We start from the raw sequence: 60,948 nt of genomic DNA on the forward strand, positions 1-60,948 counted from the left end.
CTGCCACAGCCAGCGAGCTCATGGGGGTCCCTGTCCCCGCATGGGTGGGGTCCTCTTGAAAGGCCCTGATTGCCTGGCCTGCGTCCCAGCAAGGGGCGGCCCCCGCCCGCCGGCTTTGTCTGCAGTGATAAAAGCAGCTTTTCTCCTCCATGTCAGCCCCGCGTCCAATTTATCAAGGCTGGCGCTGATAATTGCCTCTCCCATTGGCAGCCGGACGTGGGGGATAAACAGAGATGCGCAGACGTGGAATCACCGCGATCAGATCTCTACGCCGGGAACAAAAGCCACATTAGCTCCGAGAAGGCGTCTCCCTCATTGCAGACACACAAAGGGCAGAAGTGGAGGGGCCACCCAAGATGTGGAGCCCCGTCCTCTCCCTGTAAGGGGCAGAGGAAGGGGCAGCCGGGGGTCCCAGGCCAGGTCCCCAGCACGAGTCCCCTGCTCCGCCCCCCACCCCCACACCTCGGTTTCCGTCGGGGGCCCCTGCCCCACAGGGCTGCTGTGACTGGCCTCGCACGCGGCACTGCCCCCCAGGAGGGCTCGTCCGGCCGCCTTCAGCAGTGTCCACGCAGAGGCCCTGGGTTTGGCACCTGTCACACTGTAGCTGTCACGCTGGTGATGCAGAGCCCTAGGAGCCAGGCTGGCAGCCCCCCTCCTGAGCAGCCCTCCCCCGCCCATGGGCGCTCCCTGCAGACCAGGCGCCAGTCCCCCTGCCAGCTGCCGCGGGACTCCAGGCGGACGGGTGCCCACCCACGTCGCGGGCCCCAGGGGCTGCACAGAGCATCTCACCAAATGCTCCGGGACCAGCGGGCCGCGCGGTGAGCTGGAAGTCAATCAGATACTGTCAATACGGACGGCGCAGGCAAGGCCGCGGTGGCATGACCAGCCGGCAAGTGAGCGACAGCCCCGCAGAGCCGCAGCGGGGGATTCACGCCGCCTGCCCGGTGAAACCCCGTCAGATCCCGCACGGAGGTGCTGGACTGATTGGCAGGCGACTTAGGGGGGAAAGCAGAGAGTGAGCGGGATCCCAGCCCGCAGGGTGGGGCCTCACGGGGACGTGGCCCCCGAGCGACAGGGCCTAATCCCCCGGCAGCACGCATGCGGTCAGTCCCGCTGCCCGGGGGTCCCGCAGCTGCCCCTCAGCGTGACAGAAGGACGGACCTCCCTGCACGTTCCGATCTACATGTAGGCGCATGCTCAGCAGGAGCTCCCGCACCCGATCGGCCCCCTCTCCGGACTCCGCACATGGGCGAGAGAGCGGGAGGTCGGGGCAGAGGGCAGGTCCTCCTCAGAGTTGGGGGAGGGTGGCCGGGCCCTCCTCACACGCAGGGGTCTGTGAGAGGCAGCGGCGTGCAGGCCCCGGGACGGGCACCTGGAAGGGGCGTCTGCTGTGACTCCCTGCACTCGCTGCCTGCCCGGCCCACAGCCCTCACCACTGTCCGCCTGTGGCTGTGGACCTATGGGGGAGCCCCGACATTGTCCCTCCCAGAAGAGACCCCCATGATCATTCCTGGGGCTCCTGCCCCTGCCTTATCTCAGCGTCACCGTGGGCCCCACCCTGATCCCTGCCTCTCTGTGGGTCTCTTGGTGGAAGTTCTGGAACAAGAATCTCCAGGCCTCAGGGGTCAGCCCCAGGGGTCAGAGACCAGGCTCAGCAGCAGAGAGACCTGGTTCAAGTCCCAGCCCTGCCTGCTCGGCAGAGAACTGCACCCCAGCTGCCTCCATGAATTCCTCCGTGAAGGAGCAAATAGCGCCGCCCTTGTGGTGGGCAGGGACTTCACATGAGCTGGAGGCTGGGCACGGTGCCAGCACGCACGCAGTAGGTGCCAATGGTGGTCCCCACTAGCTGGCCAGACCTCCAGGCCCGGCACCCGCCAGTGGCCAGGGGATGGAGCCAGGGCCCTGGGGGCTTTGGGAGACTCTGTGACCAGCAGTTGGGGTAGAGGGGGGAGGGAGCATCTGGGAGACCATGACCCGGAAATGATGGCTGAACCAGAGCCCACGCCGGCTGGCGCCCCTCTAGCCGGCACGCCACCTCGGGCACAGCACCCCGCCTCTCAGAGCCTCACAGAGCCACGAGAGGACCTGATCTCGTCACCCTGTTAAAGCCCTCCAGTGGCTCCCCATTGTCTCTAGGCACAAGTCCAAGGCCACTCAGCGGAGCACGTGCTGCCTTCCAGGCTCCGCCCTTCCCGGCGTACCTGCAGCCCGGGCTCCGCGCCCCAAGCTTGCGGAAGAGTTTACTGCTTGGAGCAGCTCCAGATTTCCACGCCTCTCCCTCCAGCTCTGCCTGGTGAACTCCTACTGAGGCTGCAAGACCCAGATCCGATGTCCCGTTTTCCATGAAACGTTCCATTATCCGCACGGGAAGTTATGTTAGCCTCCTCTGAGCTCCCACGTAGCCTGGACTCAGCCGGGGGGAGGCCAGTATTCCGCTCGGCCCGCCCTCCGCTCTGGGAACTGCCCCCGGGCCCCCACCCCACCCCCACCCCTACCCAGCTGCTGCAGACCACGGGTGTGAGGCTGAAATTCAGGAGCCTGGACATGCTCCTGCCACCGGCCTGGCTGGGGCCCTGGTGTCTCCAGGTCAAATGTGTGCCTGGCAAGGCCGGGCTGGGTCACTCGGCGGCCAGCGTGGCCTCCACGGAGCCAGGCCCTGACCCTCATGGAGCCCCTAGCTCCTGGCCTGAGGAAAAGCGGTGAGGTCCCTACCACACCGGCTGGTGGGAGCATGAGTGAGGCCTGGCTGCTCAGGGCCGCAGACGCTCACCAGACCCCCCTGAGGGCTCAGCCTTTAGGGGGCAGGGCCTTGCGTAGCCTGGGGCTCACATGCCCCGGGGAGCCCAGGCCCCAGGGAGGGACCTCAGCCAGCGCTGCTGGGTCCTGATCACCGTCTGTCCCGCCCCTGCCGGACCCAGACCCCGCCCTGGGAGGGGCTGCCTGGCCAGGGAGCAGCGGGGTTGGGGCAGGGACCCCAGTGTCCTTCCTGGCCCACCAGTCTGCACACACCACGGGCCGCAGCTGCGCTGTCCCTGCTGGGGAAACACGGCTGAAGCAGCAGGGGCAAGACTCTCTGAGGCAGCGGACGGAGCCTGGGGTCCCCGGACCCAAGGCCAACTGTGTGGGTCTGAGACAGGGTGCTTCTCACCCACCAAATGGGGTTAAGGAGCTCATCCTGCCAGTCAGAAGGGTCAGCTGAGGGCAGACCGCCAAGCGCCTGTGTCTGTGGATAGGCTCTGGGTGGCCCGGCTCCTGCCGGTGAGTCTCACGGTTCCCAGGTCACCTCAGGCCACCGGCCCCATTTGCCAGGGAGGTCTCGCCGCCTGCAGGGGACATCGGCCTTGGGGGCAGCCCCTGCCCGGCCCTCCAGCCCCACATTTCCACTCAGAGACCCTGGACGAAACCCACCACGGCCTCGGGCTTCCTGTCCGGGTGGGGGAGGGGCGGGGACGGAGGCTGGACAAACCCAACATTCCCCCCGCTCAGACCCCCGGGCCCAGGCACTGGGGGAAACAGACATGAGGGTTCCCACAGCCGCGGCCCCTCACGGGCCTGCTGGGCCGCGTTCACGGTGCAAACAGTGCGCCTGACGGTGCCCCGTGGGCCCGGGGACGTGTGTGGTGCCAAACATCACACGTCCCAGGGGCCGGGACTCATGGAGGGGGAACGCCAGGTATGTGGCCCCCGCTGGGCCCCTGGGCGCCCCTAGGAGCCCTCGCCTCGCAGCCGCCCCCCAGCTGGTGGAGACCCATCAGGGGCTAATGAAACCCTAACCTCAGTTCCACCTGATTTCCTCTTCAGGGCTCTGAGAACGGGGGCTGCCCAGTGTCCCTCGGAGAAGGAGGGAGATGCAAGGGGGCGCCCTCCCTGTGCGGGGCAGCTGCAAGCTCACCAAGTCTCCATGGCAACGACCCAGGCGCCCAGGCCGGGGTGTCAGCGAAGGGGAGGCAGCCGCGGGTGGGTGGCTGCAGGGGCCGGGGTGGCAGTGGGCACCGTCTTGGGGGGGAGCCTTCCGGAGGGTCCGCGTGGAGGGCAGGAGCCAGAGTAGACCAAGGCCTTCTGTCCTCCACTGGGGGGCCCAGAGCAGGGCCGGGGGGCCTTACACTGCGGAGGTGTTAGCCAGAAAATGGGGTGAGGGCACATGGAGGAGGAGGAGGGAGAAGCCAGGTTCCGTCCACATCAGCGACAGGGGAGAGGGCCCCCCAGATGTGCTCTGTGATGGCTCCAGGGACCCCAAATCCACCAGAACAGGACCAGAACTTGGTCTGGGACTCGGATCACGGCCCAACTGATGTAAGGCTCAGAGAGAGGCCAGCCTTCGTCCTCTGCCTGGGCCCCCAGGGGCTGCCCTCGCACGGGCTGGGCTGGGGGCCTGGCCTTACCCTCCCTGTCCCCAGGCGCCCGGAACAATCAGCCTCAGTCACGCCCCTGCCGTTCCCCGGCCTGGCTCCGGTCAGCCCCGTACACGACCCATGGGTTTTGGGGTCTCGCCAGGCCTGGCTCCTGGGCCACATCCCAGCCCCCGCAAACAGGGGTGGAGCCAACTCTTTGGGCCCCGGAAAGCCCTGCCGCCCACAGCTGCCCTCCCCTGTGTGCCTGTGCTCACACCACGGGAGCCGGCCAAGGGCCTTCTTTGGAGAGACGGTCACCACGCTCCACGGCCTGCCACATGTAGGGTCTCGGGGACTCAGTGAGCTAACCTGTGCCCTCGCTCTGACCACGGAGGGGCTCATGTGGATCCCCCCAGCTCCCACCCCTGGGTCAGCTCGTTGCAGCAAATGGGGGTGGGGTCTCCTGTGTACCAGCCCCAGGGCTGGGGGTCCCGGGCCCCAGGCTCACAGAGGGGTCATCGCAGGGCACAGGGAGGGGTGCGTCACCAAGTGCCCTCGAAGGTGAGCGTGGGCTGCGTGCCACCGCCGGCCCCTGGTCTGTCCACGGGACCCCGGCCCCAAGCTCCCTGCCACCTCGCGTGGGAGCTGCTCCCAGGACAGCTGCGTCTCCACAGGCCAGGCAAGGGCCGTGAGCGCGGGTCTTTAACCCGCGCACCGAGGTGAGCAGGAGGGTTTTTTCCAGTTGCCTCCGGCCAGAGAACAACTGTCAGGGCAGGGGAGGCAGCGCCAGGCAGACCCTCAGAGCCAGGCTCCCCGTTAGATGGGGGCGCCGCAGCGGTGGGCCAGGCGAAGGACTCAAGGGAGGGGCTTCCCCCACCGCCGCTGGGGCAGACACCTACAGGAGCCAGAGCCGGGAGGCAGGGGTCACCCCATTTTTCCGGGACAAGGCGGGTGCGGACACCGACATGCATCCCTGAGCTGGAGCCTCACCCATGGCAGCTCTGGGCCTCCAGCTCCGACCCATCACACACGATGTGACAGGGAGGGCCGCCTCTGTGGTGGGGGTGCTGACAGGCTGGTCCCCACCTGGGGACATCTGCACAGGGATCTCGTATGTAGCCCTGCTGTGTGTTGGAGTGGGGGAGGGGTTGCCAAACCAAACAAAGTGCTTCTTCCCACTGAGCCTCTCCAAGAGACCACGTGCCATCGGGTGAGCCTCTTCCCACCGCAGGACCCCAAGGGGGCCCCTCTCCAGCCTGTGCCCAGGCTCCCAGCTACTCGCAGCCCCCCGGCTGCAGCCCACCCGGCAAAAGCCCCTAATTGCTCGCAGCCAGCTGGGCGCTTCGTTAAAATTCATCCCCACGCTCACCGCTCCCAGACGCCAGGCCCGACGCCTCCCTGGCCAATCGCTGGCCTCCGTGGCGGCAGAGAGGAGGCGACCTGGGAGCTCGGGCACCTGCCAAGACTGTTGCTGTCGCATTAGAAGGGGCCGCAGAAGGATTTGCCACGGATAGCATCCCACAGCCTGTCATTAAATATTGATAAAAGCCGAGAGGGGACAGCACTATGCAAATTACGTATTGACCTTCCCAGGCAGGGCTGAGATAATGAGGGCCAGGGAGAGATGGCGCTGGGAGGCCACCGGGGTGTCCCCGGCAGAGGCGCCTCGGGCCCAGTGGGGGGCCGGGCCGCGTCCAGCCTCTGCTCTCTTTCCTGGTCCCCTCCAGGGACCCGGACCCCACTGCCCTGGACTTGAATTCTGGCTTTACTGCCAGCATCGCTCCTGCTGTTGGTTTGTTTTCTGTACTGGAGGACTTTGACGTTTTGTTACCCTAAAACGGTTGGCCCGGTCAGTGTCTACAGCCCAGCGACGGCGTCACAGAGCGCGGCGGAAGCGGGTTGCGGTTGTCCGCATGGAACACGGTGCACGACTAACAGATAACGATACAGAAGCTGTTTCACAGGCCCCCCCCCCCCCGTCCTATATACCTGAGACTCCCCGTTGTGACATGATCTCAAAGCGCCGCTCAGGGAAAGAACAGTGACGCCCGCACCTTCGAGGACCAGAAGTTCCTCCCCGTGGGTGGGAAGGGCTCCGGCCGCCCTCAGGAGGGCACGAGGGGAATCGTTAGGGGGTCAGGGAAGCCCTTTCTGGAACATTCCAATGGCCAGCGTCTTTCCCGAAGGAGGCACTGGGCACCTTCTGTGCACGGATCACTGCCCCCACGGACCGCAGCCTGTGCCCAGCCCGCCACCCCATTTCTGCTCTCAGCCAGTTCGCAGGCCCTTGCCTGTGGGACCCCAGGCCCCTACAGGGCAACCCCCCCAAGGCTTGGGGCCTCCTGCCGTCCTTCACCCCAGAGAGACTCCGATGCAAAAGGGTTCCCTTCAAAGTGTGGCCCCCGACAGCCAGCTCCCCCCGCAGTTTTCCACACACAGCTGTCCCGGTGGCCGTTTCGGCCCAGTGCGCTCCACATCGGGGCGACCGCGGCCGGCCTGGGAGACCCTGGGGAGCAGCAGCTGTCCTGTCTCCCCCCGACATGGTGACATGGTACAAGCCGTGGAAACTGGGGCCGGGGCTTTCCCAGGAGTCCGGACAGACCAGCTTCCTTCCCATGGACCTGGGCAGACATTCTCTCCTGCAGAAAGGGAGGCCAGGGCAGGGGACACCTCCGTCTGGCCACTGAGGCAGGGCCCGTGGGGCCCCCATGGCAGGAGCCACAGCAGGGTGAGTGCTGGCTCAGGCTGGGACAGGCCCTCAGGGCAGCGCGGGAGAGGCAGGAGGGAGATGGGCAGGCCCCTCTCCCAGAGGCAGCGCACCCCGGGGCTCCCTCTTGTCCCCAGCCTCCCCGGGCATTCAGGTATCAGTTATATCACGGCAATGTGGGGCTCCTGACAGGCAGACATGGGGCAGTGGGGGCGCGACGGGTCGGGGGGCAGGCTGCCCATCTGGGAGGCTGGCTGGCAGCATCTCCCCGCCCCCACCCCACCTCCAGGGCCCAGAGCAAGAAAGACAAGGACCTTCCTGCCCTGGCACCTGACCCGGGTTCTGCTACTGGAAGGGCTGCAGAGCAGCTCAGCCCTCAGCCCCCTTGGGGAGGACAGACCAGCCCCTCGGTCTTGCTGGGGCAGGGGACGCTGCTAGGGCTGAGTGACACCCACTGGTGAGCGTGGTGCCTGGTGGGGGCTGCGAGCACCCCCTGAAGCAAGGGGCCCACCCAGCAGAGAGCCCTTTGCTCTCGCCCAAGCTCAGTGGCCTACGGCTGGGTGACAGGTCACCACGAATTCTGCACCTTGATCACACGACACACGCCTCATGCGCCCCCTGCCCGCCCGGGCCCTGCGCCGAGCCACATGCCCGGGACCCTCCCCGAGGCCCTACCCACCCCAGTTAGTTGGCTGGCTCCCTCACTGGGCCCCCCCGTTACCTGCCCATGACCCACGGATGACTCTCCAATTCACCTGTTCCCTGGGTCTGGGGTACACCTTTGGGGGCATCCAGCTGAACCCTGAGAGTTTAGGTCCAAAGGGATGTGTCTCCCTTCACCAATGTAGAAACTGAGGCAGAGAAGCAAATAAGCTGCCCACAAACACAAAACTGGTCATTTGCAAGAGTGGGAACGACTCTGGGGCATCCCCACCCCAGCTCCTGCCCCAAACCCTGGCCAGTGCGGGTCCCCAGGTCCTGCACCCTCCCCATGAGTCAGGGACCCACCCAAACACCAGTCCCGCAAAGCAGCACCCGCGTGGCCCCGTGGCTGGTTCCTGACAATTCGTCACACAGGTGTGTTGGACTGGACATCTCTGGGGGCGGGGCCGTGGGATTCATGGCCTGAAAAGGCTCTTTCTGAGCCCCCGGTGGTTTCAGAGCCGCCTCCCTGCAGCGAACTCTGCCTGCAGCCGGGGTCTCCTTTCTGCTGATGGGCCCGGAGCTTCTCCGGGGCCACGGCCACGGCAGTGGCCATGATGGCAGAGCGGGGAGCCACCCCCAAGCGTGTGGGTGTGCACCTGCCTGCAAGGCCAGGGCCCTGGGTGTGAGCTGGGGGGGGTCAGTTCTTGAGTGAGGCCCCCAGGTAGGAAGGAAACCACGGAGGACAGACGGCGTGCAGACCGTCCGCGCTCCAGGCCCCCACGCCCGCTCCCAGTGCAGGCCGGCCTCCTGGCCGTGAAAGGCTCCGACAGGGCAGCCCAGACCCGCCCCACAGGGACTCAAGACCACTTCGCCCCGGGGTTTCCTGGAGTCCCACCCCGGCACCCCTCAAATCCTGCTTCCTGGTATCTGGGCTCCGCTCTGCATGCCTTGGGGGCCCATCCCTGCTCCCTGAGCCCCCAGGGCCGCTCGCCCCTCTGGGTGGGATGGGGGCCCTCCCCGTGAGCTTCTGAGGTCCTGCCAGGTCTGGCACAAGATGGCGCCGGGGACACAGGGGCTGCTGGGGGAAGGGCGCCCATTGGGTGCACACAGAGCCGGACCCTCAGCCTGACGTCCTATCAGCACAGCAGTAATTAAAATGCATTTGGGAAGCGCTTACTTGTGTCTAATTGACCTTGTTGGGTTTCTATGGAGATTCCTCCCGTCAGAACAGGAGGTTCACAGTCCCCACCATCTCTGTCAGGCTGCGGATGGAGGGGGCAGGCAGCAGAGACCCCACTGAACCAGGGTGGGCAGACGGCTCTTGGGGCTGGTCAGCTTTCCGGGAAGGGGGGCAGCCTCACCCCCAGGGCCCCACCCCGCCCTCCAGAGGGGGTGCCCTTGGCTGGTCAGGGCTGGACTTCAGAGTCTCTGCTCCCCAAACTGGCGGGACCGGCCGCTGCCCGCAGCCTCCCGCCTGCCCACGCAGAGCGGCTGGGCTGCCGCGCACGGCCCCGCAGACAGATGACAGGGGCTCTCCAGGGGCAGTGGGTCTGAGGTGGCTCAGCACCTCTGTGGGCCCGTCCTGGACACCGAGAGGCCGGCCCCCCGCCACATCACGGTGCCCACACACACCTCACAGGGGCCGGGAAGCCGCATGGAGGCGGGGAGACAGGACCCCTGCCCCGCTGCGCCGTTCTGTCACCAGACGACCTCTGACACCAGCCTCACTGTCCAGTTCCGTGGTCCCAGCAGCTGTCAGGGGACCAAGGAGAGCCCCACTCCCACCGCCACCCCAGGCATTCGGTGACCCGGCCCAGCGCCCTGACCCAGTGCCCTGACCCGCCGTGGGTGGTGTGGATCCAGGGGACCCTGATCAGCAGCCGCAGCCCCCCTCCAATGGCTTCGGACTGACCACGCGTTGGGGCCCTCTGGCTGGCTGACCACCAGGTGGGCAGGGCACAGGGGCCACCGAGGGGAGAGAGACTCCCAGCCTCTGCCGAGAGACCAGCAAGGGAACCAAGAATGGGAAACCTGAGGTTCACGCCCACCTTCTTTGCCAAGTGCCTTCTCTGGTTCTCCGTTTCTAGAACCTTCTCTGACCCTGCCTGCCATAGACAACCCACGCACTCCCTTCTGCTGTGCTCAGTCCCAGGCGCCCTGGCCGAGGGTCCAGTCCTTGGGGCAGAAGCGCATCCCTGTGAGGTCACTTCCCACACTGACGCCCCTGCCCAGCCCAACAGGGGCAGCAAGACGGAGGCCCTCTGTCACCACGCGGGACAGGGTCACTGAGCATCCCAGGGCGCCACAGGGAAGGGCCGAGGTGGGTGCACACCAGGCCTCTAACAGCTGCTGGGGGTCCACCCAGCTCACAGGGAGTGCGGGGCCCACGCAGCTCCCGGAGGCCTGAGCACAGTGGGGGAGAGTGCAGGAGCCCCCCAGCTCCCAGCAGCTCGGTGCCACCAGCTCAGCCTCAGGTTCTGGGAAGGCAGCCCCCACACCCACCCCAAGAAAACTACAGTCCCAGCCAGGGAGAGAGGAGAGGTCTGGACAAGCCCGTTTGAGACTCTTCCTGCGGAGGAAGGTAACACGGGGCCCTCTCATTCCAGGGGAGCCCACAGCTGGGGTGCTGAGAGGAGGCCACCTCACTCCTGCCTGGCTGTGGGGCCCAGATGTCAGCGGGGACCCAGGGCGATCTGCCCAGTGAGGGACCCCAGCCTGCTTCCTTCTCCACTCACCCCTTCCCAACAGTCGCCTCCTGGGAGCTTGGGGCACCCAGCCACTGGGCGGGGGGCTCAGGCCTCCCCATCCTGTGCTTCAGAAGGGCCCAGCCCAGAGGTTCAGGGACACCCAAGTGGACGGAGCAGGCTGAGGCCTCACAGGCAGGGCCTCCCTGCAACACCATGGTGGTGGGGGGCGCGGGTGCAGGGCCTGAGACACGGGGGGCAGGAAGCTCCCCCGACCCCTCTCAGGTGCCATCGGAGGCAGGCAGTACAGGGCCCTGTGGCCAGAAAGAGGTCTCTCCCTCCACACCTGCCCAGCTCCCTCGGCCCCCGGCCCCCACGCCCTTGCTTCCTGGGGTCTGCAGAGAGGAGCGGGGCCAGGGCTCCCAGGCCCACAGCCTCAGCAGCTCTGCACCGGGCCTCTCAGGACCCAGAACCCGATGGGAGAGACCCTGGCCCACCCGCTCGTCTGTGCATCAGAGTTAACTGGCCCTCAAGCACCCAGCTCATGAGGGGCATCGGCTGGGAAGGGACAGCTTCTGCCCAGGCCTCCCAGCAGCTCAGGGACCCCAAGCTGCCAGGATGCACCCCACTGTGCCTCCTCTGCCAGGTGGCTGCCTTGTGGCTGCTTGGGGCGGGGGCTTGGGCTCAGACTCCAGACAAGGGGCAGCCGGAAAGCATGGGGGGCTCCTGGGCGAAGACTCGGGGCTGCACACGCCTACTGCCACCTTCCCATGGGGGGGCTGTCACCAGGGGCTCCAGAGACAGGCAGGCCCTGCTGCCCGGACACAAAGCCCCCTCTGCGGACCCCCAACAAAGAAGAGGCTGGACCTGGGCCCCTGATTCTTATCCCATCCCCAGAGGGTATCCAGGTGCCCAGGCCCTGCCAGACCCCCCAGAGAGGCTCTAATTGGCAGGCCCGGGATGGGGCAGTCCCCAGGGCCCCGGCCTGGGCGCAGGTGGAGTGGGAGCCTGTCCCAGCCCCTCCTGTCCGGAGCAGAGGGTGCACAGTGGGCCTGGGGCCAGAGGTGCTGAAGACCCTAGTGCACCTGCGCCCTGCAGCCCCGGCGGCCTCATCTACTGTCCCAGAAGTGGGGGAGTTGGCACCCCATGGGGCCCCGACAAATGGGGGTCAGGGTGGCTCACGCTCCTCTATTCCTCCCAGGCAGGTGGGGACTTCCGGCAGCTCTGTGACGTGCTGGGGACACTGCAGCCCATCCTGTGGGGAGACTGAGACCCTTTCAGGCCTGCGGCCCGTTTGTGCAGGCACCTGCCGAGGGCACCGCACAGGAGGGTGTGTGGTACCTGGTCCCCGACCCTGGCCCCCCTGCTCCAGGCCCCCAGGGACACCCCACCCGCAGTATCCTAGTCAGATGCCCAGTCTCCCCTGCTTCCGCAGAGCCAAGCCCCTCCCTGAGGGTCCCCGACCTGTCCACGGCCCCTCACTGCGCCTTCAAGCCCTCCCTCCTGAAGGCCAGTGTCAGCCCCCGAGGCCGCCTGAGCCCGATCCACGCCTCCTTCCCACCGTCACCCACTGCTCGCCCTCCTGTCCCACAGGGGAGCCACCTCAGGACCCCTGGCCTCCTCCCCGCAGGGACTGCACCAGGGGCCACACTGCACACCCCAGAAGCACCCCCACCCGGGTCAGCCGAGAGCAGGGCCCTCCCCAGGTGCACACATGTCTACATATGTGCACCCACACGCACGGGAGCACACCTGCCCATGCGTGCAGACACGACAGTACACACATGCACACACATGTGCAAGAATGTGCGCACAGTGCGTGTATAGTGTGAGCGCAGGTGCATGTGTGTGCACACGCATGCACATGCATCTGCGCATGCGCACACACGGCTGGCATTCCCATCAGCCACCCTGCTTGCTGGGTGCACACAGGACAGAGCCCCGGACAGACTCCCAGGGCCCGCCCCCACGCTGGCCCTCCGTGCAGCCTGCAGGAGTCCTCTCCACTGAGGGTCCCCACATGGGCTGGGGGAAGGTTGGGGGCCGAGCACCCCAGAGCCCACTGCCTTGCCCGGAGGCTCTGTGGGCAGCATCGCTGCTGTTCCCCCAAAGCAGGCGCCCCTGGGGTTTCTGCAGGCACCACTGCAGGGGGGGCGGGTGGGCAGGGCCTGAGACATTAACTGTCCCTCGTGCCCTTTGCTACCCCGGACGGCCCCCCGCGGCGAGACAAAGGCCGCCCGCTCTCTTCACATGCATAACCGACCCTCCATTAGCCGGCGACACCTGACAAATTAAATCTCTTCAGCTGCAGTCCGTCTGCGAGTCGGCGGGCGCGGAGCCCGACCGGCTCAGATGTTTAAGCCTCCACGTAGAGACCGTAGCCCGGGAACGCGGGGCACCAGGAGCCTAATGTCACCTTTAGGGGAGGCGGCGGCCCGGCACCATTCACGTCCCCGATGCAAATGTCCTGTTTTTATCTGTGGCTTACAGGCACGTCAAATAGGATTAGAAAACCATTTCGTGAAATGGAAACGAACAGGATTTAATGGAAACACCAAAAGATGGCCCAAGACCCATTTTTCTTTAATGATATTTCCGGCCAGAAGGCCCCCCCGAAGCACCTCCTGGGTCGCACCCCCAGGACCCTCCCCCCAGTGGAACAAAAGACGCACAGAGCAGGGGACCCCGGTGGGGGGCGTGGAGAGAAGAAAGGCCCGGCCACCAGCCAGCCCGGAAGCCATTAGGCAATTGATCCACCAGTAAAATTCACTTAACGGCTTTGCCGGGGCTAGAGTGCCATGAACGACTTAATCTTTTGCCCTGGAAGTCCATCCTGGGGGCCTCCGGGGACCGCCCTGCAAGCCCCAGACCCAGGAGTGGCGCTGGAGCTGCCCGGCGGGACGTGGCGGCTGGCGCGCTGACCCCGGAAGGGGCTCCGTGACGTGGCGGCCAGCCCCTGCCTGCCCTCCGCCCGTCGCCCTGGTACCCTCCAGCTGACACCTGGCCCTCGTCACCCCCGGGGGTGGCTGTAGCCTGGCCCACTGGTTCCTAAGCCCCTTCCTCCTAAGTCGCAAAGGGAGGAGACAGAGAATTCGAGAACCTTGTGGCTTCCTGGGAACCCTAAACCGTGCTCTGCCCGTGACCAGGCCCAGACCCCTGGCCCCAGAGCGCCCCTCGCAGTCCCAGGCCTGTCTCCATAGGCGTCCAGAGCCTCCTGCAGCCCAGCACCCCCTCCCTGAGCCCCAGAACCCACGCTGGGGAGCCCCTGCCTCCCACCCAGGCCAGCTCAGAGCCAGCAAGGCAGCTTAGCTCCCTCTGCCTGATGGTGCCAGGACAGGTCAGGCCAGGGGACCCCTTGGGGCCACCCCAGCCCGGGAATCAGGAGGCAGCCTTTGTACCCCTAAAACAAAGACTTCTCCAGGTGTTCGTCTCCCTAGCCAACATCCAGGAAGGCAGGAGGGTGGGGTGCTCGGAGCACCCCCGATCCCTGGTGGGCCATCCCTGATCAGCCTGCGCCTCGTCCCTGCGCCACCCCTGCACCAGGGATAGAGGACGTCCTCACGCTCTTGCAGAGCCCTCGGGACAAGCTGGGGCCGTGCTCTGCAGCGTGACAGGGCGCACGAAGGAAGGACCGGCTGCTGGAGGCGTGTGTGCACCCCGGCCAGGCGCCAGAGCTTGGTGCCGGCCACGGGCTTCTTGATTGGAAATAAGGACTCTTTCCAGCTGGGCCCTCACTCCACTGACACCCCTTCCCGTGGGCGATGTCCCCACGCTGACCTCAGGTGTCGGGTGGGCGGCTGGGAGGCAGAGGGGCCCTGGGGAGAAGCAGACACGCTGGCCGTTTCAGGGCCTGGCCGCTGTCCCTTCCAGCCCTGCCACACCCTGCTGCCCACCGTGGCCGTGGGCCCTCCTGGGGCCTGAGGGCCACCTTGGCCAGCCCTGGATACATGGCAGTGTTAGTAGGAGTTAGAAACAAAACCTTATTTTAAAAATCAAATATTTAAGTGCAATTCCTTACATTTAAATATTTTTAATTTTTTTCATCTGTTTCTAAACAACTCAAGGTCCTTGTGGATAATCCAAGCAACACAGAGAGGCGGCAGATGGTCTGCGTCCCCAGACCCCCTGCGGCCCCTGTGCCCCCTGCTGAGGGAGGAGAGAATTCCAGAATCTCGTGGCCCCAGGACCCGGGGCTGCACCTCACGCAGCGAGACGTCAGGACCGTTGTCCATCCGTGAGCAGCCCCTGGAACAGCGGACGGGACGGGCTCTGTCCCCGCTCACAGCAGCAGAGGCAGGAGCCCCGGGAGCTTGCGGGGCCGGCGGGTCCATGGCCAGGCCTGGCCCGAGCTGAGGCCACTGAGACGGCTGTCCCAGCACTAAAGACAGCGTGGGACCCTTCTGTGTCTGCACTGTCCCAGGCCACCAGGCTGGGGCCACCTGCACACCCACTGTGGTCAGCGTGTCCAGAAATACCACGGGCCGGCGGGGGGAGCGGGGGTGCGGGGCCCCCCGGAGAGGCAGCTCACTCCTGCCACGTGCTTGCTGCTGGGAGACGCGCGGCTCCAGCGGCCCGATGTTTATATAATTAGCGCTTCACACACGTGTCAGCCTGAGCGACTTAAGGTATGCGCTGTGCCACGCACACACATGCACACGGGAAGCTCGTCAGCTCCCCAGCGCCCTGGCTGCCTGAGCTCGGAGCCCCTCAGGTTGAGAGCTGGAGCTGCCCCTGCTGCAGACCAGGGGCCCTGCCAGCAACCTCCCCCCGCCTTGCAGCAAGGGGACAGCCCCTCCCCTGCTGCCACCAGACGTCCCGGTGCCAGGGTCTCCACAGCGAGTTCCGGGGTCTCAGTGCCCATGAATTAAGGTTAGTCCTCAACAGAATGCCGAGACTGGAAAAGCGTGGCCCGCCCTGCCCTGCGGCCCACTGGGGTCTCCCCCAAAGTTCCGGCCCACACCATCCACTCATTCACTCGCCCCATGGGCAGCGACAGGTTTCCCCGAGGACACTCCTCACTGCAGGGGCTCTGGGGACAGGTTGCAGGCAGCCCTCGCCTCAGTCCCCGAGTTTCCCCCGGGCACCTGCCCATCACACCCTCACCACCGGGCGGAGCTGGGGAGGTTGAGAGCAGCACCCCAAAGGCCGGCGCCGCAGAGCCTGCGAGCAGACTCGTCATCTCCGTCATCTCCGTGACCAGCCCCAGCCTTGGCAGCGCGGCTCCAGGGCCCGTTAGCCCTAATTGCTCGCCGCCCCAGCCCACTCCCAGGCCGTGGAGGAGGCAGGCAGGCCCCCCAGTCCCCTGGGCTCAGCAGGTCCCTGCCCTCTCTGGCCTCAGATCGCCTGTCTGGGGCGGCTGGACTCTCTGTGAAAAAGAGGGACAGGGAAGGCATCCCCCAGAAAAGCTAAGGCACCACTCTGCCACCCTGTGCACTCCCAACCAGCCCCACCCCCCACCGACCAGACACATGGGGGTGCCACCCCTCCCTGCAACACCCCCGCTCCACGCCCACCCGTACTTTCTGCACCTCAGGGTCCTTCCACACTGTCCTCTGGCCTTGGAGTCTTGAGGAGGGACCCCTGTTCCCATCTCAAGAAGAGAAACAGGCTGAGACAGACCTGGGGTGCGGCAGAGCTGGGGCCCCCGCCCCTGGCAGGTGGCCTTGGGAGAAGAGGCGATTGAGACAGAGGCGCGTGCCTCGGGAAGGCCGCCCAGGACAAGGCTGCCCTCCCGCAGGTCAGACAGAGGCTCAGGAACACCCAGCCCGCCGCGCCTTGACCTGGGACTCCGGCCTCCAGAACTTGGAGGACGTGTCTGCCAACGAGGCTGATGGTCTGGGGACAGTTACAGCAGCCCCAGGAAACGAGCGCCAACACTGTGTGCCGGGTGCACGGGGAGGGGGCCCGGCGACAGCTCCCGACGCCCCAGCCTGCTGCCAGGACTCCCACGCCAGGCCCTGGGCCCCAACGGGCCGCTTCCTCCCGCTCCGTCTCCCTCGGCTCCTGACACCCAGCCGGGCCCAGCCCCACCCCCGCCGCGCCAAAGCCTCCCCACCCTCAATGCTGCATGCCCTGCCCCACCACTACCCTGGGGCCCCAGGTGGGGGACACAGACAGAGGCAGCCCGCCCCCCCGAGCCCCTGCCCAGACTGGCCTCCACGAACTGAGGATGAATCCCCCCCTCCCCATCCCACCCCAAACCAGCCTTTTGCCAAACACAGTCAATAAATTATTCAGTTTGCAAAATGCCATTATGTGTGAGTTTACTTAATTGAATAGAATAATTTATGGTAAAACCTGGGGAAAGAAAGATCGATGAGGAAGGAGCAGAAGAATGATTGAGTTTCACTGAAGGCAATTGGATTTTTATCCCTCATTATAATAACGTTAAGGGGGAAACATCAACTTGGGTCAAAATCAATACTTGCCGAGTGGCCGGACCATGAATTTCAGCTGGAGGTGGCGGGGAGGTGGGCCTCACGTCAGTAATTGATGCCGCGTCTGCCGCCGCAAACAACCGCCGGCTTTGGGTACAAACGTCCCCCCCCCCCGCAGAGTCGCTGGTGATTATAAAAGATGATTTAGGAAGAAGTCTGTTCAGGACACGTGTGTGCCACGGCGGACATGATTCAGGACCAGCTACACGGCGGCTTCCCAGCAAATCACCCGAGACAGCCGGCGCCCGGCGCCCGCCCCTCCCGCAGGCCCTGCTCCCAGCGCCCGGCGGGCTCCCGGTGCCCCACCAGCTCAGCCCGCGGCCGGGCCGCGTCCACCTGGCTGCCCTGCACCCATGACGCCCAGGACTGGCCAGCCCAGCCCATGGGGGGCGCTGGGGGGGCAGCAGAGGCCCGGCCGCTGCCAGTCATGGGCCCTGGGTGCGGCGCCTCTGCTCGGGCCTCGGTGGTCCTCTGTCCTGGGGGGCCCCAGGCTGCTGGTCCCGCAGACACGCTTGTTCCTGGTCCTGCTTTCCTCTTGCTGAAAAGTTCCCTGATCTGACGTGTTCAACCCAGACACGGGCCCGTCCGTGTCCCAGGCGCGTGTGTGCAGGCCCACGGCCCCCGCCGTCTGCAGAGAGGGCGGCCAGCTTCAGTCCCGCAGGCTGCCGGGCAGCAGACAGCGCCCGAGGCCCCGGGGCAGCTCACCGAGCCTCAGTGCCCCAGCTTCCTGTGCCTCAACTCGGGAGCCTCCCCCCACCTGCCCGTGGCCCCTACCAAAGACGAACACACCCGATGCTCTGCCCTGTGCCCACCCCGCCCGCCCCATGGCAGGCTCACCATGACTGGCCCTCTCGCACATCCACAGCCCACAGCACAGCTGCCACGTGTGACACAGGAGAAATGAAGGCGTGGCCTGGGCGGGACCCACTGCGGGACCGTCGCTGTGCTCAGGCAAATTAAGGGCAAATTTTATTCACTCATGAGAATCCCCCGCCCCCAGCAAGCACCTGGCTGGGGTCTCCTTAGCCTGTCGCACCCCCGGAAGGGGACAGGACGGGACTGCGTCTACAGGATTTCAGGGCAAACACGCTGACAATGGCTCTCAGGAGCCCCGCTGGCCCTTGGGGCCAAGGGGCAGCTCCCAGTGCAGCTGCCACCTCTGCACCTCCTGGCTGAGTGAGTGACGGTCTGAGCTTTGCCCAAAGCACCTGCCCACAGCCCTCTGTGTGCCCTGGACCGCCCGCAGCACCTCAGAATAAACAAGGCCCCAAACACGGCCGGCAGCCCCGCAGGCCGGCCCCGGGTCTCGCCAGCCTCTGAAACTAGGCTCCCAGACGGGACACCTGTCCACGCTGGGCTGTGTCCTTGCCAGGCCATCTGCAGGTGGGTCTCCATGGGGAGGCCCAGGGCCACAGCATTCACTCCAGGATCCTGCTGGCCCACGTCAGGACAGCACCGACCCAAGAGCCCCTGAAAAGAGGAACCATGTTCTCTGTGGGCAAGGGGGCTCCTCTGGCCTGAGCAGGGCCGAGACAGCCTTCCTCTGTCCCCACCCCAGGACAGAGGCCCGAGAGCCTGGGGGCCCGGTGGGGGTGGATCTCACAGTGAGAAAGGGTTGGGGGGGGGGCTGCTTCGATCCTGCAGGTCTGGGGGGTCCGTGGGCCAGAGGTGGGTGCCGGTGGAATCACAGACCTGGGCCTGGGGTCCCAGTGCCTAGCGTGGACGTGAATCACAGGCGGGAGTGACGTGGTTCTGGGGAGAGTGTGGAGGGAGGAAGGCCCCCAAAGGGATAGAACAAGGGTACCTAGGGGGGTGAGGAGTGTCTGGAGAGAAGGCGAGGGGAACGAGCAGGACCCCAGATGCCAGGGGGGGCAGCACGTGGCCACCTTTGCCTGCAGCTGAGAGAGCACAGCTGCCAGCCCCGTTGTGGGGGCGGGGGGAGCACCCTGCAGCTGGCAGGGCTGTGGGCCCGTTTGCCAGTCTGATCGCCGTGCCCCACGCCTGCCTTCACACCCCATATATTGGCACCCAGAGCGGCACGGCTGCCGCCTGGGTGAGCTGCCATCTCTGAGCTCACGAGTGTGGGCCCCCTCACCCTCCTTACAGTGCAGGAGGGTGCCCCACTCTGGCCAGGCCCTGGGGGACACCCTCAGGAACAGAACCACGGCACCCTGAGGGTCTGGCAGGAAGGTGGGGAAGGGGCCTGGGCCAGATGGGGGCCCCGGGGATTTCCTGGAGGGGGTTGGGGAGAGGCAGAGCTCTGTCCTCACCTTCACCGCCCACCTTCCACAGCTCACAGAGGGACCACAAGCCACACCACCCAGATCCCAGCCCCTGCTCCCCCGCATCCGGCCCTCCCCCGGCTCAGGCTCCCAGGGCCCGGGTGCTCTGGCTGGCCCAGCTTCAGGTGCTGTGCTGCTCTGGGGAGAAAGGGCCTGGGAGTCCTGTGCACATGGGTACATGTGTGTGTGCGTGCACCTGAACGTATGTTCATGCATGTGTGTGCAGGCATGTGCATGGGTGTGCTGTATGCGTCTGCGAGTGCATGTGCATGCATGCATGTGAGTGTCTTCTACATGTACATGTGCGGATGCATCTGTTGTGTGTGCAGGTATGGGCATGTACATATGCCTGTGTCCATGTGGGTTCATTTGTGTATGTGTGTGCATGTGGGAACGTGTACATTGTGCATACAAATGCGCGTGTGTGAATGTGTGCCTGTGTGCATGTGCGCACACACGTGTATCCATGTGAGTGCATGTATATGTGTGTGCTGAGCATTGTATGTGCGTGCATGTGTGCCTATGCCTGTGCATGCATGTGCGTGTATGTGTGCACGGGTGCACGAGTGCGCACCAAGTGCCAAGTCTGCCTTCTGGGAGAGACATGCTTCCTGCTGAGGTCGGTCCTCGGTGGCTCATGAACAAGTTGCATGACCTGGCACGCATTTCCCCGGGGTGACTCTCCCCACCGGATCAGCGTAAGGTGAGGTAGACAAACCCTGGGTGCTCCACCCTCTGCTTGGCCACTTGCTGTCTCCTTGCCCAGACCCCATGCCCCTGGGCCCCGCCATGTGACTGACGGAGCCTCAAGCCTGAGGACTCAGAGCGATGCCTGTCGGGGGCTCCGAGGGGGCTGTCCTGAGACTGTCCCCAAGACCGCATGGTTCCCCTCACCCAGGCCATCCCCGGGCAGCCTCACTGGGGGTGCTCAGGGCAGGTGCTCAGGGCCACCGTGGTATTTGCAGGGAACAAGGAACTGTGTGTGGCAAGGTCACCTTCAGCTCACACAGAGATTCCCTCCCAAACTAGGCAGGGTAACCTGGCTGGTCCCAGACACTCCTCCACGGCCACCACCTCCAGGCTGCCACCCCTTCCTCTGTCCCAGGACCAAGCTCTTTCTCCAAGGACAAACGTGGCCCCCGGCAAGACCGCTGTCGTGGGGAGACCTCTGGGACGGAATAGCTAGTGTGTGCCCCAGGGAGACCTCTTCACAGCCTTGGCAGCACTACCTGACCCTTCAGGAGACCCTCAGGGCCCTCCTAGGAGGCTGCCCCTGCCGCTGGGCCCGCCTGCTGGGACCCAGTCCCGTACCTATGCTGGGCCCCTGACCACCACATCGGCTCCCACCCAGCCCTGCAGCAGCAGCTGCACGGGCACCTTGTTAGGGTTGTGCCCACCTCTGGGCCAGTGCAATGGCCAATGAGGCGCCCCCAGACAGTGGAGCCAGGGCCTCTGCTGCTGGGGGGGAGGCAGCAGGCTCCCAGGGCCGAGTGTGGCATGGCGCAGCTCCCCGCCCAGCCTCAGGTGGGCTGCACTTACGGGAGGGACAGGGCGCAGAACAGGGGGTGCTCACCAAACACACACGACAGCCGCATGTCCGAGAAGAACTGTCCGAGCAGTCCTCGGACCCTCGATACCACAGCTGCCCCGTGTGAGAGGGCAGAGCCGGGCTTTGAACCCAGGTAGTTCAGAGCCGAGCCCAGCGGCTGCTTTCAGAAGCACAGTGCACAGTGGCTGCCCCGGGGCCAGCACCCCGGCCACGGCCCGCTGTAGCCGACCGGCATCACCTCCTAGACCCAGGAAGCCTGGGACTCAGTCCTCTGCCCCCCTTGGCTAAGCCCTGCCCAGGCCTGGACACAGGGTTTGGGAAGTCTGTGTCCCACAAAAATTCTTCCCTGAAGCTAAATGTCCAGGCTCCCGGAGCCACAAGGGCCCTTGTCCCCAGGCGGGCCGGGCTCGCCGTGTGAGTGGCCACGGGCAGGCGGGGCTGGGCTGTAGATCAGCCCGTCCCATCCTGGGCGCAGCTCATCCTGCGTCATAAAGATGCCAGCGAGCTCGGCACCAGCGCAGGCAGGCCCACAAATCAGTGCCGGCGCAGGATTTAGGGCGTCGCCCCTCTGCAGGGAAGATCAGCTCCCCGGATGGCCGTGGAGGCTGCGAGAAATACAGCCCGACATCCGCGCTGCTGCAGGAACTGGAGAGATTTATTCCAAACCAGAGAGACCCCGACCTGAAGTCTGGGGCCAATGGAGATGTGGCCAGGCCGCGCGCCTCCTTCTGCAGGAGCGGAAAGCAAGACACAGGACAGGGACCTGCTCAGGGCCCGCCCTGTGGTGGCCGTCCTGGGCCCCATAGCCAGGAGTCCAGCTCGCCCACCGCCCCCCCGACCCCGTCCCCCCATTTCCACCGGTCCCTGCCCCACTGGGCAGGGCCCCGTGACACAGAGGCAGGGAGCGCCATGTCATTAACCTGGACCGTGTTTTCCCAAATGGCCGGGAGAAGTGGGAGCCCGGGTGGGAGCGCCCCCTCCTCCTGGGTGGGGCGGGGCAGATGGCTGTCGCTGGAGATAGCTGGGAGGCAGGGCCGGCAGGGCAGGCGGAGGCCTGGCTGCCCAGGGGCCAGGGGCCGGTTCCAGCCGCCCTAACGTTGTGCAGGTGACGACAGTGGGGCAGGTACGGATGACCTCACCCGGAGCCGCCCTGTGGGTTCCCAGCATGTCACTGCCCTTCTGCAGCCCCGGGGCTGGGCCGGGCCGTCCGGTCACGCTGGCCGTTACTGTGACGTTGTCAGCACTGTGACCACAGCCCTCTGCCGGCGACCACAGGCCCCCTCCTGCACACCCACCCTCACGGTCAGCCACGAGGTCTGTGACCACACAGGGGACCCAGTGTCCCGGGTGCTCAGAGGTGGGGGGAGTCCCTGCTCCCGGACCCCCTCTGCTCCGGGGGCTCCAGCACAGGTCTGGGCAGACAGCTCCCCACGCCTGTCGCTGAGCCCACACCTCCCAGTACTGGAGGCCCGGGCCCGGGGCTGCGTGATGTCAAGCGGGAGCCTGGGGAGGACAGGGCACAGCCGCTGGAAGTCCGCAGGAAGGCCGGCCAGGGCAGTGGGGACGTGTCTGCCGCGGGACGGGGCTGCCCTAGGAGGGCACAGCGGCCTCAGCACCTGACGAGGACTTTAAATGACTCGGGGCGACTGCAGGGGCTCCCGGTGGCCAACGCGGGGGCAGCTTTAGTAACAGAACTAAGTAGGGCTGGATTCTAGCCCCCCACATAAAGCATCTCCCCACCGGTCCAGGCTCCCGGGGACCGTGATGGATTATGTGGGAGACAGCGGAGTAGGGGACCCCAAATACGCAGGGGCCCGCCCTCCATGCAGGGCCTGGGCAAGACCCTGGGCCAGAGGAAGGGCAGCAGGGCCATGTGAATAAAGCGTCAGCTCACGATGATACACCCACCGGCGCCAGCTCAGTGCCCACACTTACAGAGGTGCTGCCCCTCGGGCACCAGCTACAGATGCGTGGGGACTCCCCGCGCTGCGTTCACATGCTTCCTGTCCATCTAAGTTCATTGTTCAAAGACGGCTCTAAAATACAGCCTAGCAAACGGTGCCGCTGGGTGGGGGCTGCCAACGACACTGCTTTTCTCTGCGGGGGGCATTTCAGAAGGTGAAGGGGAGGGAGGGGGCGGGAGCGGAGTGAGGACCCAGGTCTGGGCTAAGAGCTGCCCTAGGTTAAGAAGGCTGAGGAGGGCATTTGTGGCTGTAACCTGATCAGAAGGGCATTTGGGGGGGACCCTCTGGCTGCCCCCTGCTGGCTCCCACCTGGCCTCTCCCTCTGCTCCCACCCCTCCCAGAAGACCCCTCCCCGAGACCTCCAATGGCCCTGTGCTCCCACCAGCCCACTGCACCAGGCCACGGTGCACACCGGGGAGGGGACCCGCCATGGCCCTGTCCCATCTGGTGGGGAGACTGCCCCCAGGCCTGGGCTCCGCGTCCCCACCACGGCATGGAGTGGGGGACGCAAGAACTTCCAGAGCTGCCGCTCCCAGCGGCCCCCACCCCCAGTCCTGCCCCTCGCTGCAGGCTCAGCTGCAGGAAGCGCTTCCGGGCCAGCCCAGCGAACTCCTCCCAGCCCCCCAGCCCCAGCCTCCGGCTTCCCGTGTGGGAAGGAGGCCTGGGTGCCGCCTGGGGAAACACAATGTCTGCGCGGAGAAATCACCCTTCTAGCTTCCTGTTTGTGGGGCGAAGGCTCCGGGGCCAAGCCCAGGCTCCCAGGCACCCACCCGGTGGGGGCAGGGCAGGGTGGGGCTGCTGTCCCAGGAGCGGGGTCTCCACCCTGAGCGAGCGCTCCCCACCCCCCAACTGAGGGCCTCAGACGCCCCTGGGACCGCGGAGCTGGCACTGAGCCCAGAGCACCCAGCAGCCACCAGGGGTGGGCACTGGAGGGAGTCAGGGCTGGGAGGGGGGACACTGAGGCCACCGCCCTCCACGGCCCCTGCCCCAGACCTGCACGCTCAGGCCCAGGGGGAGCCCCACAGAGGGGCTGATGTGGGAGAACTCAGGTCAGGAGAGGATAAGGCCCCACACGTGGCTTCGCTGGCGCCAGAGCCCAGGAGGAGCGGGGTCCTGAGGCCGCAGGAGGCTGCCTGCCAGGCACACCCACCTCTGTGCCCCCGTCCCCAGCATCACTGTTGCCACCGTCCCCACCCCCGTCTCACCCCTGCAACGTCTCCTTCTCCACGGCCACTGCTGTGGCCACTTTCACCACCTGTACGACAGGGACCACACGGCGGGGTTCCTGAACCCCCACTCAGAGAGCTCATGCTGTTCCCCTGGGTCCTGATGTCCTGGGCGAGGGTCACTGTGCCCTGTCACCTAGGAAGGAGGAACCAGGGCTCCAGACCCAAGGAGACGGGGCGCCAGGAAGCCGGCAGCTGGGGCAGCTCCTGGCCCGCGGGACGCATGCTCAGCTCCTGTCCTCCACCCCGGCTCCTGCCTGTCGTCCCCCCCCCACCCCGCTGGGCCCTGCAAGCCCTGCCCTTGGTCACCCAGCCTGCCCGAACCCCACTGGGCCTTACGTCCCCACATGGCCTTCCAGTGCCCAGGGCTGGGGTGGGCAGGGTGGTGGAGCAGGCCTGAACACGCAGCGAGTCAGGCGGGCACCTGCTCCAGGCAGCAGGGCAGCAGTGACAGACACCGGCTGGGCCCTTGTCCCACACGGTCCAGGCAGGCTCCCAACCCTACCCCTGGGGCTTCGCTGGTCCCGGCCCCTCAGCGGGAGCCCTGAGAGTCCTGAATCTGTCCCTCCTCCAAGGAGACAGGACAGCAGAGTGCCTGCTCTGGGTTTCAGTTTCCCCAAGTGGATGCTAGCAAGAGGCCCCGGACCCGCTGCCAGCGGTGTCACCCGGGACCGCCTGGCCTCGGCCCACAGCTGCATCGGCCGGCCACATGGGCACCCTGGTCCTCGGAGCTGCTCCCGGCTGGGTCCCCAGCCTGTGGTGACAGGGCTGAGGCTAAGACACCCCAGAGGGAGGGCAACGAGGCTCCCAGCCTGCCCTGGGCTGTCGGGCAGGCTCCACAGGCCAGCCCGGCGATCGGTCAGGGTCTGCTCCAGAGAGGCCCCCGCCAGGATGGCGTGGCGGGGCCCCTCGGGGAGAAGCAGGCTCTGGGCCCCTCAGGGAGGGAGCAGGGGTGCTCTCTGCAGAAGGAGGAGACCCCAAGCAGCTGGCCCCACACAGCACCCCACGCAGCCCGGGGAGGCGGTGCAGGCCCTCGGCAGTCGCCCCAGCCAGCCCTCAGCACCCCGGGCCCCAGGACGAGGGCGACCCCTGGGCCAGGCGAGGTCAGACCCTGGGTCATGGCCAGCTGGACCCGGTGGGCTTCCCAGACCCTCCTGGCCCGGCGGGATCCATGTCTCATCCCACCCCAGGCCACATCACAGCCCCAAACCCAGCGACAGAGAAGCAGGCATGGGGGGCGGCCGCCTCAGAACAGAAAGGGAGGGAGCGCGGGGGCTGAGGGGTCCCGCCCCAGTGAGCTGACCGTGACCCAGTCCCACAGGCTGGGGACTCGAGTGCCACCGCAGCAGAGTGAGGAGGCAGCCCGGGGCGGGGGTGGGGCCAGACAGCCGAGGCCTGACCCAGGGGGCCGCACGGAAGACCAGGCCCGTCTGAGGTGACAAGGAGGGTCCCAGGAGGAGTTCTGAAGACTGTCAAGTGCAGGGCGTCTTGGACCCGCTCCTGCCTGCAGCTGGAAGCCCCTGGAGAAGCCACATCCCTTTGTCCCCTCCTTCCCTTCGCACACACCTGAGCTGCCATTGACACCCAGCCCTGCGCCCCGTGGGGGGGGGGGGGGCAGATGACTCAGGCCTCTGAGTGCCCCACTGAGGGGAGAAGCTGGGACGGGCCGAGTACAAGGGCCCACAGGAGCCGGACAGAGACCAGAGGCCACCAACACCAGGTGAGGGACACCAGGGACAATGACCCCAGGGGGCCCTGTCCCCCCAAAGGGTCCAGGGGCTCTGCAGCTGATACAGAACAGGGCCCAGCCCTTCAGGGACAAACCCCACCCCAGTCCCCAGCAGGGGCCGGCGGTGCTGGGAGGGGCTCCTGCTGGCTCCGGGGGTCTGAAGCCTGGAGGCACCCACAGGGCGCCCACTGTCTCCCTCCTGGAAAGGCAGTCAGAGGCGAAGGGGGAGACCAGGATCCCCAAGGGTACCGGACCCTGACTCTAACCCGCGCCCAGGACCCTCGGAGGAGGGCGGGGCGCCCAGGGACTCAGGAGCCACGGGAACAACAGCGCATCTTTTATTCACAAATAAAAGCCGTGGCAAGATGCCACCTACACGTCTGTACAAAGATGTGGACGCCCCAGAAAAATGCACGACGGTCAGAAAACAGCCCATCGTGATGGGAACGCCGCGCACCGGCAGGCTCAGCCCTGTCCCCGCCCTGCCCGGGGAGTCCCCCAGGAAGAGCCCGGCCTGAGGGACACTCCCGTAGAAAACTGTAAAAACATAGATCATTTGTCTGCAAACTCCCACTGCAAAGACCGCATTTATAGGCAAAATAATATAAAAATACAAACCTAACAGAACTTGTACGAAACCCTTACCCCCATCTCGTGTGTGTGTGAGGGGGGCTTGTTTTTCTGCATGTGGTTTTGTTAAGAATTCCTGCCGTGGAAGAAGACGCTGTGTGGCCTGGCTGAGCCCTGGGCGCTGCCCTCCCATATCCTCAGGATGGAGCAGGTCTGGGCTCTGCCAGGAGGGAGCAGCGTCCGGGAAAAACAGTCCTGAATGCTGGAAGGGACGTGGGGGCCAGTCTGCAGCCGCGGGACCCTGCTCTAGGACGAGGCCTCGCCAACCGCAGCCGGCCCCCGGTGGCCACGCCGCCCGACCAGGGGTCCAGCACACCGGCTCCTGGTGGCATGAGTTCTTAGCACCAAATGTAAGAGGAAGAGAAGTCCTTGTCCCAGTTAAAGGCACTTGCGTGGTTGGCTGGGGCACCAGGCACCTTGTCTCACATACACTCACCCCTCTGTCCACGCCTCCCCCTCGTGTTCCATCAACTTAGAGACCCCGGTCCTGCACCAGGCCCTCTGCGTCCATGTCCCCCCAACCCCTGCCACATCCACCATCCATCCCACATCCCGTCTCACGCCCTGCATATCCCCTCCCCTGCAAGCCCTGGTGTCCAGCCTCAGACGTCCACCTCCTGAGGCCCTGGGGTGGTGGCCGGGGTGGTGACGCTAATGTCGAAGCAGGTGACCATCATGACATGGGCCTTGCACAGGTTCACATGCTGCTCCAGGGCGGCCGTCGCACGCTCCAGGGCCACCAGGTACTCCACGGACTCGGGCTCCAGTGCAGGGTCCACCTCGACTGGGGAGGAACAACAGACCACGGGTCAGGCCCGGGGGCCAGAGCTCCGGGAGGGAAGTGGCAGGCTCAGGCGCACGGCGGGCAAGGGGGGCCAGGGTCCCGCCAGCCTGGGCCGGAAGTGGGGGTCTCCACATCGGTCAGTGGAGGGAACTCACACTGCGCCAGCCAGCGGCCTGGCTCCAGCATCAGCCGGCCCTGCGTCGCGGCCAGCTCTGCGCTCAGCGACTCACGCTTGGCCCGCACGTCCTGCAGCTTTTGCTGCCAGCGCTCGGCCAGCCGCATCTTCGCGCTGACACATGCCAGGCCCTGGGGGCAGGGGTGGACGGGCGGGCTCAGGCACGAAGGCCTCCCAGGGGCTCCCGGCATCCCTGGCCTTGCCTGTGAGCCCCCTCCACCTTTCAGGCCGGGGTGGGCACACAGGGGGGCCCCGAAGGTGGGGCTGGCACCAGGCAGTGGTCCCAAGCAGCCTGCCAGTGCCTTCTGGAACCTAAGCCCAGGACAGATGGGCACAGTGGTGGGAACCCCCACCTGGTGGGACTCCAGGGAACAGCGGTGGCCTCAGGACCCTTCCAGCCACCCCCCTCAGCCCAAGGGGGGCATCAGGGCCACCATGGGCCCAGGGCCACTTCCTACCTTCTCCACATCCTGGGAGGGCTGTGGACGAGAGGGGAAGGTGAGGTCAGAGGTCCGCCCGGCTACATCCCCAGGGGCCCGCCTGCCATGCTGGGTGCCCCCGTCCCTGACCTCCAGGTCTTCCCGCGGCGGCGGACGGCGCCGCTGCAGGCGCTCCACGTCATCAATCTCATACACCTTGATCTCGAAGGGCTCCTTCAGCGAGGCCCCCAGGGGCGGGGGCAGGTCCACCCACTGCCCGGGAAGGCTGGGCTTGCGGCCCAGGGCTGCAGCATCGGGTAGCGGTGCGGGGATCAGGCGTCTCCGCTGAAGACCTGGAGCAGAGCGGGCACCGGGTGAGAGGCGGCCCCTGACCAGGGTCCTGATGGCGCGGGGAAGCCTAACACAGAGCCCGAACCCCCGCTGCCCCGTGGAGCAGACAGACTCTCACTCCCCCAGCCCCTCACGGCTACCCTGCATCCTACGTCACTGCCTGCTTGGCTCCTGCTGCCCTGGGACAGACTCAGCCAGGTCCCCATCTCCCCCGGCTGTCCCATCCCAGCTCGGCCCCGATAGCGTGCCAGCCCCTGCCATACATCAGCCCATGCCCAGGTCCCCAGAGACAGAGGGTCCGAGGACAGAGGCAGAGCTTCCAGGCAGCTGGGCACTGGCCTCCAACCCAGGTCCTCTCTCGGGCCCTCCCGCCCGTCAGGGTGGCCCGGGCAGCCCGCCCTCACGGGATGGGGAGCAGCCTCGGGGCACAGGAGGCCGCGCTGGGTGCGTTTGCAGACCCAGGGCTGCACATGTCTGGGGTTAGCCGAGGTCCTGCCCAGCTGCCAGGCCCCTTCCAGGGTCACACACTGCAAAGGGTGGCGCCCCGCACGCACCTGTGGCCCTCTTCTTGGGGGACTTGAGGCTGCGGGCGCGGAGGCCGGGGGAGGCCGCCCCGCTGTCACTCATGGAGTCGGGGGCGGAGGAGGCGCTGCCGGTGGCCTCGCTGTCGCGCATCATGCTCTCGTAGCCGCTGCTGCCGCCGCTGTGGTAGAACAGTGCCGTGCGGCCCATGGCGGGCGGCAGCTCCCCGCTCAGCACGCTGCTGTTGTCGCTGCCGTGGCCGCTGCTGTAGCGCTGGGGCCGCCGGGGCGCCGTCACCTTGCTGTAGGGGGAGGGCAGCGTGGGGCCCACGCTCAGGCCGCTGTCGTTGCCGCTGTCCGAGTCGGCTGAGCCCCAGGGGGGGCCACCTCTGCTGGGGGCTCCGCTGGCCGCCAGCTCGTTCACGCGGCAGTGGGCAGCCCGCAGCGCCTGCTTGGTGCCCATGATGGTGCCCCGGCTGGACTTGGCCCCGAGGCCGGGCGTCACCCGTGGGGCCGCCCTGGGACCTGCCACAGGACCGCCAGGTGTCCTGTCCGCCACAGGGGCCAGCGGCTTTGCGGAAGCACCCAGAGCCCTTGACCCACCGCTGGCCAGGCTGCGGCCCTTGCTCCCGCCTGCTGGGGACTTGGGGGCCCCCGGGCCCTTAGTGGGGCTGCCTCTACAGGCAGGAGTGGGCCCGGGCATGGGGCTGGTGGGTGGCACTCCCAGCCTGGGCACGGCCCGGGCAGGCCTCCCAGCGGCTTCCCTGGGCACAGCCTTCCCGCTGCCGTGTGCCAGCCCCTCACAGCGCTCCAGAGACCCGTGGGTGGCAGGACGGTGTGCGGCCTCTGCCCTGCCGGCCCGGGCCTTCAGACTGGACGTGGCCCTGGAGACAGAGTGGTCGGCCCGGGCGCTGGGCCTGGTCTCTTCCTCCCCCAGGAAGAGGGCAGTCGCCCCGGCCCGGGTCAGGCCTGCCGCCAGGAGAGGGGTGGGCACTGGGCTGGTCTTGTGCTCCAAGCTGGACCTGCGCACGGGCGGGGCCGGGGGCACTGACCCACCAGCCCGCAGGAACAGACCCCCCTTGGCAGCCACATTCTTCCTGCTGCTGGAGGTGGCCTTTGGGCTCCCGAGGCAGGCCGCTGCCTCCGCAGGGACATTGCCGCAGGGTGCGGCAGAGGTGACCACGCCCAGCGTGGTGGCCCCCCTCTGCAGTGATGGGGTCTGAGCCACAGCCACCGGCCTGAGGGCCCCCCGGGCTGCCACCTCACAGCCGTCCACCACCCTCTGGGCACAAACCAGCACCGGGGCCGAGCCGGGGGTCCTGCTGGCAAAGGCCAACTGGGGTGGGCCGCGTTCACCTGCCCGGGGGAGCCAGGGGTCCTCACACAGGTGTCCGGGGCCAGGCGGGCTCAGGGCCGGGCGAGGGCAGCCAGCGCGACTGGCCGCCGAGGTCGTCTTGGGTTTCCGGGGAAGGCTGGCGTGGATGGTCTGTGTGGGCGCCGCCCCCCATGGGCACGCGGCCTGGGGCTCCCTGCTGGGTCGGGCGGTGGCCGCCATGGCCACGGAGCCGAGACTGTCCGGTCCATCGCGCTCCTGGGAGTGGTCCGGGAGCGGGGGCCCTGCCGGGGATTCGGGGCTGGAGGGGTCCGGGCTGGCCCACAAGCATGGCTGTGCTGCGGGGCTGAGGCTGCCGGCGGTGCAGACGCCGGCCTCGCTGAGCCGGGAGCTGGCGGAGGGGCCAGGCAGCCGCGCGGTGTAGGCATCGAAGTCATCGTTGATGCTGCTGATGATGCTCACGGGCCGGGAGCCCGAGGCCAGAGCCTGCAGCGAGCAGTCGCTGCTGACGCTGGCCAGGCTGGCGGGCCGCGCCCCCAGGGCCAGCTCCTCCACCACCGTGAACACCAGCTCGTCCTCGCCGTTCAGCTCCACCGGCTGCTGCAGCGTCACCGTGGTGGTCAGCAGGCCCCGCTCCAGGTGGCCCCGTGCAGGCGGATGAGGGAGGCCCCTCTGCCCGCTCATGCCCACCGGGGGCGTCCGGACCTCTCTGCCGGCACATCCGCCCTCAGGCTCCGCTGGGGCTCGGCCCCCGTCCAGCTGCCACGGTGGCAGAGAGGCTGGGCAAGGCAGCAGCCCCCTGCCCCCGCCCCCCGGGGCTTTCTCGGGCCCAAGGAGCTCCGGTCTGGTGCTGCTGTCCGGCTCCGGGGCAGCCGGGCGGGTGTCTGGGCCGGGGCTGCCATGAGGCGTGCTGACAGCCGGCTGTGCATCTGCGGCCATCCTGGGGGCCCTGGCCTCGGGCAGTGAGGGCTTCCTGAGGCCGCCAGCTGGGCCGGGCGGGGCTCCCGAGGGGCCTGTATCGCTATCGATGCCCCCCAGCCGCTCCTGCAGCTCCGCGAAGGTGCTGCAGCGGAAGTGGTCGGCGTCACGCAGGCCCCCCGGGGGCCGGTGGCGGCTTAGCGCGGGGATGATGGGCACAAAGTCTGGGGGTCCCTCATTGTCCGTGAGCTCGCGGTCTGACAGCGCTGCCCCGCCGGGCCCCACGTAAATGACCGTGTCACAGGACTGCTCGCTGCTGGACGAGCAGTCGGGGTCCAGGGCCCCGGAGCGGGGATGGGAGGGCGGCAGGGTCGGGGCGCGCCGGGCACGGCCTTCTTCGCAGGAGCTGTCGCCGCCCGAGGAGCTGGAGGCGTGCTGCGGGCAGAGCAGGCCTGCGAGTGAGCGCCAGTCCCCCCACCTCCTCCGCCTGCCCCCGTGCACCCTCAGCTGCACGCACACTCCAGTGAAGGGCACGTCCGCGGCAGCCACCAGCCCTGTCCCACCGACACACAAGGTCTTAGGCCCAAAGCACAACAGAATCCTCTGAGCAACTCCCACGGCAACAGCAAGGCCCTGGGGACCCTACCAGGCCACCCTGACCACCCACCACCTACCCCTGGGCCCGGCAGACAGAGGCCAGGCAACCAAAGGGCCCCTGTGAGCAACTCCTGTTCTGCTGGGACATCAGGTGACCTTGGACACAGCTCCCTGCCTCCTCTGGGCAGGGCCAGGTGGGCGCAGGGCACATGGGACTCCCGGCTGGCACCGCACACAGGGCAGAGGCCCTGGGAGGACACACGCCCCCGGCCCTGGGGTGGGCGGGGCAGGCGGAGGAGGGACCCACCTTGACCTTCCTCCTGCGCAGGCGGTGGATGCGGGCGGCCAGCTGGGCGGTGCTGAGCGTCTCTGCGTGGCAGGCTGGGGCGTCGGACACATGGGCGATCATGGTGGTGTGGCAGGTGGGGGCGGCAAGGGCCTCCCGCAGCAGCAGGGTGACACTATGCTCCCTGCGGGCCGAGGGGCAGTCAGGGTGGGAGGCCAGGCCCCTCACCAGACAAGGGCCACGTCTGCCGGCCACCTTGGTCCCCTGGGCGTCCGGACCCCCCACACGTTTGGGTGGTGAAGCCCCAACAGAGCTAAGGGCTCAGGGGCTGACACACGGGACCTGCCCGACCACGCCTGGCTGGCTCCCCGGAGACCACCATGGCCAGTGCCCGCTGAGGAGCCCACCAGTCACCTGCAGGGCACGTGCTTGGCTCCGCTGACCAGGGCCAAGATGACGCTGCCCAAGGCCGAAAGGGACAGACCTGGGGGGCCCCCGGGGGCCTCCCCGCCCCTGCTGGGCGCCCCCTCACAGCTTCCTAGGTCGATGAGGTGCAGGCGGCTGCGGCCTCCGGACACTGAAACCACAGGGCAGGGCAGGGAGTCATGAGGCCCAGCCCCAAGACCACGACACGGCCAGTGACCCCGCCTCCGACCCCAGGCAGGCGGACACCTACTTCCGCCCTGGCCGCACTTCTCCACGCGGTACTGGTAGACGTGCAGAGTGAAGAGCATGTGGGAGCTGCTCCGGCAGTCCTCGGGGCCGCCGGCCTGGTGGGAGCTGCGGGCCGCCAGGGCCGCGTCCAGGTAGAAGGCCGCCCTCTCGGCCGTGGGCGCCCGCAGCTCGCTCTGCTTCTGGAGCTGGGCCAGCAGAGGAGGTGGCCCCTCAGTGGCTCAGGGCTGAGACGCAGCCCGTGCCTGCCTCCCCGGCCCACCTCACAGCCCCCAGCACGCCGGCCCCCGGCCCCCGCGTGGCGGCAGCGGTGCTGGCATACCTGTGCCCCACAGACGGGGTCCTCCCGCAGGTACATGCCCGGAGACTGGGCATCCTGGAGGCTAGCGGAGGCCACCTCGGCCAGCAGGTCCCGCAGGCCCTGGCCCCGGCCGCACACCTCCACGGCTGAGACGCGGATGGAGAAGCGGGTGCCCGTCCTTTCCCTGTGCTCTCCGATGAGCCGGAAGAGCCAGGAGATGGCGCAGGGCATGATGCCCAGGCTCCGGGGGGAGCTGTCCCTCCCGATCATGGTGTAAGACTTACCTGAGGGCCACAGGAACAGTCAGGGCCCAGCCCATGCCTGGTGGGACCAGCCCTCAGAGCCAGCCCAGCGGGCAGCCACCTTGGGCCTGCCCAGGGCCCTCGGGACCAACCGGGGGCCACGGAGACCCCAGAGGCCTCCTCTGACCTGCTCCAAGGCCTGCAGGGTCAGCTCCCACCCACTGCCCAGGAGGGACACACCCACGTCCCCTCCCTCCACAGAAATGGGGCCCAGGGGCTATTGGGCGGACAACAGGGAACGCTCACCGAGACTCGTGTGGCCAAAGGAAAAAATGCAACCGTCGGCCCCACTGACCACTGCCTGCAGCACATCGGCCACCGTCCCCGAGCAGACCTCAGCCTGGGGGAGGGACAGAGTCAGGCAGATGCCAGGGTCAATGCGGCGTCACAAGGTCAGCTCACAATGTGGCCAAGACCAAGAGATCTCTATGTGCACACAGAACACGCGCAGACAGGCCACGGATATACACAGCACGTGAATGAACCAGCCAGACACACTGACAGGCACATATTGCTCCCAGCCGTGCAGGACACAGAACACTTTCCCGGAGCTCACACGTGTCCCGGGTCGGAAGCTCCCACAGAGGGGGGCTCCTCCCCAGGAAACGTGGCCTGAGACCAGGCCAGGGGCCAAGCAGACACCTGAGGAGGGCACAGGCGGGGCGGGGGGTGGTGGTGAGGATGAGGAAGGGGAGCACTGCAGGCCTGCCAGGTGCTGCGCCGCCCGCCCCCACGCGCCCCTGGGACAGCCGCGTCCGCACCTGCTCTGCGTCCTGCGGGAAGACTGCGTCAAAGGCAAACATCTTCGGGACGGCGGTGGTGGCGGCCTGTCGGGAGCTCGCGCTGCCCGGGGGCCTGGCGGCCAGGTCATAAAGGGTCACCTGCTTCTTCCGAGGATCCACCTTCAGGAAGGATGAGGCTTCGGCCGAGCGCTGGGCCCCCTGGGCGGGCCAGACCCGCAGCATGACCTTCACCTGGGCAGCGGGCGGGGCGGACATCTGAGCAGCCAGCCGCTAATTACAGGGCAGCAGAGCCTGAGCAGCCCAGGCCTGGGCGCGGGTGTCCTGCCAAGGAATGCAGCCACCACACCTCTGCTCCAGGCCAGAGCGGGTCCCCTGTGAGGTCAGTGGGGCAGGCAGATGGCAAGTCGGCACTCGACAGCACAGCAGGACAGCGGGGAGACAGGGCAGGGGACGTGGGGACACAGAGGCCAGGACGGGGGGCGCGGCTCTGGATGCCACAGTGGGCAGAGGCAGACATGTGGGGACTGTACCTGAGTGTCCCCACCTGCCCTCAATGTGGGGTTCATCTACCCCCTCTGACTGTGATGCAGAACCAGGGGACCCCAGAGGGAGCAGACCCAAGAAGCACAGAACACTTCAAAGCAATCACCCCATGCGCACCCACAGCTCTGCCAGCTTCCAGGGTGAAGCAGCCACACAGCAGCCCCACCCCCCAGGCCCACTGCCGACAGGAAACATGCTCAGAGGGGTCAGCGGTCCTGCTGGCGTCACACAGCCTGAGAGTGATCTCCTGAAACCCTAAACCCCAAATTGAGGGCAGAGGGAGAAGGAGGGGAGAGAGGCCAACAGAGGGGGCAGTAGGACCCCCCCAAAGGAAGGCGCAGGCCCACACCCCTCCCAGCAAGGCCCTCCTTGGGCCCCACCTCCTGTGCTCCACCCGATGGGGCGGGGGCTGCCCAGTCCCCCACCTGGGCCCCTACAGCTCAGTGAACTGAGTGTGACTGGGCTGAAGAAGGGAGGTCCCTGGGATCTGGTGCCAGAGGGCACCCAGGGCCACCACAGCCAGATGGGAGAAGGCAGCAGAAGCCCTGGAAACGGAGCTCAGAGGGGACTGGGCCGGGGGCCACTGCCCTGGGAGAGGGACTTCTGAATCCCAAATACTGGCCGGATCCCAGCTGCAGGTGCCAGGATGGCAAACTGGGGAAGAGGAAATGACAGTCCTGCCCGAGAGGAGCACCCCAGAGGCTTCTCGTGGGATGAGTCAGGGAGAGGCTGGGAGGCCAGGACAGGGCCGGGGGGCAGGGGAGCAGACTGAGCAGGCAGTGGAAGGGGGTCTGAGCTCAGCAGGCCGGGGGCCAGGCGGCCTCTACTCTTACTTCCGCAAAACACAAGAAAAGACACAGCAGTGTGTCCCCCGCCCGCGGCCCAAGACTCAGCACCCAGAGGCTGGTCCAGCCCCACTGCCCTGGAGGGAACAGGAGGTGAGGTGGGGGCAGGCAACCAAGACACCCCCAAATGTGCACCAAAACGGCCCAAGACAGCGCCTCCTGTGTACGGCCCGGGGGCCACAGGGAAGGCTCTGAGGCAGCGCTACCCCGAACCAGGGCCCCTCCTGGGAAAAGCCACCAGGCTGCTTTCTGGGTGGGAAATTTCTCTGTGACAATGTAAACCAAATTACCAGACTCAGGGCCGATATTTTTCACAGACTTAATTGTAAGTGACAGATACATAACACCCCCAAATTGGTTTCCCGTGGGCACGCCCCCTCCGCTCCAGTGAGGGGCACACTGACATGCAAAACCCACGAGGCAGGAGCCTGTGACCTGTCCTCGGGGACGCACAGAGCGCTTCCCACTACGCGCCTCCACCCGGCGGCTCCATTAGCCCAGCATCGATTCTTTCGTTCCCCGACGACCAAATAAAACTATTTCATTTCCAAACGCTGTTGCCAAGCTCACGGCACGTGCACTGCCTGGTCATTTGGGGCCGTTTATTTCAGCGTGAACTCCCGGCCACTTTAGGAGCGACATGGTTCTGCAGACAAGAGAGTGGAGCGTTCCAGGCAGGGAGAGCCCTGGAGGAGCAGCAGCAGGTGGGAGGGGGCACAGGGCCACGGGGGCCCTTCGCGGGGACGTCAGCTGTCCAGCTGCCCGGGCGCCCGGCCCTGCTAAATGCACAGGCCATTGTCTGCGGGGAAACGACAGCGTCTTGCGGCACAGTCTCCCTGTAAGTGTCCCCGTGTCACAAAGCCCCACTGAATAGCGGCTGGTTAGGAAAAAACATGTTTTGCATGAAAAAGGGCTTCCACTCCTAAGAGGTGGCCCAGGCGTGAGGGGGAGGGGCGCGCAGCACCCATGCGACTGGGATGTCAAACACGGCAAGATGATGAATCGCCTTAAGAAGCACATTAATGTCAGGAATCAAGCGTCACCTCCCTCCTTTCCTGTGACATCAAATGACTTTCAGGAGACATTTCTGACGTTAGTGCAAATAACAGGCAGGGAGGGGCGTGGGGGGGCCGTGAGAGGACTGACTGGCGGCCTGGGGCACAGGGAGGGTCACCCTCCGAGAAGGCAGGATCCCGCCCTGGAAAGGAGCCCAGCCCCAGGAGGAGGGAGAGGGACCTGCCGGCGCCCAAATAACTGGAGAGAGCGCGGGGTGTGTGCGGCTGTGCATCACCCTCCAGCTGCCCCTCCAGGACACCAGCCCGCCCGTCTGCCGGTGACGCCCAGACAGCAGACAGGCCGCGTGACCAGGCCGATGTCGGAGCCAGGCCAGGTTGCCGAAAGCCCTTCCCCAGAGCCAGCGCGCTCTGTCCAGCTTGCAGCTTCCTCCCCCTGCCCTGGTGGAGCGGGGTCCCCACACAGCAAGCTCCTGGGGACACCACTGGGAGGCTCAGTAACGGGCCACGAGCCCAGGCAGCACACAGTCTGCACATGCGGGGCCCTGACCAGGACTCCCATGCAGCTGCCCAGTCCGGCCTGGAAGAAACGCAGTCCCGGCGACAGGCTGCAGGAGCTGGGGGCCAGGACCAGCTGGGCTACTCCCAAACTGGGGAAGGCCCTTCTCCCCTACGGGCCTCAGTTTCCCCATCTGAATGGACATGTGTCCCCCTTTCCCCATGGGGGGCTGCAGCTGGGATCAGCCTGGACTCTGGGGACCCGAGGGTCCTGCCCCTGCCCCCAGCGCCACCTGAGGACGGCGCACCAACAGAGGTGAAGCAGAGGGGGTCCCAGTATTGGACCCCAACCCCCAGTTGCAGGAAGCCCTGGCTATCCCACACATGGCCCTGGGACCCCCCATTTTCAGTATCGCACCCCCATCTCCCAGGCTCCCTGCAGACCACCTTGCCCAACCTGGGGGAAGGAAACAGGGGTCTTCTCTCTCCTGCACACCCTCCCTGCATCTGCTCCAACACCCCGGCCTCACCCCCACCCCAGAGGAGTCACCCGCAAGGCAGGGCTGGGCCTACCTTTCCGACACTGTGGGTGCTGTCCTTGGCCTTGGAGGCGGCCCTGAGCAGGCAGGGGGGCACCGGGGGCGGCCACAGCTGCAGGACCCCGCTGAAGTCTGTGGGGTAGGCGGAGGTGCCGCGGGGGGTGGGGGCCGGCGGCGGGTGGGGCTTCTTGCGCTTGGAGGCCAGGCTGAGCTTCTGGACGGCCCTGGGGAGGGGAGGACGGGGGCGGGCAGGGGCTCAGAGCCGACCCTGTCACCGGTCCCGCCCTACCCGCAGCAGCGCAGCCCCAGCTTCATTTCTCCCCCAGTGAAGTGGGGACCCCAGCGCTGGGGCTGCCGAGCCTGGTCCACCAGGGGACAGACAGGCACTGAGTGCCACCCCTTCCCACCCCCCCACCCCCGCCCATGTCCCCGGCCCTGCAGCTGCCGTGGGAAGCAGGACATGCCAGCAACTCGCACGCTGCGTGACCCAGGCATGCAGACTCAGCGCTCTGTGCCTCAGCTCCCCCTTTGCCCCACGTGCTGACATGAGCAGCAAAGGCCCTGGGGTGGGGCCCTGATGAACCAGGGCATTCAAAGCACCTCCACGCAGGTGGAGGCCCCCCCCCAACGAAAGGGCCGGAGGCAGGGAGCGCAGCTCAGGGGAGACCCCTGCCCACCAGGCTCCCCCAGCTGCCCTGCTCCCTGCAGGGTCCCCCACCCCCTCCATTGCATGTGGTCCTCCTGCTGAGGCCACAGATGGGCCTGACCCGCTGGGCAGCTCGGCCCCTCACTGCTGCCCACGCAGCGAGATCTACGGCCAGTGTTTTGCTTAACTCCTCTCATCTTTAATAGGACTTGTCTTTTAAGAGACCCGGGGGACGGCTTTCTTCCCAGCGAGGTGTCATCATGGAAAATAAAAGTAACGGACTATGTGCAGCGGGGCCTTAATAGAGCGGGGGCGGGGGGTGCGGTCCCAGGAGTGAAGCCTGCGAGCGCCCGGGATGCAAAAGCCCGGACAACATGGGGCGCCCTCGGCCACAGGCGAACGCCACCCCCACTCCTGCCTGAGCAGCCCGCACAGAAGCGCCCCCTGTCCCCACTCGCCCCACTGCCGGGAGCCACAAGCTCTAGGAGGGGCAGGGCTGCACCCCCAACCGCGGTGTGCTGGGGGGTCAGCCAGCAGGGCAGGGTGGGCCCGAGGAGACCAGGCCAGGGTCTCAGAGCCTGTCCCACCCAGCGCCCGGCCCTGGCCCCGGCCCCCCAGCCACCGTGGGTTTCGCCAAGCTTCCTGCCAACGCCCTCCGACCCCCGCCTCCGGGAAAGGAAGCTGCAACCGAACTTGGAGGACGTCAGTGTCCAGCAGGCTCTGCGGGGCCCGTTCAGGGGCACCAGGGAGGACCAGCTTGCAAGGGTGGGGGTCGGGGGTCAGGGGTCGGGGCGGGGTATACCTGCCTGGATGGGGAGGACTGCACTGCGGAAGGGAGAGGGGCCTAGACCTGACCTTGGCCTGCAAAGGTCAAAGAGCCCCATCTGTGAGGGGTGGTGGTACCAGGTCCTGGGGTTCAGGGAACGGGCAGCACGCTGGGCCCAGCAGCAGCCAGCTCTGAAGGCAGTGGCTCAGCCCTGGTGCCGGTGTGTCCTGGTCCCAGAGCTCGCCCCCTCCCCTCCAGCTTGCACAGGGCCAGCCAGGGCCCCCGAGGCTGTGGGAGGCAAGGCCCCCTGAACCCCCACCCCCGATCCTCAGGGTGCATGGAGCCCAGGGAGGACCTTGGGCTGAGGGACACGTTTGGAGCCTCCTGCCTGCAAAGACCAGGACTGACGGGCAGAGCTGTGCCCCGGGGGGCATCTGGGAGGCCACTGAGGGCAGGGACACGGCCAGGCCCACCCGCACAGACGCAGGGCCTGAGTCCTCCGAGGTCAGGCTGGCCGGGGGAGTCTGGAAGGCTACTGGCCAGGCATCTCCGCTCCAAGGCCTGACCTAACCTGACTCCCTCTCCTCTCCACCCTCCGGACATCGCCAGGTCTGAGGGCCTGGGAGCTGAGGGGTTGGCCCCGCCTGCCGGTCCCCCAGGGCCCTGCTTGTCACAAGGTTAACAAGGCCCAGGACAGGCACACTCTCCTGTGATGACACCCAGGCCCGTGAACTGCGGCAAATCCGTCAGCCCCTCAGCCATTGCACCACAGCTGCATGGCCTCGGGGGACTTCCAGGGCCCTCTGGGGAGTGGGTCTGCGCTGCCCTCGAGGGCCCCAGCCTTTAGGGGCACAGGCCTGGTTTATGGGCAGTGGGGTAGAGGTGGAGGTGGAGGTGGCAATGACACCAGGCCTTGCAGAAACTGGGAGGACACACGATGCCATTCTCAGGACCACGAGTGCCCCTGGCACAGCTGGGGGTGCCGAGGCAGGACCTGCGTGAGAGGGGCATGTGGGCCAGTCTGAGTGTTGGGCTCTGGTGGGAACACTTGGAAATGCAGGAACTCACCTGCATACAGAGCCCTCCTCATCCTTAGAGAACACCTCCTCCAGGAAGCCTGCCCTGATGCCTCACAATGGGCTTCCCCAGACCCTGTGACTCCCACTGTTGGAACCTGCCCTGAGACTTCGGTTCATAAGGCTCTGCCCTCCCCCCATCCCCAAGGCAGGGGCTCTGGAGGACAGGCGTTTGCCCAGTCAGGCCTGGGACATGGGGAGATGGGGCATGGCCAAGGGTGAGTGACGGCACAGGTGAGCTCCCAGACTGTCTGCCGACGCCTCCCCTCCACCCCAGAGGCCTCTCTTGGGCTCACCAGCCCTAGTCACTGATTCTTGGAATTGGAAAGAGAAGCAGTTTACCTTTTTACAAAGAATAACTGCCTCTTCCAAAACAACTAGGCAGCGTCACAAGCCTCGGCCCTGATGGCCCCAAGGAGACATGCAGGCCTGTCCTGACGTGTGCAGGCTCAGCTACAGCTGGCCAGAACTTCCTAACCGGGCAGGGGCAGACGAGGCCCGTGGGCCTGGCCACGCCCGACGCACCCACCCGCACGCCCCCTGCCCTAGGAGCTGTCATCTGCGGGCCTCGACAGCCGCAGGCTCCCCCCAAAGGGGACTCGGGGGTAAGGAGCTGCTACAAGGGCCACAGACCCCTGAAGCCGGAGACCAGGTGCCAGCATCCTGGACCCCAGCAGTGCCATGCCTGGCATTTTCTGTCACCCAGAGACACCCTCAGCCCCACCTTGCAGGTGAGGGACACCTCTCTGCAAAGCCCTCCTGGCCCGGTGCCCAGCTAGAGCTGCCTGCATGCCCCCACGCAGCACCCATCCCGGTCCTAGACCTCGGCAAGGGGCCTGGCCTGACGTCCCAGGACTGGATGTCCAGGCAGACACTGGGGAAGGGGCCGGGCGGGGACCAAGGAGAACAGAACACACCGCCATCCCCTCCCCGTACCTGCGGAGGCATCTAGACCTCCAGAAAGACCCAGAGGGGCAGGCAGCAGAGAGCGCTAACGGAGGCATCTGGGCGGAGGCGTGGCCACACAGCAGGAAGGACAGGGACCGAGACATCACAGGCGGGGGCAGGAGAACTCAGGACGGGGGAGTCAAGGGGACTAGACCCCTGGAGAAAATGTAATTGCAGCTGCCTTGGCCCCCAGGCGCAGCCTCTCCAGGACTCTGCTGGGGGCAGGCCCACGGCGCTCTGAGCAGCAGCGGTGGCCGCTGCGCCAATTGGCCAGGCAGACCCAGCTGAGGGGTGCACACAGGGCCCCGTGCATGTCCACGAGACCCCAGGTACCAAGGCACCCCCCTCCTCGGCCTCCCCACATGGAGGGGAGCAGCTCAGAGGTCCTTGAGGGGACCCACAGGGAGCCCTAACTCCAAACTGCACACCCTTCTGCCTCCCCTCAGCAGACTCCTACTCAACCCTCAAAGCCCACCGCGTGGTGCTCAGCCCTGTGGACAGCGCTCGCTTCACAGACCCCCCCTGCAGCCAGAAGGCCGCCTCCACAGACACCTCCCCCTGCCAGCGGGAAGCTCACAGGGGACAGGACATGTCATAGGCTGGGGTCCGCTCTGCCACTCTAGTCCCAGGACCATGGAGCACAACTCAGGGGACACCTCAGGGCCCTCGGGGTGGGGTCCAGTAGCTCCACATCTCCTGGGGACTCTGGACCTGCCCCTTCCCTCTCTGAGCTGCAGCCCCCACAAACAAGGGAGGGGCCCAGCAGCAGGGCGCCCCACTCCACCTGCCAGAGAAGGGCGCTGCAGCCCAAGGAGCAGCCGGTTTCAGGCCCAAGTCTCGGGGACAAATGCTGGGCCCACAACCTGTCACGAAGCTGCTGCGATTGGGGCGCCCAGTGCACTGGGAGCCGTGGCAGCCAGCTGCACCCCCCCTGCGGGCACCCAGAACACCTGCCTCCCCGTCCTGGCCCCGCTTGCCTGTTGCTATGGTAACTTCCCAAGGTCAGTGGCAACCTTACTGGGTTCCAGACAAAAGGCAGCTGCTGGCTCGGCGGGGTGCGGAGGAGCCGCTGGGGCCCCTGAGCCCGGGGCCGCTGGGGCCGGCCCGCTCCCTCCCTTTCAGAGCGTCTCAGGCCTGGGCCATCCAGCAACCGCAGCCTGACGGGGCGTGGCCGCTGCCCACAGCCTGGGCGGGCACCAGCTGGGAGGGACGTTCTCGGCGGCTGGGTCTGTGCCTCCCCCCACCCCCCACACCAGGACCCTAAGCCCCCTGGCAGGCCCTCCTCCGCCGGCCTACAACCGGAGGGTCCCTGCCGGAATCTCAGCACCTCACGGGGGCAGCGGGCACCCCTGCAACCTGCTCACCAGCCCTGTGCCCCAACGGCGCGCCCATTACACATCTGCCCATCACTCCCAATCAGGCCAAGAAGCCCCCGGACCCCCGCAAGGCGCCAGCCCCACCCCCATGCATGATTCATGGCTCAGCTGGTCAGCACTCCCAGGCTGCTAATGGGACAGTGACCATGGCTGGGCCGCCATGACAGCTCATTACCATCACACCACCGCATGACCCACATGAGGGAAGCTGGCCACACGCTGCTGCCCACACCCTGGCTCACAGAGTGACCCCCAGAAGGCCTCCCCAGCTGACATCGCCAGGACCCGGTGCCTGCGGGGCCACAGCCAGACATCTTGGGGACCCAGAGAGCAAACCCTGGGCTCCAGTCACCCCCACAAACCAGAGCTCAGGCCTGGGATAGGGACCTACGCGGCTCCCGGCTGACGGAGGAGCTGGATCTAACAGTGTGAGCACAGCTAGCTGTGGGTGCACCGGCACCCGCTCGGGGAGGGGAGGGCACCGGGGGGCCAGGGCACAGCCTGCGCCGGGACCCTCCCTAGTTCACCCATCTCCCCTGCTGCCCAGAAACGCCCCCTCAGTCCCTGTCCCACCCCCACCCCACCCCCCGTGTCAGCCCCCGTCCATGGCATCAGCTGCGTGGCCCAGGACACCTCAGCTGCGGGTCCCGACGGTCCCTGCCTGTTCTCTGCACTGCGCAGGCCCCAGGCCCTCCCAGCGACTCACGGGAGCACGGGACGGGTGAGGGCTCCAGGGGCAGAGGCCCCAAGGCTCCCCCAAGGCGCCACAGCTTGGAGGGGCCAAGACTTGGCTCGAACCCAGTGTCTCGGCTGCAGCCCACGCTTGGGGCGCAAGGCCTCTGCTGGATCCCGCTGCCGATGGGGAGCCCTGGGAGCCCAGCAGCGGCCCCACCGCCCTCCTTCCTCTCGGCTCCGCAGCAGCAGGTCACGGCTCTCCCGGGAAGGTCCACAGGCCCCCACAAATGTTGGGTCGGCGCTGTCCCGAGCCAGGTACAGGGCCTGCACAGAGGCCCAGGGGGACGTACCTGATGAAGAATGAGGCTGCAGCCGATGGGCCTGGGGAGCCCCCAGCCGGGCTGCCCGGGGCTGGGGAGACCAGGGCCCCACCGCGGCCCCACATCTTTGACACGCCATCAGGGCCCCCGGCGGGAGGGCCATCTCGGACTGTGTCTGCCACTGCCACCGCGGCCACTGCTGCTTCCGCCTGCAGGGAAGGAAGGAGCGCGTGAGGGACAGACGGACGCCCGCTGCTCGGGCACCTGCCCCCCGCCCCCCAGAGCCTGGCATGCTCCCTGGGCCCCGCATGCACAGGATGCTGCCAGCTCGGGGTGTGGGTGCTCTGCCCAGGGGAGGGAATGCCTCTGCGTCCCCCGACCCCTGACCCTGCCTCAGAAAGGCAGTGGCCACCACGGTCAGGACAGATGGACAGGGACCCCATGCCCCTCAGCCCTGAGCTGTCCCTCTGGGAGGACCAGAGGCATAATTAGGGAAGAAACCACACTAAGTACTCATCAGGAGTGCTAATTGCCCCGGGTCTGATAATGTATTATGCTCTCGCGTCTGAAATACTACCCTGGCATGTCCCACTAATTAGCTAAAATAAATCCCAGAGAGGCGGATAGCCTCGTAATGACACACAAACGTGATTACGTGCTCCCGGGTGGCGCCAGCCAACCGGAGGCGCGGCCACACGTTCCATCTCTGCGCTCAGCCCGGCCCCCACCAGCCCAGCGCCTGCCCCGAGGGCCCCGTGCCCTGCCTTCCAGGATCCCCAGGCCCCACGGCCCCAAGTGCTGGTGACAACCACCGCCCACAGCATCCTCGGGGAGGACCTGGCAGGGACCCTGAGGGCGGCAGCCATGCCCGGGAGAGCGCAGGGACCTCAGAGCTGGGCAGTGACAGAGCCAGAGCCCGGCACTTCAGCAGAACAGGACACACGGGCCCCAGGAGGAATGTTCTGGTAGAAGGCCCTGCCACCTCAGGGCAGCACTCCTCCCCACCCATGGTGGAGGGTCCACCCCACCCAGCCTGTCCTCAGCATCAGCTTCCAAACCCCTCTGGGGACACAGAAAACACGTCTGCAAAGGAAGTTCACAGAGAGCCCCCAAACCTGGGGCTGGACGGGAGCGAAGCACCCCACCCGGCCCCCAGGCCACTGGCCGCGCCCCCAGGGCTGCGAGAAGGTTGGCGGCAGCCCTGCCCCGGCCCCCGGAGCCCGCGGACCTCTCTCAGACCCCAGTCTGTCTAGTGCTTCTCACCCAGAGCAACAGCCCGCAGTCTCCCTTCCCACCACCACCGCGGACACCGGCAGCAGGTGGGGCGGGACCGTAAACCCGCCCTCCAGGGCGCAGAGCCTGCTGCCGACACAGATCTGAGACAGACCCAGCCCACAGCTGGGCAGGGGCCCCGCCGCGAGGGAAACGGGGCCGCAGGAGCAGAGGGGGCACAGCTCATGCGGAACGTTCCGGAAGGAGGGTCAGCCAGGCCTAGACCTGGGCAATGAGAACCAGAAGCGAGTTCCGTTCTCATCATGCAACACGTGCTCCCTACGAAGCTCTCCCCTCCGTTGTCCAGCGACCTGGTGCAGGCGGGGTTTTAACACGGTGTCACATCGCTGTCACCACCGGGGCCTGCACCACAGGGGAAGCTGGGCTGAGCAGAGACCCGCCGTGCGCGCCGCCTGCAGCCCAGGCCGGCCCCCGCGGAGCCCGGCCACGAGCCCCTCCCCGCAGCCGGAACCAGCCGGATCAGGGTTCCGTGCGGCGTGCTGACGGCCCATGGCCCACGGCCCATGCCCCACCGGGCCCAGCCATCCCACCAGCTCATGCGGGCACCTCCGCCTGCTGCCGCGACGGTCAGGCCATCAGCACGCCCGGGGCTGAGCCCCCACACTGACCTGTCCTGGGTGTGCCGCACGCGCCTCGGCTCCACCGGCCCACCAGCTGCCGAGACGCGGCTCCAGCCACCGGGACGGCCGCCGCGAACTCCTGCCAGAGCAGACCCGGGCAAAAGAAGCCGGAGGGGAGGGAGGGGCGGCGAGAGGGAAGGCCACAACACGGGGACAGGAGACAGGGGGCGGGCAGCGGGCAGGTGGCCAAACAGAAAACGTGATGGAGGTGCCAGGGCAGCAACAAAGGAAAAGTGAGAGCAGAACGTGAGGCCGCCACCCCGGGGGGCTGCCTGGCAGAGGGCTCGGGCCCAGCCCGCGGGCCTCACGGGGCGCCCACGGCAGGGTGCGGGGGCAGGCACCACGCTGACCCACACCACAGGGACCCCCCATGCCTGCAGTCCACGTGGGTCAGATTCCGGAGTGGGAAGGGCAGCGAGCGTCAGCGTCTCAGGACACATGCTTCCCTGGGGGCTGTTTCGTGCCAGGATGAACGAGGGAGAGCGGAGGGGGCAGGGGCGAAGGGGGGACCCAGCTGCACCTTGCAGACTCAGCCTCAGCCTTTGTGGGGCGCAGGTGGCATTGCTCAGTGGGCGGGTGCCAGGCCCCCGGGCCCCAGCAAAGCAGGTCTGGCTGCCCCTCAAAGCTCCACCTGGTCACCCAGAGGCACCCTAGCCAGGAAAGTCCTACTCCCTGCAGGTGCCTCATCCCACCCCATGTCACAGAAGCAGCCTCACCTGGGAGAGGGGACCATCCTGTCCAACCTCCACGGTGGGTAAACTGAGGCCCGGGGGGGGGGCACCAGCAATGGGTCACATTAGAGAGCTGGGCCAGAACCCAAGCAAAGCTCCATCCATACGTTACCATACCAGCCACATCCCTCAGGACAGGTGGGTACCCACCTTGTCAGCACTCACAGAGGCGGGGATGCAAGTGGGCTGGTATGGAGGGGCAGCAGGAGCAACGCCCCCCAAGCCTTTGCCACTTAGCCTCTGAGGACAGAGAAAAACCCTGGGCCTCCACCAAAATGGCCTCACCTCCTGCTCTGCATGTCAAAGTAACACACAGCGCCTCCTCCAGGAAGCCTTCCATCCTACTCTTCCAGGCTAGGCCTCCACTGGCCCAGCCCCCATGGCTGCAGAAAACCTCTGCTCCAGGTCCTTCCTGGACTGTGAGCCCTGGGACCCCAGGTAGGACCTGACCTGTGCCCACAGCACTAGGGAAGGTTGGCACTGGCCCCACTGGCCTGGTCTTGGCAGCAGCGCCATCTGTTGTCACTCAGCCCTGCCCCGGCCACCCCAGCCTGTGCTGCCTCCATCCTCTGGGGTCAGGAGGCCAGAGCCTCGGTCCCAGGGCCTCTGGCTGTCAAATGAACATCTGACCGGCACTCTGTCAGCACACGGACAACACGCTGCAGCTCACAACCATGTTCCAGAGGAGCAGGCCAGGCAGGGGACCTGGGGCTGGGAGCGTCCCATGGCTGCTGCCCAGCACTCTCAGCGCAGCCATGTCTGGAAGGCAAGAGCTGGGCTGTCCCACCGCGCAGCCCCACAGCCAGGAAGCCTCACCAGACACTCAGGAGGCAGAATGACCCGGAAAGGGCCAAGCTCTGCGTCACCAGCACAGGAAGCAGGCTGTGGCTCGGTCAGGGCCGTGGCTGGTTGAGGGCCGCCTTGCCCGCTGGCCACGCCCCCAGCATGACCCTGGCAGGCCACAGGCCCAGCACCCAACCAGAGCACCCAGACTGCTCCGGGGCCTAGTAGCTCTGGGTCCCCCTCCAAGCACCATCCCTCCGGCAGGGGCTGGCGCCCCCCTGCAGCATCCCCGGCTCGTCCTGCCCCTGGTCTCCGTGACCTGGACCAGGTGGCCTAAAGCTCGGGCCACCCGGGAACAATGTGCCCAGGGGCCGCTGATGGGCTGTCAGAGATTCACAGCACGTCCCTCTAGATGCATTTAATTCTACAACCTAACGAGCAGTACTTTAACATTCCAGGGCCGCTGCTAATGATCAGCGCCCTGGTTCAGGGGAAGTGACCTCATCCGAGTCCTAAAGTTCTATTTACGGGTCTAATAATCTCCCTATTGATCTCCAGCACTGTCGTCTAATTATAAATCCATTCCCACCCAGCCAAACACAGTCAATGTGCCCATAAAACCAAGAGAGACCCGTAAGTGCCCACATTTTATGGTGTGCAGGCCACGCCGGGCCGCCTGCCGAGAGGCCCGTGCCCCCCCACCCCCACCTCCCTCCTGTGCCCCAGTGCCACCTGGAATCCGAGGCCCCTGCAAGACATGCCCTTGGCTGCCTTCCTGGGTTAGGAGCCCTCTGCCTCTTGCCAGCGGCCTCTGCTGTCCCCACTGCACCTCGCGCTGGGCCCGCCCTCTGACGCTTCCCTGTGGGCTCAGATCAATGCCACCTCCTCCAGGAAGCTGTCCAGCTCTCCCGAGCTGCTTCCCCACCTCAGCATTGCCCCAGCACATTCCTCCCAAGCAACCCAGCTCTCAGGCGAGGAAGCACTGGGGATGCGGTGGGGGCTGCTTCTCTCCTCGTGGCCTCACCCCCAGAAAAACAAAGGCGGGAGCAGGAAGTGGGGAGGCCATGCCGCGTGCACTCTCTGGTCCAGAAGTTCTCCCAGGAGCTCTCTGTGCACCCAATCCCCAAGCCAAGGGCCAAGCAGGCCCAAGGACAGCAGCGGGTCACGGGGGCCGAGGCCTAGCGGGGGCAAGATTTCTCCAAAGGCTACGCGGGACGTGGCCCATCCAGCCCCATCTCACTGACCGCAGAGGGGCCAGTGAGCCCGGAGGCAGGGTCAGGGCGACTCTGCCCCACACTGGGGTCCCACCCAGCCCCTGGCGCCCTCCCTGGGTACCCTGCGGCCCACGGGGTACAGAGACTGTGGGAGGCAGCTGCCGGTCACCCTACTCCAGACACTTGCTGGGCAGGCTTGGGGGTATCTGGAAATATACAAGCAAAACCGTTTTCACAGCCGCCCACCCATCTCTCTGTCCCTGGGACTTTGTGGGGATGGGTGACACACAGGGCCGGGGCTTCTCCATCCACCTAGCACACCTGTGCATCATCATCACCTGGGCCAACTAGCACACCTGTGCAGCACCATCACCTGGCCGGGTCCATGGCCCCTACAGCTGCCTCCCCTCCCCTCCCCCAGCCCTGTCTCCTGGCAAGGTGAACCCCTGTCATGGACGCTGCTGGCTTCTCCCTCTCAGTCCTCGGCCCAGCAGGGGAATGCACCTGAAGGTGCGCTGCCCCCAGGAGCAGGTCCCAGTCAGGACTCGGGCAGGACAGCTGGGTGTCTTCTGGGAAAGGCCCTCCTGAGACAGCCCCAGCCCCAACCCCCAACCAGCTCCTTCCAGTGTCCCAGACACCCACCCTCTCCTGACACCCTGTTCTGATGCGCCTTCTCCTAGATGGGAAACGGGGGACACAGAAGATGCTCGGGAACTTGACGGGGGCCTTAGGACTGTCGGGGGCTTCCTCCAACGTCTCTAGCCCCCGTATGGCTGGTGAGACGTGGACACGCACCCCCAAGAGGGACCCCCGTTCTGACACAGCTGCCAACACCCCACCCGGGGGCCAGGAAGCCGCAGCCCGTCCCGCCCAAGGCACTCACCAGGCATGAAGGCGGCAGGAAGCTGTTGACCCTCGAGACACTCCACATGCCCTCCAGGCACTGCTGGGCCTGGATCGTGACCGTGCTCAGCGCCCCACCCAGGCCGGCAGGGGCCACCGACACCTGGACACTGGGCCCAGAGGGCCAAGCCAGCACTCTCCTCCGGTCGGGTCCCGCTCGACCCGGTGGCCTCCCGGCCGGGCCCACCCCCACTGGGACATCCCTCGGGCCGGCCGCGGTGCTGGGGCTGGAAGACGGGAGGCCAGGGCCTCCAGGGGGGGCGTTGGGGTCCTCCCGGCCGGCGGGCGCCTGCAGCCACCACAGGGCCTCGCGCGTGAGCTGGTTCAGGTGGGAGGCACAGACGTCACAGTGGCGCTCGCCCTCCGGGCGGCATGATGGCAGGGCCCCAGGCGCTGGGAGCTTGTCGAGCAGCAGAGAGGAGAGACAAGGGTCCTAGAGGGACAAGGGACAGAGGTCGTCAGAGCCCGGATGCCGGGACGGCCGCCCGTTCCTCCCCGTCCCCGGTGCTGCCTAACCCAGAGCTCATCAGGCAGCCCCAAGCGGATCCACCTGCTCGTGCCCAGCAGAACAGGGCGGCCCGCGGTGGCCTGGGCTCTGCTCGCCTTCCCGCCATCATCACCAGCTCGCTTACGGCGAATGAGACGCCTTCACGCTGCGTGACAGCCAGGCCACAGGCAGCCGCGGCCGGGGGCAGAGGAGCCACCAGGAGGCTAGGCACGGTCAGCACCCCTGGGCCCCAGTGGGAAGCCACGACAGCACCCTGTCCTACCCCGGCCGAGGCAGGCTGGGCCATGGGGGACCCTCTCTGCGAAGTCCTGCCGGCACTGTCCGTGCAGTGATACTCTGCCGGGGTGACTGGGCAGGCCCGGGCCACCATGCCGGCCAACAGGGAGGCAGGAGGCAAGGCTTGGCAGCCCCCCACTCCATGCATCAGGGGCACAGACAGGAGGTGTCAGCTCTGTAAGGAGGAGGCCGCCGGGGCTCAGAAAGAGCCTCACTGGAGGCCCATCCCTGTCCCTCCGCCACCGACACGCAGCACCCCCTGCAGGGACCGCCCTGAAGGGGTCAGGGTTAGCCCGGTGTGGGGCATCGGCCTAGCGGGCGCTGGTCCTGACCACCCAGGACTCTCCCACGCCCCTGTGTCTGCACTGTGTCAGCCAGCGGGTCGCGGGCCAGCCGGTGCCCCTCCCCTCGCCCCCAGCCTGCTGGGACCTTCCTCCGGCGCTGACCGCCAGCCACCCTGCTCCCCGCCGGACGCAGCACCCAAGAGTTGGCTTACTGGGGTCCTGCGCCCAGCTGAACACAGAGGGGCCCAGGCCCCCCAAACCCCAACACAACCGCTTCTCAGATGACAAGGCAGGTCCCAAGCACCCGCCCACGAGCACCAGGCCTGGCTGGGTAGCCCGACCTGAGGCCAAAGGTGCCTGGGACAGCTCCGTGTGTGAGAGCCGGGGCAGGTGGCCTTGCCGGGAGAGGACACGGCTGGTCCTGCGTGAGCAGGAGGTCCCTTTGCGCCTGTGTCCCCAGCACCGCCCTATACTCGGGGCAGCATGAGCCACAGACCTGTCCCCACACACACCAGGCAGACCAGGTTGAACGAAAGGGTGACCCCGGCCATGCAAGGCCGCCTGCCCGACGCAGGCCACGCAGGGAGGCCTGGAGGGCCCAGGACCTCTGTCGTGCCGGGTCCCCGTCAGCAAACGCCCCTCCCTGGGCAGCCCAGCAGAGGGGCGGGCCCACGGACATGTTTGGAACCCCACTTGGGTTGGCACGCAGACCACAGATGGAATCCAGATGTCCTGTCCCCTGAGCTAGTCCCTTAGTCCCTCCCCTCCCTGTTTTCCAGGTCCCAGCTCCGATTACGCAGCTTTTTCCACTCAGCAGGAGGCCAGGCCGGCTGGGAGGGGAAGGAAGTGCCTGCTGGAGCCGTTAACCCTCCTTGACAGGCACCTGGGCCCTGCCCCCTGCCGGGCCCTCCGCCCAGGAGCCCATTGTTCTGGGGCCGCTGCCTGTCTCAGGGACCTCAGACCTCTGGGGGAGCCCCTGGGCCCCTGCATGGGCTGCACAGGGGGAGGCGGGAAGGGGCTGACCGGGCCCCAGCACCCAGCACAGCCAGCCAGGCACGGGGGCTGGAGGGAGAGGCAGGAAGCCAGCGCAGCAGCCCCCCGCTACGCCGGCCCAAGCCTCCCCCCCCGCCCCCAGCCCCGCTCCCCGCCGCGTCCTCAGGAATTCAGGCAGCAGCTGTGAGGGAGGCCGGCCACCCAGGCCTGGGCTGCTGATCCTCAAAGCCCTGGGGGTGAGCACCCTGTCCTGGAAAGACAAGCCCAGGGCTGCTGGTCCCCTGCCCAGGGAGCTCCCAGCCCCCGTCCCTTCTCGCGACCCAGACACACCGGGGCCCTGCCCACCCCCAAACCCCCGCCAGCACTGTCAGCAGCCTGGCTGGGGGGCTCCCATCTTTGTCTCAGGCTGCACACCCAGCATGGCAGAGGCCAGACAGGAGCGGCCTGCCTGGGCGACCACGTGAGACTGCAGAGGGGCTGAGGTCCCCACCCTGCGCCCCCCAGGCAGGCGGGCAGCCTGGGACACTCCCTGCACGTGGGCCTCCCAGAGCCACATGCCGAGACCTCGCCCGTCTGCCTGACCGGCCGGGGTCCAGCAAGCTCTGGGCAGGACAAACCCAGAGCTGGGCTCTCCCCACGGCTCCCTGGCCCAGCACTCAGGACTCCAGGGGCAGGGGGCTTTCTCCCAGGGGCTGTCCTGGCCACATCCCGGATGGGGGAAGGGCAGACAGCGCCTCCACACCACCCACAGCCTCTCTGGGCCTCAGTGCACCCACTGGGGACACCCAAGGGTTCCGACCCCTCCTCATCCGTCCCCAGGGCCTGGTCTCTCCCCCACCCCCGCTCCGCCGGAGCCTGGCACCTTCAAAAGACACTCACTCATTACCCTGCTACAAAATACTGCTTTTAATTTCTTCTTTGTGGTCTAATTAAACAGATATTTTACTTGCATTTAGAAAACGTTTTTCTTCATTTGATTCAATTTAGCACCATGGGCCGTCACGCCACCCGGGTTTTAAGGAGCCCCCTTCTGCCTTGAAAATGACTTCCCATTCTTCACAGTGTTTCTGGGGTGTCTAAGTTGCTTTACGGAATCCTTTCATTTTCCCTGCGCTGGGGGCCCGGAGGGACTTTACCAGGGACAAGCTGTCCCCCCCAGCACCGCCCAGAGATGCCCCCCAGCCGAGGCCCACCAGGCCCACCCATGGGCCAGACAGCGCTGACCAGACCTCTCCCCACTCTGAGGCCACCACAGGAGGGGGTGGGAGGGGTCTGCTCCCCAGCTCAGAGAAGCCCTAAGACCTCAGAGATGTGAAACAACCTCAGCCAAGCGCCCATCACCCCATTTTGGAAAGGGGCCCCATCACCCCCTGGCTGGACCAGGTGCCCAGCCTGGAGGCACGTCTGAGCCCAGGGGCTCCCGTCCCCAGCCGCCACGCTGTCAGGCTGTCAGGCGTGGGTGCACGTGGAACGTGCGTGGGGCGTGCATCAGGCACGCATGGGCAGCGGCCGGGGTCCTTGCTGGCAGTGCCCCCCCCCCCGCCCCTGCCGCCTCCTGCCTCCCCTACACCAGCAGAGCGTGCGGGCCGTGACCTGAGCAGCCACCGTTTCCGGAGTTGACAACAGGTCCAGGAAGGCAGCCCGCCCTCGGGCCCTGCTGCCCAGCACTGAGGACGCCCGATGTCGCGTGCAGCCTGGCAGCGCTGGGGGCTGCCAAGGATCAGGGTTCAGCTTCCCAGCCTGGAAACCACCAGGCTCTGGCCGGCCCCTCGGATGCCTAGGGCACTGCACCCAGGAATTCAGCCCAAGGCCCTGCCCACCCGCCCAGCCCGCTGGTTCCACAGAAAGACCAGGAGACCCGCAGTCGGGGCCCCTTGTCCGCCAGCCAGAACTCCGGAGACCATTCCGGGCCCTTTGGTCTGAACACCCATACTGGCCCAGGCTCCCTTCTCCGTCAGGGGAGGGGGGGCAGGGGCACAGCCCAGCCCACCCGGCACTGACCAGAGCCTGTCCCCAAGGCCCGTGCCAGGCGCCAGCCGGCTGGGCAGCTCAGGGCAGACACCAGGTCACTGAGACCTCCTCTCCTCCCTCAATGGCCTCCCTGTCCTCAGCCCAATGCCACTGGAGGGGCCCCCGAGGGCTAAAGGCCAGCCTGGCAGGATGGCCCTGGATGGTGGGGGTGGACACCTGCTTCTCAGAGCGGGGTTGGGCATGCTTCCCGGCGGCCTGGACTCAGCCAGTCACGCTTCAGTCCAGCTCCGTGGGTGCGGAGGTCTCCTCCTCACCCGAGCATGGGCCACAGCAGGCCACCACACCCATCACCCAGCAGGGAAGTCAGACGCCAGGCAAGTGGGCCCTTGGCACCATCTCGAGACCACACACCCAGACTCACCACCGCCAGGCAGCCCCCGGCCCTGCGCTGGCTGACAAGGCCCCTCAGAGCACCAGGGCCACCGCCCCATGGGAGCCGCCTGACGTGCTGGCTGCCGTGAGCATGACCCCCGTACAGACTAGGCTCAGGGGGCCAAGACCCTACACTCAGGCCACACGGCTCGGGCAGCAGAGCTGTGCCTCCAAGTGCAGGAGGCACAGGCATGGATGGGGCTGGAGGGGCGGTCCAGGAGGCAGAGGGGGAGGGGAGGACTGGGATGGGGCCGACCCTGCAGCCCACACCCCCGAGCAGGGCCCGAGGCAGGGCCGCTGCCCGGCACACTCCACCTGGAAACATGGGGTCAGAGGCGAGCGCACGTGGCAGTGGGAGGACACCCGCCGAGACCGGACATGTCGCATGCGGAGCGTCCTGGCCCTGGGCGGTGCAGGACCATAAATCCGCCAGCTCCGGGTGCCAGTTGGGCCCACCCACCACGCCCCACAGCCAGAGCCTGGGACGCTGCCGCGGGACTGGGCCAGGGAGCCTGCCCACGGAGCACTGGGAAGCCACAGACAGCCTCAGGCTGTCCCGCCCCACGGAGCCCCCCATGCCCCAGTTCTGCTCGGATGGGGGTCCAGAGGGCATCAGCCCAGCTTACTCCCACCCCCCACTGCCCGGGATGGCCCCTGAAACCAGACCCTGCAGACTGATAAAGATGACCCCAAGGAGCCCATCACTCCGTCACTAGATGTGGGGAACAGAGGGGACTGACTAGTCCACCATCCATCTCGGGAGGCTGGGGAAGGGCCGGCTGAGGTCTCCCAGAGGCTAGACGGGAAGTCGGGCCCAACGGGCCTCCCCCTCCGCCCCCCAGCTGGGTTTAGTCCCCCAGAGCGGCCTGGGAGCCTCGGAGCCCCAGCGACAGATCCCTTCCCGGCTGAGTCATCAGGCCCACCGCCAGCTGGGAGCCTGCCCGGCAGCCGGCCCTTCCACACCTCCCTGGCTGCCTCTGGAACTGCCAGCACCTGGCCCAGCTGGCCCGGCGCCCCGCCCTCCAGAGCCCCAAGGCAGCCACCAGGGCCCTGGCGCTGGGGTGGTCCTGGACCTGGAGCCTGCGGAGCTCGGGCCACAGGGCTTCTGACCCCAGGACACCAACGGCCACCCTGGGTCACAGCTGTCAGACAGCGGACCTAGAACCGCACCGCCACACACCGGAGTTGTGGACACGGAGGGCCAGGAAGGCTTCCTGGAGGCAGTGACCAGGGAATGGAGAGCTGGTAGGGCCGCCAGCCCCCAGCCAGGCCTCCAGCCCTAGAGCCGGGCCATGTCACCAAGCTGAGTGCTGGACCAGAGCCCCTGCCTCCCAGCAGCCTTCAGACCCCTTGTCCGGCTGGGTAGGAAACGGGAACAAATGCCCGGACCCCACAGTGAGAGGGACCATCAGAGGGGGCAGGGGGGACAAGATCCCTGTCTGGGTGAGAGGGCTGCAGGAACTAAATGAGAATTGATCACTTTCCTCCAGGGGAGGGGGCGCTAATCAATTCAGCGCCTGTATTGACACCTTGAATGTCAACTGTCATAACATCAAGTTCTCTGGAGAAATCGTCACCCATGTCATAACCCGGCCAGGTGACAGATCCCCAGGCAGGATCCCCGCCCCCACTGCTGCCGGGATGCAGGGACTGCCATCCTCCATGGAGGGGGGGGTTACCTCACGAGGGCAGGGGGCTGGGGTCAGCCCGGCAGTCCCGGGCGAAGGCAGGCGCGTGGGAGGAGGGGCCCGGGTGCTCAGCTGTTCACGAGCAGGGCCGGGCGCCCTGAGCCGGCGCTGCCCTGGCAGAGCTCCTGCTGGGGGCAGGACACGGGGTGCAGGCTCCACACAGCGGCCAAGGCATGTGAAAGGGCTGAAAAAGGCTGGGGAAGGGGCGGGCTCGGAGGGTGGGAGCCTGGATGCAGGGGTGGGCAGCCAGCTCTGTGCCGAGAAGTCGGAGGGAGACAGGGCAGCTGCCAGGTGCCAGTACACGGGGCACCGGTGACGCAGGCTGTGGCTGTGCCTGATGAGCAAGGGAGGGACCGGGGCCTGGGGGTCTGCAGAAAGGGGGCCTGGGGCAAAGCACCACAGGGCCCGGGGAGAGAATGGAGCCCTTGGCCCAGCAGGACCAGGCTCGGACGGACGGGGGCCAGAGAACCTCCTGCCGGGTCCACAGTTTGGTGAGTCCCCTCCCCCACACTCCAGGGCAGCAGGGCTCAGGAAGGGGCAGGGCACAGCCCTGTCATGAATGGGGTCCCGGGTGGGGACCACGTCACCTCACTGCCCAGAGGGGGAAACCTAGGCAGGCATGGCGAGGAGAAGGCACAGGGCAGCGAGGCCCTGCACTGGCTAACTGATGGCGGGCAGACCCCAACACCCCTCACCCCCTGGCCACCAAAGAGCCATCACACCCATGACCCCTGGGGTCCGAGCTCTCAGCGGACCTGCCCGAGGTCCTCCGGCAGGGTCCTGTCTGCTGGGAGGAGGGCGGGCAACGCCAAGCAGCACAGACCCCACAGGACACTGAGGCCCCAGCTCCACCCCCACCCCAGCCTGGGAGCCCAGCAAGCCCCCAATAAGCCAGAAAAAGCAGGCAACCTTCTCTGCAAACTGTGAAGTGCTGTCCTCATGGAGCTCCTCTCATGATGAGAAGCAAGGAAAGGTCCCCAGGGAAACCTAGAACAGCAGCCCCCTGCCCCCCCCCCAGAGCTCTCCCGCAGAAACCAAAAGCAGAAGCAGCTGCGTGAGGTCCCGACACTATCCCCCTCCTTCCCTGAAGGGGGCTCTGGGGCAGGCTGCAAGTCTGCCAGGATGCTGGGGACCATCTGGTGGCACAGGCCACTGACACCTGCCAAGGTCCCAGGACTGCAGGTCCAGCCCCCCACGTGCCTGTGGCCCTGTCTCCATCTTTTCTGGGTAGAGGACAGGGGCCTGCTCCCCTGGGGCACAGCGCCCTGCAGACTGGGCAGCACTGTGCTCCCCTGACAAAGGTGGGCGTGGCGGGGGAGGGGGCTGTAGAGCAGAACGAGGCCTGGACCCTGGTCTGCTGGGTGAGCAGGCCTCTGGGTGCTGGGGGAGCAGGGGAAGGGGTGAGTCCCCACCAGGCACTGAGGGGAACCCAGCGTCCAACGTCAAACCTGGGAAAGGCCAGGGGGTGTGGGAGAGGCGTGGCTTCAGGGCTTCCTTGAAGAGCTGTCTGCAGGAAAAGACCACTGGCCCTCCCTAGAGGGACCCTCGAATTCACCAGAGACTGGTGTGATCTGCAGCTCTCTCCTTCATGACCCCTGCCAACCTGCAACCACCTGGCCACTAGCCCAGGGCCACCAGGCCGAGCCCAGCTCAGTCATCAAGGTTCTCCTCTCCCTGGTCTCAGCCCCGCCTGATGGGTTAGCAAGATGGCCCCGTGGCTGACAGGTCCCTGAGAGCTTGTCCTGAGCACCTGGAGGTCTGCTGGTGTCTTTCCCACCAGATGCAGACCGTCTGGGGCAGAACTTGGCAAGGCGGCACCCTGCTCAGAGCAGAGGGGACTGGGTCCAGCTACACAGCAGCACAGGCCGTGCGACCCCCCCTTTGCCACAGAGAGTGCCCAGGGCCGAAACCAGACGCAGGCACCCCACCTGCCCCAGACAGGGAACATGAGGGACCCTCGGAGCCCAGGGTCTCCCCCCACCCTCAGACGCCGGCCTCCCTGAAGAGCTATATTTAGATTCAATGGGGATTATTCTGACTTCCAGGAACACCTTCAAAAAGACTGAAGGTCAGGCGGGCAGGCGGAAGGGCTTCCTCTGGAGACCCCCACCTTCCCAGGCTTCGCAAACTTCCAGGGCGCATTGTTCCTTGAACAATGGTCCCAGCTCCTTCCAAGACCCAGGCAAGCCCATTGGCTGGAGGCGGCCCCCGCCCCTGGCAGACACCTTGGCAGCTGGGACCAAAGCCTGGGGAGCCCCAGGGCCCAGCCACTCAGTGCTCAAAGAGGGGGCCACTGCGTAGGGTGGGCGAGTCAGGCTGTGTCCTGATGGAGGAGGGGCAGGCAGGGACACCCCCTCCCCCACAGCTGCAGGCCCACCCTCTGGTCCTCCAAGCCCTCCGGCCCCAGGTGCACAATTTCCAGAAGCCTGGCTGGAGGCCCAGGAGCCCCCGGGGCAACAACGCACCAAGTAGCCTCTTGCTCTTGGCCACCCAGCGACAGTCCTGCTTCGGGCGGAGTCCCTGCCATTTACTCTCCGTCCCCCGCCCCGCCTTCCCAAACCAGTCCGTAGTTTCAGCTGTGGGACATCTGCAGCTCGGGCAGACACGCCCACCCAAACCCCTTCCAACCCCGCCACCCCAACTCATACACACGGTTACAGACGGGGAAACTGAGTCCCAAAGAGGGGAAGGGACTGGTCGAAACCACTCAGTGACACTTCAACTCCCTCCAGGACCTTCGGTGTCTGCCAAGTGCCAGCACAGGCCCTTCCCCGAGGGGCCGGCCCAGGAAAAGTCGCTTACCCGGAGCGGTGTCCCGGACCCGCTGACCATCTTCCACGCCTGTCGCTTGAGCTCGGAGAGCTTCGTGTGGCAGTGACGGCACCAGCCGCCCCCACTGGCCCAGTGGCCCTGCTCTGCGCCTGCCCCGGCGCCCTCGGGCGCAGGGCGGCTGCCACATGGGTCCTGCTCGGGCCCGGCGGGCAGTCTCTTGCGGGGAGGGACCTCCAGGAGCTGCGGCGGCTCCCGGGCCAGGCTGCTCTCGGCCACCTGCGGGAAGGGGGTGCAGAAGGGAACAGAACAGTGAGCCTAGGCCGCCGCGGCACCATCCCGAGGCCCAGCATCAGTGACTCCGGACCTCAGCGCGTCAAGGTCCCCGGAGTTGACGCACTCGACAAAGTTCGGAGCTCTGGGCGCGAACCTGCCGCCACCCTCGCCTGGCGTCCAGGGCGGTGTGGCTCCAGTCCCTCGCGGTCGGGGCCCCGGCAGCCCCGCGCTCCCTCCAGCCCCCACCCTGAGGGTCGTCGCGCAGCCCGAGACCATCTCGGCGTCTAGGGCCTGGCCCCGCGCCGCCCGCCGCCCCCCGCCGCCCCCCGCCGCCCGACTCCCTCGCCGGGTCCGGGCGCGCTCACCGGGGATTGCGCCGCGCACAGCGGGGCGCCGCGGCCGCCCATGGCCGGGACGCAGGAAGGGCCGGGCGGGAGCTTGGGCGGCGCGGGCGGTCCGGGGACGCCGCGGCTACGTGATTCGGCCCGGGCGCGCCCCCATGGCCCCGGCGGCCGCTCCGAAGTTGGTGGAGCGGGCGGGCGAGTGACGGAGAGCGCGCGCTGGCGGCGGCTAGCGCGTTCCGGGGCGGGGGCGGGGCGGGGCCGGCCGGTGGGGGCGGGGCGCCGGGGACCATCCCGCCCCAGCCCTCCGCGTGGCAGTGCCGTGGGGAAGGGATCCAGCCCAGCGGCGCGGCCCCTCCCACTCCAAGGACCCCAACTTGTTAGGCGAGTCTCAGCCCCAGGGAGGGGCACGCGGGCCGCTTTAAAACACAAGGTACGCGCTGGCGCATGCGCCTTCCTGTTCTCGCGCCGGGACACTGGGGTCTGCGCGTCCCCTGGGAGGCACCAACCCACTCTTCCCTCCAGGGGCGAGAAACCGAGGCCCCGGCGGGGAAGGTCTTGCCCAATGTCACACAACGAGGTGGAACGAGGAAGGGGCCGAATCGCAGCCCCCAAACTCCCAGTCGCTTTTTCCTGCAAATCCAGTGCACCCTCTGGCCACCCTCTGGGTCTAACTTGCGCGTCCGTGAGGGACTCCGCGGTCTCTTCCCCGGAACGTGCAGTGCCGCTGACCGTGTATTTGTGTCTCGGCGAGTGTGCGAGCGGCACACATGTCTTTGCAAACGCGCGTGTGCACGAAGGTGGGTGTGCACACTGTGTGCCCAGAAAGCGGGGGGTGGGGGGAGGTGGCGCGGCTGGCCCGGGGGTTGTGCGCGGGACCTGTTGTCAGCCGGCCTGGCAGATGGGAACTCAGCTCCGGAATTAATTGCCTGTTTGTCTCCGGCTGGGAGGTCGCCCGCCCCCCTCCGGCGACCAGTTGCTCCCGCTCCAGCCCGGCCTTAAGTGTCGCCGCTAACCGAGGCTGCAGGCGATTCTGGATCCCTGTTCCGGGTCAGCGGGAGACTCGGGCCAGGCTAAGCGGGCGCGGCCGCCCGCCTTCCCGAGGCGCGAGCGACCCCTGCTGGCCACCGCGCACCCGGAGCCTGGAGAGACCCGGAGCCACGCGTCCCGGGAGAGGAGACGCGCCCCGGGGGCCAGAAAGAGCCGAGCCAGAGCAGGGCCGGCGGGCGGGCTGTGGTCCAGGCGGAGAGCGCGGCTCGCGGCTACACGAGCACACACTGAGACCCTTGCGCAGATTCGAGCTGCTCCCCGCCTCTTCTGAGCCCCTCAAATCTACCTTGTCCATTACGTTTTGCCCAACTCCCTTTGACTTGGTAAGTCCTCCCCACCCATGCACGCACCCCCTAAAAGAGGGGTGGATCATCTGTCCCTGGCTTTCCGAGTCGTTTCTGACCAGAAACGTGGTGGAGGTGGGGGGAATTAATTGGGCAGGGGCTCCCTATTCTCACTCTGCCGTCCCAGAGCCTCCAGTCCCTTTCCACCCGGCCCGAGGGCCGGAAGCACGTCCCTTCTCCTGACTCATCGCAGCAGGCTCCTGGAGGAAGACGGGCATCAGCCCCGTTCTGCATCTGGGTACCCCAGACACCACCGATGCCGCCCCCACCCCCATTGCCTGCAGACAGTACCGTCCTCAACTGCTTTGCCCGCCACACAGACACACACCCCGGGCCGGGGAAGCGCGGCTCTGCCACACACACACTCACTACCCACATGCGCTCCGGGAACACACCGACGCGGAACCCCAGTCTTACGCCGCGGCCGGCCACACCCGCAACTTAGGTCGTGCGCACCACTGCGGCACTTCGGAAAGCACAAGCTCACACCCACACCCGGGTCCCCGGAGGGGGCCGGGACACAGCCCGCAGACTCCGGGTAGGCGCGGGACCTGGAGTCACCACAGGGACTCGGGCTCAGCCAGGAGACCCTGACTCCTTGCCTCGCCCACCCCAGCAAAGCGCGCAGTGGGACCCGGAGTCCCTGTTCCGCGCTCTCCGCCCAGGCTGAGTGCCTCCAGCTCAGGACGCAGCCCTGAGGGCAGAAGGAAATGGAGTAGCACTAGTGAGGGGAAGTGAGCCAGCGAGTCTCCGGCGGGGGCTACTGGACTCTACTCGGAACCCGCTCTTTCTTCCCGGCGCGGCACCCTGAGCGGCAGGAAACCCGCCGCAAAGTCGCGGGACAGCGCCTCTGCCGCCAGCCGGGTCCCACCGCCCGGCCCTCACCTTGACTCGCCGCCGCAGAAGGTGGCTGGTGAAGCCCAGGATGATCTCCGAATCCAGGCAGAGCGCCCCCATCTCCAGCAGGCTGGGCGCCTTGCGGGGCGCGCCGCGGGGCGGCTCCGGCGACCCGGGTAGCGCCATGGAGGAGCGGGGAGCGGCTCGGAGCTCCTCTGCCGCCTCCGCCGCCTCCCCGCCCGCGCGCTCCCTGGCCGCGTGCCCGCGGCCGCCGCGCCCCGCACAGCGCACGGTCTCCTGCCAGGCCCCCAATCCTTGGCGGCCCGCGCGCGCCGCACCTGCGTTCGCTTCGCGCCGCGCGCCCCCGCGCTCCGGCCCCGCCCGTCGGCGCCGAGAGCGCCCCCTCCGCTCCGGCGGCGAGCCAGACACCCCGACACGCGGCCCAGAGGAGGTGGGGTGGAAGGGGAGGAGGGCCCCCACTCGCTGGTGGTCGGCACCCCCTCTGCCTCGCATGCTATGCCTGGTTATCTGGCCCGGAGGCCCAGAGAGGGGCCGCGCCGCTGAGCTGGACTCCGAGAAACCTCTGCCGATTGGGGCCATATCGCAGCCCCTCCCCTCCAATCGGTCAGGGGGACTCCGCGCTTTGGGGTCCCAGTCCCTGGAGGCGCGTACAGAGCACAGTGACCTTGAGCTCCACAATCTGCCCATGCTCCAGGACGCTCCTCATTAGCCCCCATCCCACATCCCAGCCTCGGCCTATGGACCCCCAAGACCCACCCCGCCAGACCCCAGAGCTTCGCAGGA

At 66.9% G+C, this 60,948-nt stretch overlaps 1 protein-coding gene across 1 annotated transcript; it reads right to left on the reverse strand.

The window, feature by feature from the left end:
• Positions 1 to 26,687: 26,687 nt before the first annotated feature.
• On the reverse strand, positions 26,688 to 60,744 carry KIF26A (kinesin family member 26A). The gene is made up of 18 exons (XM_090265632.1): positions 60,193 to 60,744; positions 59,919 to 60,001; positions 59,764 to 59,858; positions 59,422 to 59,507; positions 57,330 to 57,575; positions 48,356 to 48,808; positions 42,862 to 43,040; positions 37,059 to 37,248; positions 33,605 to 33,817; positions 33,090 to 33,183; positions 32,563 to 32,825; positions 32,245 to 32,428; positions 31,983 to 32,145; positions 31,590 to 31,752; positions 28,468 to 31,120; positions 27,602 to 27,915; positions 27,124 to 27,274; positions 26,688 to 26,968 (listed from the first exon to the last, which is right to left on the reverse strand). The coding sequence occupies exons 1-18, from the start codon at positions 60,742 to 60,744 to the stop codon at positions 26,787 to 26,789; spliced, it is 6,264 nt and encodes a 2,087-aa protein (XP_090121758.1). The 3' UTR covers positions 26,688 to 26,786.
• Positions 60,745 to 60,948: the final 204 nt, after the last annotated feature.

Source organism: Furipterus horrens, unplaced genomic scaffold (assembly GCF_987537825.1).
Source record: "Furipterus horrens unplaced genomic scaffold, mFurHor1.1.pri manual_scaffold_21, whole genome shotgun sequence".
NCBI lineage: Eukaryota > Metazoa > Chordata > Mammalia > Chiroptera > Furipteridae > Furipterus > Furipterus horrens.

Coding starts and splice junctions, on each gene's coding strand:
- KIF26A (XM_090265632.1), bottom strand. CDS start 60,744: ATGGCCCCAATCGGCAGAGGTTTCTCGGAGTCCAGCTCAGCGGCGCGG. Junction 59,859..59,918: donor CCACTGCGCGCTTTGCTGGG/GTGGGCGAGGCA, acceptor TGGTGACTCCAG/GTCCCGCGCCTACCCGGAGT. Junction 48,809..57,329: donor GGTCCGGGACACCGCTCCGG/GTAAGCGACTTT, acceptor TTGTCCCTCTAG/GACCCTTGTCTCTCCTCTCT.